The sequence below is a fragment of the Manis pentadactyla genome, chromosome 4, assembly GCF_030020395.1.
Source record: "Manis pentadactyla isolate mManPen7 chromosome 4, mManPen7.hap1, whole genome shotgun sequence".
NCBI lineage: Eukaryota > Metazoa > Chordata > Mammalia > Pholidota > Manidae > Manis > Manis pentadactyla.
The window spans coordinates 36,867,346-36,925,337 of NC_080022.1; the positions used below are offsets into that span (position 1 = coordinate 36,867,346).

Sequence of the window (57,992 nt, forward strand, 5' to 3'; positions counted from 1 at the left end):
CACTAACAAATGTAGAGGGAGACTTGCCAATTCTTTCCTCCATATAAACTGTATCATCTCTGAAGAAGAAAATACATGCTTATCCTTGGGCAATGTGCTTACTATAAGTAAATGAGATGGAGGCCCAAGGCACTAGAGCACAACCACCCCACCTGTTCCCCAACCGACAAGTATCAAAGGGTGCTGAGACCTGTCCTCCCAGCCCTGGACTCAGGGTGTGGCCAGGCCATGCATCACCACTGAGTTGTCATAATCTCTCCTCTTCGTTTCCTGGTGAGGCCTGGCTGGTGGATGCCTGCCTATGCTCTTTCCCTCGCAGAAGCACCAAGTCCAAGGGTGGCACGGGGGTGGGGAGGAAGAGTGGGCAAAAAGGCCTCAGCTTGGTTTTGTTCTGTTTATCTTCCTTGAGGGTGAGGACCCTGTAAAAGAGAGTGATTAATTCCCTGATCCCCTGGGGGACCGGCAGCTTTCCCAGACTGTTCAGAGGCTGAAGTCTGGAAGCGGCTTCCAAGGCAACTGCTACCATGGCAACAAGAGTGCCTGCTGCACGGGGGTACCTTGCTCCTTACTCTCCTCCAGACTTAAGCAGCTGGGGCAGCTGGCACAGGATCAGGGCACTGCTGTTCCCAGAAATGGGTCTGGTGAGGGGCAGTCAGCCAGGAGGGAGAAGGAGCCCCCCAGAGCTCAAGCAGGTGGAGAGCTAGAGGAAGAAAGACTTGATCCCTGTGCTTGGGCCTCCAGATGGGGCTCAGACAGCGGTCCCCAGGCTGGGGCTGAGGCCTGCTAACTGGACTTGAAGCAAAAGGCCTGAGCTCCAGGACATTCTGGCTGATGGGGCCCAGCTCTCTCCTAAGGCCCAGCCCGTGAGGTAAGGCATGAGCCTTGAGCCAGGGAACTGGCTGCCCGGACAGTTCACAGTTCCAGTTCCCAGAGCCTCGTTTAGTGTGTCTGACATATCTGCCTCTGCCCAGCAGAGCCAGGTGCATGGCCTGGTCCTCAGAAAGGGTAAGGGACTTCCCCAGGTTACCTAGTGAATAGTGGCAGAGGAAGGACTAGAACCCAGGGCCCCTGGTCCCCACCTCAAATTCTTCCTCTGATACCACCATTGCCCCTCTGGAACAGAGACCCAGCCCAGAGGGGCAGAGCAGCCTGTCAGCAGGAGGATCCCTCAAAGGACCAGAGGCCAGGCTCATCTGGGAAGCCCAGATCCATCTCCACCCACCTCAGTCCTTCCCACACAAGCCGAGGGAAGGGGGAAAGCTCATCTCTCTCACTGGGATGAGTCGAGTAATTCTGCCCCAGGAGACAATAAAAACAACTATCATAGCTCATATTTATTAAGCACTTGCTCTGTGAGCCTGGAACTGCTCTAAACACTTTACATTAGTTTGTAACTTTCACACAGCACCATGAGGTAAGCACTAGCATTTCCAGTTTTTGGCTGAAGAAACTGACCCTCAGAGATTAAGTAACTTCTTCAAGGCCCAAAGCTAGTAAGTGGTGGAGCTGGGATTTGAACGTGGGCAGCACAACTCTGGGTACCACATCTCTCTGGGATGAATTCTGGTTCCACCTTCCCAGTTGTAGAGTCCCGGGCAAGCAATTTTTCCTTTCTCTGCTTAGTTTCTCACATTAAGTGGGGGTAAAATACTAGTACCTTACCTCATATGCCTGCTGTAGGAATCAAATGAGATAATGCCTTGTGAACTTTTCAGAAAGCACCTGTAACTTGGTAAGTGCACAATAATGCTAGCAAACCAAAGTAGGTAGGGCAGCATTTGAGCAAAGCCATGGAGGATGAGAAGGGCTTCGCCAGGTGGGCTGGGTTTAGGGGGAGGGTGGTAGAGGGCACAACCTGAGCAGAGGCACAGAGGTGTGAGCGCCTGGCTGGAGCTGCAGGATAGGTGGGGGCGGGGAGTGCTTGGTGCAGGAAGCCCATGGAAGTCATGTCCCTGCTGGACCAACCTGGAGGACTGACCAGGCTGGAGTTCAAAGACAAAACTCATGCCCTAGTTCCAAGTCCCCAGGGACTGGGGAGACTTTGGATGAAAGGCTCAGATTCTGCAGGCCAGCCCATCCCACTCTGGGCAGATGAGGGATGTGGAGGTGGTAAGGGTCACTGCAAAGGTCAGCAGAATGTTGTCATCAACGTGGAGACAATCCTGGTGAGGACAGATGGTGGCCTGGCCCATTACCTGCCCCCAGAGAGAAGAGCTCCTGCTGCCATCTCCACTCATTGCTCTCCCTTGGGAGAAAAGCTGCCAGTAGCACCCAGTCTACTGCCCAGACACTCAGACCTCCCTCTTGCCATCTCTTTGGGAACTTATAAAGGCCCTTCCCACCCCAGCCCAGTTCTGAGGATTACATGGGACAAGGCACATGGAAGGCCCTCTGCATGATGAACATGGGGCCTGGGGATACGAGGTGACATTTTTCTGTGTTGGCAACTCTGACAGGACAAGCACAGTCCTGGGCACAAGGCGAATCCTCCAGAAAGGCTTAGAGCTGCTCCAAACAGAGGGGAACTCTGTTCTGCTGGGTGGGTGGGCTGGCCTGGGTACAGGGCACACCTATTAAAGCACCTTTTGAAGCCAGCTTGTGATAGTTGCTGACACTACCCCTTCCACTTAATGGGAAAGATACGAAAAGACAGAGGCTGTTTCTCAGTCACCTCAGGACCTGCCACAGAATTGGATTGACAACTGTTTGGTGAATTTCATTTGCTCACCTAAAAAAGAGAAGCAATGATATCTCCTTTGCTTTGTTTTACAGACCCAATAAGGTGCCAGATTTACAGGTCCTTATAAAGACCTCCTCACAGGGCTGGACTCAGCCCCTCTCTGGAAGGCCTGTCTCTTTTTCGGGTTTGCAGTTGAAGAAAGTACCACCAGGAAGGCCACAGCTAGAATTTAAAACAGCTTTATTAAAATAAGCACGATGTATAATACCATCCTTGTGTTATATAAATGTGTGACTTATACAAATGGGTTTTCTTCAGGTAACTCAGCCTGTCTGGCCTGACGTGCCTTCATGGTCTCCAGCAGCAGGCAGTGCTCAGACTGGAGGGGCCCCGCTGCTGCGAGTGGCTCCACATCAGGCACGTGACTCCTAACTGCCCTGACTGGGGCTGCCCGCCCCACCAGGCCAGCAGTCTCACGGTTACAGCTTAAAACCAGTTGGAGTAATAAGAAACAGCTGATTAAAACCTTTCAAATGCATGGATTCAGGAAAGAAGAGTGAGCCTGACATACTCTGAAAAATCCTTTGTCTGTAATGGGAATTTAAAGTCCCATCTTTGCTGGGAGAGCATGGTTAAAAAAAACAAATATTTTAAAAAACAAAATAATACTGATTTTAGCAGCAATCCCCAACAAGGCAGAGGATGATAAATGAGGGATACATTTCGGTCACAGCAAAGAAAGATTATGTGCTTGCTTCTCTGTGCTGCAGACTGGAAGACTGATCTGGCTTCCTGAATGTGGAAGGCTTCTTGCCCTCCCCTGAATTGAGGGGACTGCTTTGCTCAGCCGAGGGGGAGGACGTCCAGAGGACAGAGGAAGGCGGAAGCACTGCCAGAGGCAGGTGATGGTACAGAGACGAAAGAGCCTCTGTCATCGGATGCTTCTCAAGGCTGGCTCCCTGAAGGCTAGAGCCCCAGTTCGCCATTGCTGCCTGCCTGTGAGAGTGGGAAGGATCCTGGATAGGCAGAAGGGTGAGCAGGTGGGCTAAAGCCCAGCAGAGATGTCCCTGCTGCAGATGATTATGCAAAGTGACAAGTGATTGCTTTCCTCCTCAAAGACAACCCCTTTGGAAAAAGCTTTTTCCTTGAGGACTCTGGGAAATGGGGGGACGTGGGTGGAGACCTTAGGGCCTTCCTGGATGGAGCTGTAAAACCCCTCTGCCTGCTCTGCAGACTTCGGCCTCACAGGTTTCTCCGGGGGTGGGGAGTGGGGGAGAAATGCCTGGACAGGCCTATGGCCTGGAAGATGTGACTGGAGGGGGTCAGAGTGCTGTGGGTGTTGGGCCCGTTCCTGCATCTCCACTGCGGCCTGCCTGGGCCAGCGCCCTCCGGCGTGCCAGGCGTGACTTGGAGGGAGGGGAAAGCTTCACAGAGCAGAGGCCCTTGGCCAGTGCCTCTGACTCCTCTACCAGTTCATTCTCCTCATGCTGAGACAGCTGGCGGTTAAGGGCAATGGCCTCAGCTGCAAAGAGCGTCAGGTCCATTGTGCTGCTATTTCTGCAGGGACAGGGATGGGGCACAGAAAAGAGGGAGGCACAACTCAATGGATCAGCCAGGCCAGCTCCTTGACACCCATCCAGTGACTGTAGTTCTAGGCTCCCCCACAGTTTTTCTGAGCCTGCACAGGCTGCTCTCTCCAAAGTAGTTCTTGCATGGGTTTGCAATCTGACCTCACTGAGGTGGGAATGGCTTTGAACCTATAGTCCTTGGACTTAAGAGTTGGGACAAATGCCCCTTTCTATTCACAGCACCCTCCACTGAGCTGCCACTGCTCTGCACACAGTTCTGCCAGGGGAAGGGCCATGCCAGGTGAAAGTCCCCCTTGTACAGCTCTCTTTCCTGTAAGGGCAGGGAGCTCCAAGCGCAGGCACCGTGACTTTGTGTCTGTGTTCCCAAAACTCAGCTCAGGGCTAGCATATAACTGGCACTTGGGGTTTTCTGAATAAATCTAAGGTGGAGCTTGCTTTGGAGCCTCAGGGCATCTGGATGAAGCTCTAGAGAATCGGGTAGAACCCAACCTGGGCCATAGCATTCTGGCTCAAATGAACTGAGACTATAAAGATGTAAGACTTCCCTGTGTAACCCCTAGAAACTGGACGTGAAGTTGGTTCCAGTTTCTAGGTGTTCACACAGTGCATTAGTCCTGGCCCTTTGGGAACATGATCTAATGTTAAAAGGGACTAGAGTCAAACACCCAAGGCTACTGTGTGGCCTTGAGGAAGTTAACTTGATCTCTTTATTACTCAGTTTTCTCATCCACAAAATGGGATAATAGGAACACCTCTCTTGTAGATTTATCATAAAGGTTAGGATATATGTAAAGTCTTTTGCACCATATCTGTGATGTGGTATTGTTTACACAGTGGCATTACTATTATTTGTCTAGTAGCATATATGACAATTGGTCCCACTGCCTGACAGTTCTCCATTCCTGTTACTTGCATCAATTCCCAGCAGCAGAAGGAAACCTTGGTGTGAATCACCCACAGATGAGGTCTGTCTTTGGGCTGTAAATGCTGATTTCCAGTTAGGATTCCAGTGGATATGCAAAACACACTTTTCTCACACAAACTGCACTGGGAGGGGCCTGAAAGGTGCTGGAGGGCAGGGGAAGCCATCCCAGTGGAAGACAGCCCTACTCTAGAGGGAAAAGTGGGGAGGAGATGTGGGGCAAAGGCGTCCAGGAAGCCCGTTCAAGAGGAGGATACTTGAGCCTAAAGATGGGCTCCCTGACCCCATCTCCAACCCAGCATGGCTGAGAGCCTGAGGGAAAAGCCAAAGCCCAAGAAAGAGGGGTGCTGGGTGTGGTGGTAGCATTTACCTCTGGAGGACTTGCGGCGTGGGGAGTCCCCTTTCTGGAGCTTGCTAGAATGGGAAGGACAGACGAGTGGGTAAGCACTGCTCCCTCCTGCAAGAGCTGCCCCCATCCATGACGACACAGAGTGGGTAGGTTATCAGAGGCTCTGCGCCCAGCATAGGCTTGGCCATGCTTGCCTGCAGGGTCAGACCTACCAAGGAGAGAGCAAGCAAAGCACAGCCACCAACCCCACTGCCCCTGCATGGACAGCCCTTCTCCTTGCCTGGCAAAGGCCTATTCATGTTCCAAGACCCAGCTTCCCCTGTGAAGCAGTCCCTCTCCCCTGCCACCTCCCTACCGCTTGTCCCAAGCAGAGGTAGATCCTCCACCTTTGGCGCCCCTAGCACTTTTGATAAGCTTTTGTTACACTGTCCTGTCATTTATTCCCTTACCTCCCTGTCCCCAGGAAGACAGAGACTGGGTCTTACTCATCCCAGTATTGCCAGTGTCTGGCATGTAGTAGGTGCTCAGTAAAGATAGCAACACTTGGGTGGCTTGGAATTAGCCACTCAGATATTCTTGGAATGGATCCCCTTGTAACATAGGGCTGTCAATGTTGCTTCCTTCCACTGGCAGGGCCACTGAGGCTGGCTAGGACCTGGCAGACCAAGGAGACACAATAAATCACAGGAGATCTGGCAGATCCCTTGGAGGGGCAGAAATCAGGTACCATGACTAGCCAAGGAAGATGGTTAAAAATATTTTCTAATGAAGACTTCGGTCCTTAGTTTGGGGAAAATACCACCATTTGCCATTAGGCAAGATGCACCCAGACCCCCAGGACCATGAAGAGAACCTATGTGCCCCAAGCGCAGCTACAAAGCAAGCAGGGCAACAAGGCCTTGTTCCTGGGTGCTCTCAGCTAATGATACTTTTGTGTAAGGGGATGTGTACCTGCCTCAAATGTGAACGCCAGGCTGCTTTCTGAGCTATGTGCCTCTGCCAATAATGGGATGCGTGTGCCAAAGCCCCCAAAGGCCTCTGCCTCTCCAGAGACACATGGGTCAGTTAGGAGCTTAGTCTGTGGCCAAGGTTAGAACCAGTGACCAGTAAGGGACTCAGTGTGGGGCTAGGTTACATGCACAGGTATTAAAGCTGCCAGATAATTACCCTCCAGCTGAAGTAAGCCCCCTGGGCTGCTGTTCAGTACTTGCTGGCATGAGAGCTCCCTCAGGGCCGTGCTGCAGGCCTGAGGAGGTGGAATGCCACCCATCCCTGGGTTACTCACCCCCTGCACCCATGGGTGTTGCAGAACTTGGGCAGCACTCAGTCTCTGCTTTGCATCTCGAACCAGAAGCTTGGAGATGAGGTCTTTGGCTTCGTTGGAAATGTGCGCCCAGTCTTTGTCAGGAAACTCATACTTGCCTTCCTGGATGCTCTCAAACAGCTTGTTCTAGGTAAAGAAGATTCTTCCTGAGGCCCACTACAGGGGTTGGGCAGGATGTGCCTGTCACTGATCTCGTCAACTCATGTCCAATTGACTTCAGCTGCAGCTCATGGCCTGGGTATACCACAGACCAGGTCCCCCTCTCAGACTTTCCTCTCTCCAAAACATCAAGCCACACAGAATGCCCTTGGTGGGCAGGGATGGCTATGCTACTTGGAGGGCTGGGTGGGGGCTTCATGGGGGACATAATCTAGAGAGCAAAGCCTAAATTCGTTGGCCCTTCTTACATGGCCCTCCATGAACAGGCTCCTGGCAACCTCTCAGGTCTCACCTCCTGCCACCATTAAACTTCTATTTCTACTCTTTTTCCTGGTACACATGCAGTTGTGTCAAACCTCCATGTCTTTGCTTATGCTGTTCCTTCTACTTGTATTGCTTGCCTCTCTTCCCCTGTGGCAAGGGTTATTCTTTAAGACCAAGCTCAGGTATGATCTCTAACAATCCTCCCTTGAACTCCTAGCTGGGCTAAGTACCTATCTCTATTTCACCTGTGGCTGCCCTTGGACAGAGGAGGAAGGGCAGTATAACCGCCTTCTAATCAGGAATGATCCCCAAGCCCAGTCCTGCTTGGCATCCCACAACCACATTGACCCTCCGCGGGCCCTAGGCACAAGCTGCACTCACCTGGCACACCCTGCAGACCTCTCCCCGGTCCCAGCCACAGTCAGCCCCACAGTGACCTACAAAGGGCGGGTAGCCACTCAGCATGATGTAGAGGACCACACCCAAGCTCCACAGGTCACAGCGCTTGTCATAAAAAGTGGCCTCATCTGTGAAGACCTCCACCACCTCTGGGGCCATGTATTCTGCAGAGCCGCACTGTTGGAGCCAAGGTTGGGAAGGGGAAAATGGCAGAGAAGAGAGGTTTAGTTACAGGCAGAGATGGCAAAGAGCAGAATGTAATGGGACTTGAGCAAAAGTATGGTGCTGCAGAGCAAGAAGTTGTCAGGAAAGTTAGCAGACAGCTTGCCTGATATACCAGGGCACTCAGAAAAGCTAGGCCAACATTTGTAAACTGTCTTATCAGTCATTCCTCACAATCCACATGACCAGTTCTAGGCTGTCCTCTTATCTTCTTAGGTCCTTCTCCAGTAGGCAGATGCCCTTATTCAAGAAACTCCAGGAATCTCTCCCTGCCTCAGCTATCAACAGTCACTTAATGTACCAGGACCATGGCCCTGAGAGGGAGAGCTGTGGGGATCCAACTCCATACAACAGAAATTTCTTCAAGTGATATCCTGCCAAGCTTCCCTGCTAGCTTAAAGGGAGAATTTAGAATTAACAGATCATCAAAGTTAGGAGAGCTCTGAGAACAAACCCAATTGTCCTGCTTCTCCCATTTATAGATGGGGCAACCAAGGACTAAAATGGGACACGGATTTGGTCAGACGCATCAAGGGCAAACCTAGGACAATACTCCAGGCTTCCTTCCTCTCATCCTTGCATAGAAAACTGCTGATAACAATAAAACAAATTCTTTTTGCTCCCCTCTTCATTACTTCAGTCTTATTGAGATAATCTCCCACCCTCCAACACACACAAATAATTTGATGGGAAGGTGGCAAGTGGAGAAAGAACATTTTCTTTGTAATTGGCAATTAGAGTTAATGACTTCGCGAACAAAGTAGCTCAGTGGAGTAGACGCTAATGCAGAAACATTTCTAATAATGTTGCTTGGAATAAGATATGGGCATACTGAAATGCAGGTCTTATAAAAAGGTTATCAGGAAAATTCAGTTACGAAGCATGCAAATCTCAAAAGGATCATAATTATAGTATACCAAGTATGTAAAAGAGACGTATAAGGAAGAAACAGCTCTCAGCAGCACCATCGGGGCATGAAACATGAAGTGAGAGAAGCTCAGAGTAACTTAATCAAGCAATCCTATGTGCAAAGTCCCCAGCCTCTCAGTTCTCCACCCTCTCCGTCCTCCATCCCATGGTGGGTGTCCTACGACTCTGGCAGTGAGCATGGGACTCTCAGAGCTGTCTGTCTGCTCATATGCGAACGGCAGGCCCCAGAGTAGTGCCTGACTTTACCTGGATTGGGAGTCAGGGCTCAGCCTGTTCTTATACATACAATTTGTATTAGCACTGGCAGAGGACCCAACCCAAACTAAAAGTCCTCATGTCAGTTTCATTAGCAACTAGCCCTGGGTTGGGGTGAGAGAACTCATCCATACAAAGCAGTGAGCCAAATGACAACTCAGGCAGCCAGAAGCTGGGGAGATACATTTGGTTTTCCTTCCCTCCCCGTGGCTCCAGACTCCAGAGCTTGGGCCAGGAGGCATGCCAAACGTAAAGGAGCCCAGAAGGAGGTGGCATAGCTTGCCCAGCCATACATACTGGAGTGGTCAACTCTGGTGTGGTTATGGGGGTACAGGAGTTGTTCAGTTTCACCCCGCTGCCCAAGTCAAAGTCACAGATTTTCACTGGAGACACCTGAAAAGGAAACCAGAAAGCAAAAGGCTACGAACAGGAAAAACAAACAGGTATGAGGAGACTAAATTAACATATAGGCTTATAATTATGTGGCTGCCATGCTGAAACCCAGTTTTATCTTTCAGGTCATGTTTATTCTCCTTGGTTAACTAGAAATCACCTGAGGATTTATCCTAAGGTATCCTCTGCACCATGCCCTTTCCTTATTTCCCAGCTAAGAGAAAATGTGTGCACTACATGGTGTCATACTTGTTGTGAACTTAGTACAAAACAAGAGCAAACCTTTGGAACTCTCACCACAAACAATGGTATAGAACACACAGACATTACAGAAGTTAGCACGCACTCCTGAAAGACTCCTTGAAGCCCATTCAGTGGAGGACAAAGAATTTTGACTAAAACCTTGACCACCTCAGGTGGCTCAGGGTGACCAACTTGTCCGCTTGCTTGGGACCTCATCAGTTAGCACCAAAAGTCCTGCTTTCTGGGAAACCCCTCAGGCCCAAGCAAACTGGGATGGCTGGTCACTCTAGGTGGCATCGACACAGCAGCCAAGCCCACCAGAACTGGATGCTGCATCTGAGCCCACAGACAGCATGTGTTTGGAGCCATCCAGGAGGGCAGTTTGTATGCACGCAGAGAACGGTCTGCATGATGCGAGCTGCACAGTGAGCAAGAAGAAATGCTGGTCCTGTGAGTCCCAGCTCAGCCACTGACCTTCCAGGGAAGCCTGGACAAGTCTTTCGACTTCTCTTTCCTTCTTTCCTTCCTCCTTCAACCCCTTCCTTTTCTTACATTCTTACTTTTATTTTTCACTTACCCTCTCTTTATTGTCATAAAATATATATAACACAAAATACACCATTTTAACCATTTTAAGTGTGCCATTTACTGGCATTAAATGCATTCACACTGTTGTGCAACCATTGCCAGTATCGGTTTTCAAAACTTATCATCATCCCAAACAGAAACTCGGTACTAGTAAGCAATAGCTCCCTATTATCCCCCTCCCCAGCCGCAGTGACATCTAATCTACTTTTTGTCTCTATGAATTTGCCTATTCCCGATATTTCATGTAAGTGGAATCACATAGTATGTGTCCTTTTGTGTTTGGCTTATTTCACTTAGCATAATGTTTTCAAGGTTTATCCATGTTGCAGCATATATCAGAGCTTCATTCTGTTTTATGGCTGAACAATATTCCATTGCATGGACTGACCACATTTTGTTTATCTGTTCACTTGTTGATGTATACTTGGGTTGATCCCAGCTTTTGGCTATTGTGCATAATGCTGCAATGAACACTGGTGGTCAAGTCTGTTTTCATTTCTGCTGGGTATATACATAGGTGTGAAATTTCTGAATGGTATGGTTATTCTATGTTTTAGCTTTTTAAGGAACTGCCAAACAATTTTTCACAGAGGCTGCACCATTTTACAGTCTCATTAGCAATGTACATGGGTTCTAACTTCTCCACATTCTCAATACTTACTTTCCTTTTTTTTAAAAAAAAAATTATAACCATCCTGGTAGGTATGAGGTGGTATTTCATTGTGGTTTTGATTTGCCTTTCCCTAGTGACTAAGGATGTTGAGCATCTTTTCATATGCTCATTAGCCATTTGTATACTTTGTTTGGAGAAGTGTCTATTCAAGTCCTTTGCCCATTTTTTAAACTGGATTGTTGTCTTTGAGTTTTAGAAGTTCCTTATTTTTTTTGAATATTAAACCCTTATCAGATATATGATTTGTGAATATTTTCTCTTATTCTGTGGGTTGTATTTTCACTTTGTTGATAATGTCTTTTGATACTTGGTCAAAACTTAATTTTAGTTTCTCAGCTATGAAAAATGGGGCAACAAACCTGTGCCATGAAGATGAAATGAAACAAAGGATAGGGAAGGCCACTTTAGATCAGAGGTATTCAACAGAGCAACTCAGCACCCATGGAGTTCTGAGGTCAGACCACCTTAGTTTTAATCTATACTCTTACCAGCTGAGTGACCTTGCGCAAGTTCTTTAGTCTAAGTTTCCTCATCCATAAAATGAAGATAATAATAGGACTTTGGGCAAGTTCCTTAGTCTTAGTTTCCTCATCTATAAAATGAAGATGATAATAATATCTACTCCTCATAACATTTTATAGATACTAAATAAGTTCTTGGCACAATGTAAGCTCTAAAAAGTGTCAACTATAATTATTGTTAATAATCATAATAATAATAATGTTATGAAGTTTCATGCCAAGCCATTGACAGGGAATCACAAGATCATATCTGAGCTAAAACATTACTATTTCCCTCAAAAAGTTGTAAGCAGCAGGCTGACTCACATATTCACACATAGCCTATTTTTGAGCTGTCCCTTAATTCAAACCAAGACAGTTGTGTTCATGCATACATACCCATTTATACACACAGAGCTATGACTATGGGCCCTCAAAACCACCTGGGCCTAATGAACACAGAATTTGTCAAATTCATATATGCTTATCGAAATGCAAACACTTCCACTGAGTGATAGGTTGAGTTAAGGTAATGTTTTAAATAGGTTGCATTTGTTCATTACCAAGTATAAATGCTTTCTTTTTAATGGGCACCTTTGGAAATAAAAATGGAAACAAAAACCCTTTTCAAGAACTTCCTTCCTGATTATTACTTCTAGTGGTGGACACCAGCTGGCATATATACTATTAACATAAACATCATTTATAGGCAGAGATTTGTTTCACATAAGATTGAATTGAGAGCTGCTGTTAATGACTCACATCAATTACTTTAAAGGTAGGTAGTGTATTGGACTAGAAAACATTCATTTTGCACAGGTCTCATATATTTTACAAATATATGTCTCCGTCTTAAGCCAACTTACATACACTGCTGTTAAAGAGCAATGAGGGGACAAGGATTAACCCTACTTGGAATGTAGAAACATTATGCATTAGGTGTAACATTCTCATGTGTCCATAGTAATCCATTCAAGTTGGTACCTGAGGCTGACAGAACTGTTAACGACTTCTACTGAAAGCAAGGGGTGGCTTCCCCACATCAGGGTAAACTATAACATCCCAAGTCAGGGCCTAAGTACCTTTTCTGGAGATTCACACAATATATTTTCTGGCTTCAGATCGCGGTGAGCAATGCCTGATATGACAAAGAGCCAAGAAATGGTTAACATATGCATGTAATTATCAAACATTCCACACACAATTAATTTTTTCCAAATGCTGTTGTTCACAGATTAATTTCCAATTATGGTACATTAAAAAATCAACGAGCTGCAGGAGACAGAAGTAGCCAGAGACACAAACCAAAAACACAGTGGATTCTGCAAGTTTTTTTGAAGCAAAGCCTTACCAGTCTGGCAGGGATAAGGGCTAAATGAATCCCAGCCAGCCTACCTCTCAGCACTGTAGTGACAACCAAGAATAAGAAGCCTAATGTGAAGCAAAGACCTCTGCAAATGGCCACGCTTGCAACAGTAATGCAGGAATAATTAGTGCCTTGTTTAAGAGCATCTCAGGGGGCTGGGACTGCTCTAAACTCATTTCTTCTTGTGTGGTGGATTAAAAAAAAAAAGATTCCTTCAGTGGGACTCCAAGTGTTCAGAGGATCAAGTGTTAGTTAACAAATCTCCTGAAGCTTGTGTGATTCCCTTCTCACTTGCTCTTCATGCCCAAGGCAGCCCTGCCAGAAGCACCCCAAGGACTGCTTTGGCCAGAGGATACTGTTTTAAAGATACCTCCCCTGCATTTTGGCCAGACCTCCTGAAGGAGATCACAGATAGCAGCTTACCCCACAAGGGTTTGAAACCTGCTGGCCTGGCCAAGAAGGCAACTAGGGAAAACCGCCTTCTCACCAGACACACAGAAACTACCCACTCCTCTTTCCTCCTGTAGAATGTATGGCACAGAGACAGAGGGCTGGAAAGTCAAGTGAGCTGAACAGCTACTGCTCATTACTAGAGAGCAGCAGAGGATTCTAGGGAAATGGGGAAAAGCAGAATCTGCTTTTGTAAAACCCCCTTGATGATCATCTTCTCAGGCCGCCATTTGATTCCCCAGTAAGAGGCAGGGGCCCAGCCCACCTGAGGCACTTCACTAGAGGGAAAACCTGAGCTCCAGCAGGCTAAGTAACTTCATCAGTCACCTAATTGAATGAGAACCCAAAGCAACTCAGTCCAGCTGCACAAATTGAGCCAGGCTACAGCTCTCCACACTAAAAGTGAAAGGTATTTTCCATTACAGCAAGTGTTCCCACAGAAGGATCATGAGCCACACATGGCACCTTGCTCTCCAAATAGGTGCTGATGGCCCGATTGTCCCCCAGCCTGAGAACTGAGAGCCATGCTGTAATAATGGGCCTGCCTCTGTGAGCATACCAGCCATTGAGCTGCTTCTGTTCATTTCCCAGAGGTTAAGTTGCAGTGTGCCCAGTATTTAAAAGTATGGAACTTCTTTCAAGGCTGACCCATTCTTGCCCAATTCATCTTCCTAGCGTGAAGTTATTTAGAAAACAGCCAAGTTCAGCTGGAAATCGTTTTTCTTCCCCTCCAACTTCTAGTCACAGGGGCAGCTGGCCAGCTAGATGTGAACAAGCACTTCAGAAGTCCTAAGATATCACAGCCTCTGTCCCCTTTAGAGCATTCTTGTAAAAATAAATAAGTAAAAAACAAAACCACATTTACCCCCCTCTAAGGTATGAATCGTGTAGAAAGCATGACCCAGTTTTGCAATCTACAGAGGCAGCTTGGAGAGAAGTTGTAAATCTTTTGTCAGGCAGGCGTTACCTCCATGCAGCCCAGCTTTCAGCAGCAGAAGTACTGCTATTCATCATGCTGAGGAAAGTACAGACACCCCCTTCTAGGGATTTTCATCATATGTGCAAGTCAGCCACCAACATGGGCACTGTCAGTGTGGGGACCTCTCTTTGGCCATTGGAGGAGACGAGTGGAATCAGTGAACCTGAGCCTTCCGTGCCACACGGGTCTGCACTGCACTGGTGACACATGTGGGATATGCCTACAGGTGGTCTTGCGCACCCACAGCCAGTGTGGCCGGCCAATACCCATAATACTAAAGGCAGCAGAGCTAAGTCACAAATTACTCCCTCCACCCCACCCCACCCTCCACCAGGCAGAATGCTTTAGTTTAAGGGAATTAATATTAAGAATAAAAATGCTTTCTGCCAGTGGGGGTAAAAGTGGAGGAAGTAACAATATTGAAGAACTACTATGTGCAAGGTGCTATGCTCCAACTATTACATATATTTTATATTTATATAAAATTTATATATTTTATAAATATTCCTATTTATATATATTCCTACAAATATAAAAGTAACATATATAAGATACACACAATTATATGAGTAAGTATATATAAAAGGCTTAGAATAGTGCCTAGCACACAAGTGCCGGTAAGTGTTAACTACTGTTGATGATGTAACTATCTTAATTCTTGCCATAACTCTGTGGTATTATTACTAAGAGAGCACATAGCTGGAAAAAGGTAAAGCCAGAATTCATTTTTTTCATGGCATTGATGGTAGGTAAATTTAAAAAATGTATGTAATAGTCAAACAAATGGAAATGTAAAAACAGTTAATTTGCAAAAAGATTTACTATACTACAAAAGTTCTTCAATAGTCAGTCCTAGATAAGGGACTGTAAACCAAAGTATAATTCAAGCAATAGCAACCTGCTATTTACCATTATTTCAACAGATACCTCAAACGTACCATGTTAATAGAAAAATGCATTTTCCATTTTTGTGAACTGGATATAAAACTATATATATATACTATGAGCCAATTTTGAAGAGAGATACAGATGATGTATTTTAAAAGACTAGAAGGAATAGCACCTAAATATTTATACCAGAATGCTCACATTATGCACGAGTTTTGCATTCATGAGGAAAGGAAAAGGCATCATCCACATCCACACTCACACATACCACGTTAAACATGAAATACATTCTTTTTCCTCTCTGCTCTTTCTCCTGTATCCCTATCCTTTTTAACAGCTCCACATCTACACACTGCCCACATGAGAAGCCTAGGAGCCATCCTGGCTTGCCCCGTCACCCCAGGTGGGCCTGCCAGCTGCCCCGGCTCTTGACCCAGCTCTCTGCCTGACCTGCTGTTGTCCCCAGAGACTGGCCAGCCCCACCCACCCACTAAGGCAAAGGCTCGGATCACCTTTGGTGTGCAGGAAGTCAAGAGCAGCGGCAACATCCTGCACCACTCGGCTGGCTTCTCGCTCATTAAAGTGCTTCCGCTTCTGGATGTGGGCCAAGATGGAGCCTGGAAGGCAGAGGGGACATACAGACAAGCCTCTTCAGGCTTTAGTGAGAGTAACTTCCCTGGGCCAAGTGTTCACAGGTTTGGGGTAGGGACACAGGCTCATGCATCACTAAATGTCCAGCACTACGTGTGGTACTTGGCACAGAGGAGGAACCAGCCCCAAACGGGACTGAACAGGACTTCTGTCTTTTGTACCTATGATGAGCACAGAAGGGAGAACTATTTAAATGACCAAAAAATATTAATGCCATTGGGACAGATTTGGCTTCTGAAATCAAAAAGAACTAGAAGTGAATCCACACAGGGTCAGGGGCCTCTCTGTAGAACTTTTCTTCTTCTCCATCTGATTTCAGGTCCAAACAAGAGCACAAGCCTTCCAATGGCAATGCCATACCCTTATGGGATACGTAATGATCTAAAAAAAAAGAAATACTTATTTTTCCCCTAACCTTTCCTGTTTATTATTATTATTGTTATTGTTATTATTTTCTTGGCAATGGTTAGTAGTTACTTGTGGCCAAGCACTATGTAATACTCTTTAAATAAATTATCTTAGCCTCACCACAACTGTATAAAATATACAAACCACAGTTATCTCCAGGTTACAGTTGGGGAACCCAAAGCCAAGAATGGTTAAGCAATTTGCTCAAGATCCCATACCAGGGAGTGCTGGCTTCAGGACATGAGCTCAGTCAGTAAGTTTGGCCTCAGAATTTATGCAGGCTTCCCCTCAGTAGGACTTGTGGTCTGAATGCTGGGGGAATGGTTGCCCTAAGTCATTAACTACGCTCTCGTTATCCATGGGGTCTAGTCTCAGTAGAGCTGCATTCTAAGCACTATGGTTATGGATGACCCCAGCTGCATCTAACATTTCAAACATGTAATTCACAGTCCTACTGTTGTTGGGTGGGGTGAGGGCAGGCACAGGCATGAACATATGGCTTGGCTCCATGTGGCACACACACTCACTACTGGAAGCCTGTATTTCTGGACTGAAGGTATCATCTTTGTGTCCTAAAAATGACATGTGTACTTCTTATTGCTGGTTTTTGGCATGGGGAGATGAAAGATCTTTCACTCGCCAGATTAAACAATCAAAGGATCCCAATGGGCTAGGGAACATTCCCAGAAAATTGGCTCCTGGCTAGCTCTCAGGCTTCCTCTACTGTAGTGAGTCTCTTGTTTCCAAATCTCTTAAAAGGGAAGGTGGAGAATAACATTCTGCAAACTTCTAAGATAGCCCTCAGCATACCCAATTTTTTAAATAAGATTAATAGCTAACATTTACTGAACCCTTAGTGCCTATAGGTCACTCACCGTGCTAAGCGTTTCACATGAATTATCACATTTAATCTTCACAGTAACCCAAGGAGGTAGGTGATATCATTAATCCCTATTTTACAGATGAGATACAAAAGGCTATGTGACTTGTCCAAGTTCACACAGCTAGTAAGTGATGGAGCTGGACTTAAAGTTAGCTTTGTTGACTTTGAATGCATGACCCCTTAACCATCAAAGCCCCTCCATGTAGCCCTCCCTAACCTCCAGAAATCCTCCCTAACCTTCACCTTGCAAATGTGTCCTAGGGTTGGGCAAGTGACAGGGAGGGCAAGGGCTTCTCCATCCCCTTCTCTATGTCAGAGAAGCAACTTCAGTATACCTCCTGTGATTATGTGTGTGAGTGAAGGTAGTAGTAGTGATGGTCAAGAATGGCATCTTTCCATCAGAAGGATGGTACTTTCTCAGGCCTCTTCTCTATCCTGGGCCTGTGTCCTAAATAATGGGACCTGCCTCTCTGGTGAGCCATTCCAGACTTCACAATGTATGCAAGAGCTTCCACTCCATAAAGAATTTAGTTGAATAGTGAACATGTCAAAACAATGGACTGATAAACTGATGATTAAATGTATCTATATATGAGACCTATCATAATGAGAAGGCATTCATAGAATGCCCACACAGGTGACATTCTAAACTCTGTAAAATGCTAATTACCATCTTTCCCTCTGGCCTTCCTTCTCCCAATTCAAGGACAGTTTTAAGTCCTTCATCCTTTTTATTAGCTTGGCTCATTTTAGAAGTCTCTGGGATTCATGATGGATGATCAACACCCTGGGTCTTAATCAGAAATCCAAACACATACTCAACAGTAAGTACCTCCTTGTAATTTCTCAAAGACCAAGTAAAACCTTGTGTCATCTTCAAAGAACTCAATCAGCTCCAAAATGTTCCTTAAATAGGGAAAAATAGGAGGAAAGGAAAAAAAAGGGGAGGTATTATATATTAAAGGCCACTTACAAAATACAATGAAAAAAAAAATACACAATGTCCTGTAGCAGGGTAGAAATCAACTTGAAATGAGAATTCTTATTAAAGACCCATGTTTGAGAAGTAGCCAATGGTGTTAGCAAGATTCAGGTCACCTTATCTTTCCATAATGTTCAGTCTCTGGTGTTTTCACCAAGTCTGTGCTGTCAAACCCCAACCCTAAAACCCACTAGGTAGAGTTATAAAAAAGTCCCGGTCACATTAAACTGAATAAAATCTGCAGCGGACTGGAAGCAATTGCGGCTAATAACACTGAATAGTAGGTGTGTGTCCTGGAGGCAAGCAGCAAATAATTACTTGCCCTCCCTCTTGCCCATAAATCACGGGGCAGTATTTACATTGCCTGGAGAAAATGGAAACATCTGTCAAATAGACTTGGGGCCTAACGTGGGCACCGCTAGACCCTAACTGCTAAGCGCTGCTTAATGAAACAGCCGCGTTCCTGACCACCGGAGCACTTGTGGCCTTCCCCGGTGAGCACTCTCTGTCTGCCTGAGCATTACGTGCCCTGCCAACAAGGTCGTCTTGTAGCTCAGTAGGGAAGTCACCAGCCTGCGTATCGGGGGTGTTGGGGGCTTTTTTCTTTTGAAGAAAGAAATAAACCAAGTAGAGTCTCTAATGCTCAACTCAGAAGCTGCAGGGCTGAAAATAAAAATCCATCCCTCATAAAAAAATGCTGACCACTTTGGGAGACACCAAGCTTTTACTAGTGTGAAGGCGTCCAAATAAGATGGCCAAATGGCCTAATTTGAAAGAAGATTGTAGAGGCAGTGCCTGGAGTTAAATCAACAGCAGCCCCCATCCTCCAAGCTTAATGACAAAGCCATCAATACTGGGCCACTGGCTCCCCACTGACCCTGCTGGGAAAGGAGGGAGGGGAAAGCAGAGCCTTAAAGGTGACCCTGATTTAAAGCCACAGTGGGAGAACCACTCACTGGGAGCTAGTGGTGAGCCGACTAAGAAGGGTTAGAGACTACCTTGGCCCAGTTACCAAGCAAAGAGTGTTAGACTAGCTTTCAGGACCCTTACTAGTAGCTGCACAGATGTAAATATGGCAGGAGCAGAAAACAGCAGCAAATATTTTTAATAGTCTCATCATCTTCATTTACTTAATTAAAGCAGGTCCCGAAAGATTTCTACTAGACAACTCCCAGTCAATATAGTCTCCACAGGCACTTGAAAGAAGGAAAACCTCATTTGTTTCCAGGCATTGATTCGGACTGCTCACTCTTCTAACATGCCTGAATTGCTGATATTTACAGCATTTCAGTCTAAACAGAAGATAGCTTCTTTGTTGCTGCTTCTGCTTTTCCTCTTTCTTTTTTAAACATTGAAAAACAAGGAGATGCAGTTGTTGAGAAGGAGTGAGAGCTAAATGCTGGCGTCAGGAGATGGTAAGAAAAAACCTCCATTTCTGTGGCTAAGCATCCCCACAGAGAAGCCAATAACGTACCCCTATACTCACTTGTTTCCTTGACACTGATACAGCGTCTCCACTTCTCGAAATACCCTACTCCGACTGTGCCCTGCTTGTTTTTCAATGATCTGTGGGAAGAATAAAATCTGTCATATACACCCACCTGACCTCAAAACAGCCCTCAGCAGGAGCTCTCTGGGAGAACACAAGACCAAATGCAGCCCAATCCAGTTTTAAACACAAGTTTGTGGAGCAGGCCTTGGTGACACTGGCACTGTGGTTCTATCAGCAAAGCAATAAACTGGCCCCAGGGCATTCCAGCCTGGATTGGCCTGTGTGATTCCCAAGCACAACACCGCAGAAGCCTATGAGGTTGCTGCCCCCAGCTGCGCAAGGCAGACCCAGCCAGCGAGACAAAGCACTACCTCCACCCAGCTCCTGTCCTGAAGGCACCTTTCTGCTTCAAGGGTAAGAGTTTACAACTTTACAGAAGGACCTTCTGGTGTTAGAAGGAGAGCAAGGGGGATGAAGGACAAAGTGGAAAGGAACTAAAGCTCCAAGGCCCAGCTCAGATGCCACCTCTGCAGTTTGGAGAACTTAGTTTCTGGCAGGCACTGTATTACATAAGTTAGGTACATAATCTCAGCTAATACATAGGTATGTAATTTAGGTACATAATCTATTACATAATCCCAAAAGATAGGAAGAGGTAAGATATTTTGCTAACAGGTCTGATAAATGACAGGGCTGGAATTCAAGCCTAGAGCTGCCTCCAAAGCCCTTGCTATCCTATCTATACCTGCCTATATTCTATACAGCTTCTCGCAGAGAATTAGAGGTGTGTATCTCCTGCCTATGCCTAGAGATGCTTGGCAAGTACTGACCGAAGGAATGGATGAACCAATAGATGAGCAGGTAGTTTATGTAGGCACTGGCTGACTCTGAACATCTCTAGGGACTTATCCAGAGCCCCAAACCATTGGAAGTAGAGCCTGTGGGCAAGTCTTCTGCAACACTGGCTGTGCTTTACAGTCCCACTTGCGGAGTAGGCACAGATGAAATCCTATTCCTTCATCCCAAGACTCCTGTGTAGAATATTTCAAACTTCTCCAGTATTTTGCAGCTTGATCAAACATCCATGACCAAATATAATTTTCTAAGTCCACATCTGTTAGTAAACCAATGTGGACCCATTTTCTGAGCAAAGAGATGCAGTGCTGGGACACAGAAGCTATTTAACTCATTCATTCACCAAGCATTCCAGATCTAAGTCAGGAAGAACTTTGTATCAGACAAACTATCCAGCAATGGCATAATTTTCTCCAAGGAGGTAATGGGCTCCTGCTACCAGAGATGGAGAAGCAGGAGGCAGACAACCACTGGAGGAGTTACAGAGGAAATTCAGGATCAGATTATCTTGAAATTCCATTCTAACCCTGAGACTCTAGGATTCATCAGGTGGACATCTGTAGGGAAAGCCCTAATAAAAACCAAGTATTGTGGAGCCATGCTGGGAGAAGTAGCCCATCTCTACAGAGCTTTCAAAGCACAGGGGAGACATAAGACATGGCAGAATTGCTGAAACCAAAGAATTGCCAAGCCAGGGTCCAGTGTTTGCCCAAAGATGCTAGGGGGGCATGGAGGAAGAGCCAGGTTTTCCTTTTGCAATCCAACCTTGAAGAAATAGGTCTTTCATCTAGAAATGTATTTGAACCTTTGAAAATCAATTTATATTTGTGAATTTTTACCACACCTAAGCATATTTTTTAAAATTACTTGTAATGTATACTGATGTTTCCAAAAGGAATCAAGGTAGTGCTTTTGCTACCATATGAATCAGCACTCCAGAAAAACGGAATGTAGCTTAGCAGATGTGTTCACCTTTTTAAATCCACAGCTGAAACTATGGCCAGTTGATTAAAAGAAGAAACACTTCTTTCAGGAGCCAATTTGTCTCGGTTTTCCTGTATGAGGTAACAGACCTGGTGGCTCAGGTGGATGATTTTAAATAAGCTTGAACTGGCCCCTTGGATTTAATAAGACCTTGTTTCTAGATCACTGGTTCTCAAACTTTGGTGGGTATCAGAATCATCTGGAGAACATTATAAAAATACAAAGACCCAGGTCCTATCTCTATCAAGAAAACTGGATCTCTGTACAGTTTGTCAGCTCTTCAAGTAATTCTGATATACACTAATGTTTAAAACTGCCCTATATCAGGGCTTTTCAAAGTTTAGCATCAGAACAACCTTAAGAGCTTATTAAAATCATGCTGGGCCCTACTCTGAGTTTCTGACACAGCACGTCTGGGATAAGACCAGATAATTTGTATTTGTAGCAAGTTCCCAGTAATGCTGACATTGCTGGTGCAGGGACCACACTTTGAGAATCCACACTGCTCTACAGCCATCCCTCTTCCATGTGGAGTTGTCCAGTGGAAGCAAGAGGGGTGAAGGAGTTACTCCAAGATCATGCAGCAAGTAGCCACCTCTCCTGTCCCAAAGCTGAGTGCTCAGTCCTCATTATCACGATATATTTTATAATCTGTGAGGTGTTTCTACTCCTATCTGTTCATTTTTATTTTCATCTTCATCTCATGCCATGAGACAGAGAGGTGGGTTTTATCATCTTCATTTCAGAGATGTGGGAACTGAGGATTAAGGAGGTGTAGTGACTTTCCCAAAGTCAGTAGTAGTATGTCACCGCAGATTCAGGTAGGCCTTCTAATTCGACATCTGATTGTCTGCTTACTAAAGCTGACTTCATTTGTCAGAATGAGAAGCAGCTTACTATGAGCCAGGCATTGTTCAAGCCACTTTATACATACTAACTTACTTACTCCTCACAATATTATATAGGGTCTATCGTTATACCTATTTTACAGATGAAGAAACTGGAAGACAGGTTAAGTAATTTGCCAATGTTATGTGGCAAGCAAGTAGGGAAACCAAGATTTGAATCCAGTACATACAGCTTCAGAGTCCCCATGCTAGTTGAGCCATCACATTGCAGAATATAAAATTTATTTGGTCTAGGACAAGCTAGGACAAGTTGCAAAGTAAAGCCTGGCATCCAGATGAGACACTCACTTTGACAGCATACTCTTTGCCATTCTGCAGGCTCACAGCACCTTGAACTTTGGCATAGGCTCCCTCTCCAAGCAATTCAGAGGTCAGCTTGTACATATCTAGGAGTGAAATGGATGAGAGGAATAACAAGGTGAGTTGCCATTTCACAAGCTAAGATGGCAAGAAGAGCTTCTGTCACTCAGCTTCCCTAGTCTGACAACACAGGCACATGATGCCTCTGTAGCACTCAGTGATGAGGAGGACCATTAGCAATGCCAGCCATCTCAGGATTCAGTTTCTCAACAACCAAAGCACATCGAAAGCATCCAGTTCTTCATTTTAGAGATGAGGTCAGTGTATGGGTTTCAATTTGGCACACGCTTCTTGAGTACCAACTACTGTCCCAGAGAGCATGTTAGACTCAGAATAGAGACTGAGTGAGGAATGAAATATAATCCGTGCCCTTTGAGGGTCACAGTCCAGTGGGGAAAAGAGATATATATGCAAGTGACCCCAGAATAAACCAGGCAGTGGTAGGGACTGTCACAGAGGGACAAGACACAGTAAAAAAGGGCAGTGAAAGGGAAAGGTTAGATCTGTTCAGGGAATCTGGGGGGTCCTTAAGGAAGGGGTGTGACTTGAATGAACATCATTAACTTACTCATTTTTTGAGCACATACTGTGTATTCAGCTCTGTGCTGGGCAATGGTGATACAAAGGGCAGTAAAGCACTGTTTAAGTTTATACTGCATACAATGGAAGTCATTGGAGGTTTTTGAGAAGTTTCCAGAAGTCACCCACAGGAAGCAGAAGTAGAATGCAAACAGATGCCTCGAGGTTTTTAGAGTGCTGAGTCAGAGCTGTTCTAACAGTAACAGGCCTGGGTTGAAAGAACATTTAGGTGACCTACCCAAGCTCACAAATAGCACAAGCTCACAAAATAGCACAACTGGAGCCTCTTCCAAAGGAAGCCACAGCTCTATCGTGGCTCTGCCAAGCTGACCTCCTCCTCCCTTGGCATCTGTTCTTCACATGCTCCTCTTGAGACAAAGGAGCATTTAAACCCACAGACTGACCAGAATATATTTTAACCATGAAATGAGAGTTTATCACTCTTAGCATGAGAAGCCTTATGATTGCATAAGCCATCTTTGAATAACAGGAAATACTCTCATGTTCATTGAAAGAGAAACACCTGTTGATTTGGAAACTATTCTAAAAACCTTGGGACTTTTGTCTATCTCTTCCCCACCTTCCTCCACCACCCCACAAACACATTTACTGTTTGAGTTAAAGACAAATGCACAGACAAAACCCTACACTATTCTCTTGGTTCCATCAGTTTGGTCTTGGGGCTACTTATAAGAATACATACAGTTGCTTGTAAGTATGCTCCTATCATATACATACTTTGGTATTAGCCTCTTACATGTGTCAGGATCGGCTGGTGGACAGAGGTCCAATATTCCTGATTCATAAAAGGGTTGTTATTAGAACCACTCACAGAACAATCAGAGCAATCAATTAACTAGTGTATCTGCATGTTGGAAAGAGGGACCACAAGGGGAAGCTAATTTCAGGTCTCACAATGAAAGAAAGGAAATAGATTAAGGGGGCATGTCACTCCTAGGAGTAACTACTGATCCTTCCAGTCCTTTGCCAAAGTGTCCAGGGACCGACTTCATCCCAACACATGCCTGGCAACGACAGGACCTGGACCGAGCCTGATGCCTCACCCAGTGTTCACAATGCCTGATGACCCAACATCATGTCCTCTGAACACAACATGTACCTTAAATGGAGTCCAACTCAGACAGCACAAGTAGCTTCAATCTCTAGGGGCCAAAATCTCTGCTGATTTAAGTTTCTTTGCAGCCATGGCCCTTGGTGTTCTTTCTCCCTCACACATGATTGTTCTGCCTCTCAGTGGCTCCTCCAGGAACAGGTGAGGGAAAGATCAAATTTGAAAAGGGGCTGAAACACACCAGGCAATCTCATTCCATGTACAGTTCCAATAGATTGATCTTTCTGTCCCTATGAAGTACTCAGACCATTGAGAGGAGGCCTGTGCATCATCCAGGGTCTTTCCCCATCCCTGCCCTCTCTTTCTCTGTTACTCCTTTGTGTAAGCTCTCACCCGTATCTTTGATCCCTACACACAGGTAGCCAGGAGCTGGCTCTAAGATGATGCAGCCCAGGATCTAGACCATGGGCTACCAGGATGCTCTTCCCATGCTTGGGGAGCCACAGGCCCAGATCTAAGAGAGTTGAGTGACCAACCTTCAAACTTTCCTGGTAAGGAGTCAGTGGCCCGGGCCTTCCGTTTCTTCTTTTTCCTCTTGTCACTTTCTTCGATGGGAAGGGGTTCACTGCTGCCCATCTCTGGGAGAGAAGAGGAGATGTAAGGGACATATCACTGTACTGATCAAGCTGTAAGTTCACCCAGAAGAAAGACAAGGGGCAAGGGTTACTCAGGAGCTTTACACTGATGGTTTTTAAATATCTGTGAGGATTATTGATTTGTTTTGACCCAGGAGGCAAAACCATTACAGGAATCATTAACTGTGGAAAGGAACTCAGATATGCCAGATTAAAAGAGGAGAGCAGAAGACTGCTTTAACCAAGCTCATTAGAACATGGATTTTCATCTGCCACCATACTATAGTCCCCAAGCAGAACAATGAATCCATAAGCAGAATTCCACCTGTGACATTCTCCAGCCTCAGCACCAGGAAGGCAGGACCCAGGGACTGGGAAGGGTCCATGCAAATGAAACCATATGCTCAATATCATCCCTGTGGCTCTGTGTAGGGATTCAAAAGGCCTTCTGTGAATATTGCCTCTATGGAGGTACAATAGGGCAGGGGATGTGTTTGAGGATGCCCTAAATTACTTCATGTCCAAGAGCACAGACTTGAGTGCATGTGGAGCCTAGAGCAAACTCTCCTCATCTCAGCTAGTTATTTGAGAGGCTGCAGGTAGGGTCCGTTCAGAAATCTGCAGCTGACAGCTCTACATCAGGCTGCTGGAATGAGGTCACTGATTGCAAAAACATTACTCTCACTGGCAAGCACCTGGCTTCCCATATTAAAGGGAGAATTTGTGAGGCGGACAGATTGGATAGGAACAGGTAGGGACAGAAAGAATAAGCAGAAGACTGAGGAGGGGAAGAGAAAAGGAGGAATAATGAACTAGTGCCCAATCACAGTACTGTTTCTAAGACAGTCTAGTAAGGCCCTTCCCCTGTTAAAGATAAATTACTTATAGAACATGTCATGCCCCTGATCCAGAGTGGAGCCCTAATACTCTTTGCCTGCAGTTAGAAATAATAAGATTTCTCTGAAGTCTCTGGGTCTAAATCCCCATCAGGGTGATTAAACCTTTACATCCTTCTAAAAGAGAGGCACTTCAGTGCTGATGGGGCATACAATATGAGAGACTTTTAGACCAATCTTCAATAAACACAGGCTCTGGGTTGTTGGATTCTTTTTTTTTTTCTGAAAGATTTTGAAATGGAAGCTGGCTCTTTGCCCATTGAGGGGAAAGGCCCACTCTCTTCTCAGAGGACCCCAGCTGAACACGATCAGAGAAATGGCAAGTCTGCTCAGGAAGATTGATTAGAGCCGATGCGTGTCTTTACACTGTTCTCAGAAGCAAGTACACAACAGCCATTAGGAGAAAGCATACAGAATGACAGCGCTTCTCAACACCACAATCCAGAAAGCATAGTTAGGCAGCCAAGTGTCTGACAGCTCAATTTAGGTGCATTCTGCCTTCCATTTTTGGATCTGATGACAGCAGATTTTCAATTAAACTTTAGAGTACAGATAAACACATGGATAAAAGGAATCCACTGAGGATCACAATATATTACTCTGGCCCATAGCTTCAAGCACAAGATATATCTGGGGACTGCAACGTGCTATGAATTCAAAGAATTAAAGTTAAATATCAGCACCCAAATATCATCCTTACCATGGTAAATTAGAAGGAAAAAAGCTACCCAATATTGTGAGAAATTCTACAGAAAGAAAACACAGGGCCACTCATTTTCAGGAGCTCAGGGAAGGGGCACCGGTCTTTGGACAATGGGCTGAGAAAGATATGACTGATCCTCTTGGCCTGCCCTGTGTGTCGCCCAGTGTCAACCCTCATCCCTGTCTATTTTATCATCAGTGCTGTGAGCTAAGTGCACAGCGGACTAATTTGGGGTTCATTTCCCTTTCTTCTTCTCCTGCCCACACTCTGATGGTGGGCCTAAGGATAAGCAAAACAGCCAAAAGGCAGGCAGTGCAGAGGAGCAGCAAGAGAGCTGGTGGCACCATAATGTATAGGGGATGCTCAGATGTACTTATGGCTCTAGTTGGAAAACTCTGTTAGTGGCAATTTATACTCGGTTTTTACCTCAGCAGGGCTGAGGGAGCCTCTTGTGGAAGAAGCATGCCACATATTCAATATTACATTTTATGGCTTCACACACAAAAAGATAGAGTACCTCGACTACTCTGCATGGATTTCAGTGGAAGAGGGTATGCCAGAAGGGACAAATGGTTAAGACTTTCCTGGAAACAACTTGCTGAAGGAGAGTTGTTTTTGAAACTAGGAAGGAAAAAAAATGTAGGAAGACAGTGAAGTGAAAGAAACACATTTAACCTGCTTGTTAAAGGGTAAGGGGTGAGGAAAAGTGTCATAATCTTACCAAGGCTTGCTAGTTCCCTATGTGGAGCCTGTCTGTATATGTTATCACAGTCCACTAGCAGGGTCTGTGGGACCTTAATTTATCATGCCTGCAATCATTGATAAAAGCTTCCTCAGGGATCAAGGCTCCACAATCATGGTGGTCCTTGGCTCACCTCCTTCCCTTGGCCTAAGAATTCTTCTAAGCCATCAAAATCTAGCTTATAAGTCTCCTTGCCTTTGAATGAGTTAAGCTTTATGCCAACACTGTAGATCAGGTAGGTACTATGCAAATAGATGGTATTGCACAGAACTAATATCCAGTGTTCCATAGTCTGTTTCTAAACACCCTGCTGGAAGCTCTTTCTATAAAAGCACTGATTTATTTGGCCTTGAGCTCTTTCTAAAGGCCAGGACTGTCACATGTTCATCTCTGTATCTCCTATAGGTAGTGGCACATTGTTAGACACCAGCCATCAGAAAATGTGCACTGAGATGAAAATGATATGAAATGATGCTCATACTTAGCTTTAGTGCAATGCATGGCATCCAGGCCCTTTAAGTACCAAATGCACACACTGAAAGAAATGTGGGTACACCTTTCCCTTGCATACAACATGGAGTAAGGCTATTCAGTTCTGAGTTCCCTGACAAACTCCCTCTAAAAAAAAACCCTCTGACCCCAAAGTTCTTAACTTTCTAGCCAGAAGCCTAGTCCTTGCTAAGGGATGGGGCAATATGTCTGTCACCTCAGAGGAAATAAGCACTTCTTTTAAGTTTTCAGACAGACATCAGCTGGTATGGAGGCTCCCTGCACTTCTACTGCCTCCAGCCCCTGCCTTCCTCTTGAGCAGGGATCTGTGGTCTACCATTGTGTATTGGTGGAGGTGGAGCTGGAGAAGAAGTGTGCTGTTGACAGGGAAGGCACATGGGCTTGGTATTAGGAGACCCATGTGCAAGTCCTTGTTCAGGTATTATGAGACACAGCACCAAGGCGAAGTTATTTTGCCTCTTAGAGTCTTAGTTTCCTCATCTACAGAATAGGATTAAAAATCATACCTGCCCTTTCCAGCAACCCTATCAATGACAACTTAATATAACATATATCAGAAAGCATATATATATATATATATATATACAGGTAGGTATGCACACACAACAGAGTAGAAACACTAGACAGAAATACACAAAAAGGCTAATATTGCTACAATTTGGAAGAGGGCCAACTATGTGTCAGGCACTGTGCTAGGTATTTTATGTACGTTATCTATAATTCTTACAATAATCCCCAAAGTAAGTATTTCATCATATATCAGTTGACGAAATAGGCTCAAAGTTAATCTGCCAAATGCCAAACATCTAGTTGGTGGTTAGACTAGGATTCAAACTCAATGTTGCCCTTTTAAGTTCAGGCCATTTCTAATTCATAGTAGTTTTCTCTGTGTGATGGGGTGATTTTTATTTTCTTCTTTACAGTTTTCAGTATTCTCTAAACTGTATACAATGAAATTATTACTTTTTTATGCTATTATTTTTAGTCAAGTTTTACTTTTCAAGAAAAATACACAATAATTTTTTTGCAATACACATTGGAATTTAGAATCTGATTATACAGCATTTAACATTTTATCTAGATTTCTCTGTATTGAAATTCAAAATTCAGTAAGGAAAAAGCATTTCAGGAATATTGGTGCCTTGAAGATATTATTTTTGTAATCTTGAAAAACAACAAATACTATTTTAATGTTTATCTTAATGCTATTTTTTAAAAGGAAAAAGTTTGTAAAAACAAAACAAAACAAAACAATGTATTGAACATTCATGCCTGAGAAACACCAGTTTAAATCTTGGATCTCCATCAGGATCTCACTGTGGCAAGGGGCTTAGCTTCTCTGTAAGTATGGGTTTCTTCATACACAACATGAGGTCAGAGTAAGGCCTGAGCTGTCTACATCACTAGGCTGTTGTGAGGGTCAAATAAGAAACTAGATGTGAAAGGACTGCTTATTCATTCAACAAATACTGTATTTATTGGGCACCTCCTGACTGTCCAATGCTAGACAGTGAGAATATAAGAGAAGACAGAGTCTCTGCCCTTAAGGAATTTAAATCCACTGACATGTAAAACAATTTAAATACAGTGGGACAAGTGCTGTGATAGGGAAGTTCCAGGTGCTGTGGAGCAGAAGACAGGCCCACAGTTTGGTAACTAGAGGAAGGGACAGCTAAGCTGATACCTGAAGAATGAGTGGGAATTGGCTAGGGTGGGGGCTAGGGAGAGAGATAGAGGAAGAGCATATGCCAAGTCTGAAGGAGAGGCAGTATGGCCGGTTACCTCACACAGCAGATGAGGAGGGGCTGAGGAGTCTCTCAACAACAGATATTCCTGACATGCAAACACCAATCCACAGTTCTCCCTGTAGGTGACCCCAAGGCCTGCCTTCTGAAAAAACTCTCATTTCTTCATAGTCTTATGAGCTACACTGCCCCCAAAGTCACCAGATCTGTTCTCCATGCTGTGGTAGAGCCTACAGAGAAAATAACCAGCTCCTACAACTGGTATCTGATCAAAGAATATCATTCTCCCCCTAAGAACAAGACCTTGCTGGCTAACTCAGCCAGGCAAACTTAGTTCACATTCCTCTCCCAACCCCCCTGGAATTCTTTTCAAGGTCGATGATTCGCTCCTGTTCAACCTGTAAGAGTTATTTCCCTATCACAAGAGCTTTCTAGAGAAGGAATAGTGGTAGGAGCAAGCTGATGAGCATAGTTATTAATTTAGCTGTCCTCCTAGTCCTCAGGTGGTGGAGGGCCCCCAAACAAATGGAGAACTGAGGAAATGAAAGAAAGGGAGAAGGACACTCTTATTGGAGAGCCAAGCCTAAGGAATGTGAGGCAGAGGAGGCAGCAATGAGGAGGGCCTGGGGAGACTGAGCCCAGAACATCACTACTCTGAAGCAGTAGTGACAGCGGTTAGTACCCATTGCTGCTGCTAGTATAGCACATGCACTCACGTGCCACTTACCATGTGCAGGAGATGTTCTAAGCACTTTACAAATACCACATTTTACCCATGCTGACTTACTTAATCTTCACGACTCTGTGAGGTTACGTATAATTATTATCCACATTTTACAGATGAAGAGACTCAGGTACAAAGAGACTAAGTAATTTGCTCATGGTCACCCAGATAGGAAGTGGCAGAGCTGGGATTTAAATATAGACAGTCTCGATTGGGATTCAAGCTTTTAAGTATTACACTATTAATAATATTATATGTAATATTACTGAATCTATTAATATTCTTAATATTAAACATTAATGATCAAAGGCAGAAGGGGGGAGCCAATCAGAGTTAACTAGGCACTAATAAGAACTGCTCTTATTTAGAAACGTAGCACAGAGCTTCCCTACTAATGTGCTGTGAATGAAATATTGATCCTCTCATCAGGCTGAACAGTATCATTTTCTGTATGTGCTACGATGTCAAAAAGGTTAGGCAGTGCTTCTCTGGCTTACATAATTACAAGGGCATTATTACTACATTATCATTATTATATTAATCTAAAATCTGATTTATCAGAAGTTTCTTCCTGCTCTGAGGTAGCATGGTATTTTGTGTTCTGGCATAATATGCAGGATATATCTAAACCAGTCCAACCATATTCTAGCAGCTGGTTGATTTGGTTTCTAATGGTATCATTATTAGGTACGGGACAAGGTCAAGGAAAGGGTACGCTCAAACAGAAGCCAGTCAAATTTAATGCACGATGGATGAAAGGAGCCACCTGTGAAATCAGCTCCATCAAAGAACAGTCTGTCTGTGAAGGCGATTCCAAGGGGCTAAAATATTTCACAGGCTTTCCCCAAGAGTCCTGCGTGTAGTAAGGCTGGCCAGCAGTGTGCAGACCTGCTCAGCAATGTCTCACTCAGCTGCGGTGAAAGCAAGTAGGCTACCAGCAGGGTGGTGATTCACAACAGGCTTCAAACCGGGCTGGGACAGTAAGACTCCCAGAGGCAAAAGGCCCATCTTCTTCCTCTCTTCTGATTCTGGGATCACAAGCAGCCTAGGAGCTGTCATTGTATCTCCTGGTGGAAGGAAAGACAAGAGGAAGGGTGGAGGGGTAAAGGAAGTGTGTGCTTAAGAAATAGCAAGCAGGAGGAAAGGATTGGATTTGTGTAAGCAGGAAAGTATAAAAAACTGAAATAGGCAGGTTGAAGTCAGATCACTCATGCTTATTAATACAGCCTACAAGGCCCTCCAACACCTGGTCCCTATCTTCTTTGCAGCCTCACCAACCATCAGTCATTCTATCAAGTGAAATTAAAATAGTGGCTAGCTCAGCTTGCAATTCCAACAATCCCACAAGTGCTCTTCCTCGAGACACAGACATTGCCCTTTGGTATGCAGCAGAAGTGCTTTATGAACGTTTCCATTCTGTCACCCAGAATATTAAGAAGATGTGTACTCAGGGGTTGAGAATCAGTAAAATTAATAATTTTTGCTGCTTCATCAAAGAAATTCTTTTTTTTTTCATCAAGGACATTTGTAAGTGAAAATGGCATTTTAAAAAACCTGTGAATGCGTAGCAGTGAAGATGAAGGATACAATGGCTGCTAGTACAATTCAGTGCCACTGCCTTGATTCATGCTAAGGCACCAACAGTTTTACCCACTGTTGCTTTGCAACAACAAATAACATGTTGGTACTATTAGGAAAATAGTTTTGACCTTGTACATACCCCGAAAGGGTTTCTGCAGAGCACACCTGTGAACTACTGTTCCAAGAAATGGGGAGGGGCTGCATATGACTGCAGTGTGCTTCAGGGCCACGAAACTGACTGGGATGGAGAGGGACTGGAGGGTGGAGTGAGGCTGAGGCTGCAACAACTGGGAAGAGGCAAGGGAGGCCTGTAACTAGAGGCAGGGATAGAAAGAAAGAGAAAGAGAGGAGGGAATGAAGCCACAGAGACAGTACTGGTCCTAGACCTGCCAAGCGACGGAGATGGTGGAGTCAAAAACTTCTACCCACCTTGAAGGAAGGGATGGGGACTAATGGTCCATCTCCATTGCCTGGTACGGAACCAGGCACAGAGGAGGACCTGCTTATAAATCTATGTTTGTTAATCAAAGTCAGGTAACCACAGAGCAGTAGTACCATGGAAGAAGGGGAGGGCTCAGGAAGGGGAGCTGGTTGTGGATGGGGCACGGGGTGAGACAGTGAGCTACTGGGAAGCTTCAAAGGAAGAAGGATGACATATAGCAGCAAAGGAGTATGAGAACTCACAGGTCAGGCTAAGCTCACTCTCACCCAGCCCTCACCTGACTCAATCTGCAAATGAGGCATTATTTATAAAGGGCCAGGCACAATGAAACCTTGGGCATAGACTTCAAAATGTCATATATGTCACATGTAAGTTAAAAACAAAACCTGAAAAGATATATCTCAAGCCAATATTCAATGGTTACTTTGGAAGAATGAAATTAGGTGGGTATAGAATTTTACTTTTCATACCTTTGTTGTATTTGACTTTGTTATAATATGGTTGTTTTATAATTAGAAGTAAGTAAATATGTTTTACTTCCTGCGTGGTTTTCCTTATGACCTTCTCTGCCATTTTATTCTGGTAGAAATATGTTCCTCCCTACTGAGTAACTGTCTTAGGCATGCAAGGCAAGCCAGTTAATCCTAGCTGCCCAACTGAATGCCCAAATGTCTGAACCCCCCTATTCCCTGCAAATAATCAGATAATTTCACCTGGAAACAATCTAAAAGGTTAAGTAAAATGTATATCCAAATTTACCTATAGGTTTGCCCAATTTTTGAGAAGTGAATCCTCTGTAAACTTGAAATGAAATAATGAAATAGTGCTCCTGTCAGAAGGTTGTTCTCTTTTAGCAACAGGAAATGTCTCAATGGCCTCTGTACGGAGCAGACATCCTTCAGTCCTCCACTGGCCTCTGCTTCATCATATCTAGTATGAAAATCTTCAAAAGCAGAAATAGATATTAAAAATGCTGACTTCTTTAAAAAGACCAGAGAAGATAAAGATTAACCTAAGTATTCCCCAAACCTCTATGTTACACCAGCATGTAAACACAAGGCAATCGCAGATGCTCCCCAGTCTTTAAAATTAGACATTTGAGGACTTGAAAAATGCTGACAATAAACATCTGTAGATTTAACAAGGGGCTGAGTAAAAGTTTTCAGATTCTGTTTTTATTGTGGGATTCCAGACCCAAAAAGACATAACTAGACCTGGATAACAGATATGGACACTCTGTTCACTGAGGAATCTCAAGTGGGAGGTGAAAGCTTTTCTGTTTTCCACTCCTTTAGAGATGAATGAGCTCTGGCTCCATCTCCTAGTGGCCAGGTCCAAGTCTCCAGGCAGGAGGTAACAGAGTCAGAAGATAAAGTAGATGCTGAGAGCAGCAGGTGGCATGGATGGGAGCAAGTGATTAATTATTGCTTGCTTCCCATCTGATGTCTTCATTTTCTGTATGTCTACTGCTGTTTTTAATTTTGTGGCTCTAGCTATTATGCGCCAAAGTTGATTTGTCAATTTCTTTATGAGATTAATATGTACTTCCTATTTTCCCAGTGGAGAAGTTCTGAAAATGCAGTTTAAATCTGAATTTCTGGGTCCTCACGCCCAAATTTCTAAAATGGTTTTCTAACTGGATACCAGGTATGTTTCACCATTACCTCAAATCCCTAACCGGACTTGTCTTCAACCTCCATCCACCATGTCCTTCCTCATTTCCCTTCTTCTCTATCAGATTATATCATCCTGCAGTCACCGAGCCACAGAACCTTTATATCACTTCTAATGTCTCTTTCTCCTCCAACCTTATAAGCTGCAAATACTCACACTGTCAGGCTTTCCCCCAGCCTGGTATGCAGCTCCTTGAAGAAGAATTCCTACTCATCCTTTAAGGCTCATCACAAATAACTGAAAGTACTAGCACAAATTATAGAGGCAGTCCATCTGTTTTCTACTTCATCCAGCATTTAATGGAGCCCACAGTGTACTATTATAATATATAGAGCTGGCAATACACATGCATATGTGGCTCTCCTGCTAGGCCATAAGCTCCTCAAAGGCAGGGACAAAATCTTTTTCATTTTCATATTTCCAGCATGTGCCATAGTATCTGGTTCAAAAAGGGCTCCAGTAAATATCAGATTGAATTACTTCATCCATAAAATATTTCTTTATTGTCCAACAGAGAATGTTAGCACATATAATAATCCTTCCTATTGTGCTTTTTATTCCCAAACAAATGTCTGTGGCCCAGTGAAACTATTTCCAGGACCCAAAGGAGTTCAGGTTACACCCTCTCTCCTTATGGCCACAACACTTCCAGGCACAACCTTGAACAGCTTAGACCTTCTGTCTTGCCATAGCTTTAAATCCCTTGATCTGTTCTTGTTGCCTATAGCAGGGGGGTGGCAAATTTTTCTGTAAAGGGCCATATAGTAAATATTTTAGGCTTTCTGTGTCACCTGGTCTCTGTCACATTACTCAACTTTGCCTTTGTAGAGTGAAAGCAGCCATAGACAGACAATATGTAAATGAATGGCTGTGGCTATACTTCAATAAAACTATTGAAATAAGTTTTCAAGCTTATTTATGGTTGCTGAAATTTGAATTTCATATAACTTTCATGTCACAAAATATTAATCTTCTCTTGAGTTTTTTTCCCCAACCATTTAAAAATGTGGAAAATATTCTTAGCTTACAGTCCATACAGAAACAGGTGGTGAGCTAGATATGGCTTGTAGGCCATAGTCTGTCTGCCAATCCAGCTTATTTCCTTATTTGTCCTCCTTACCAACTCCATTCCTCTCCCCAACACATACACACATACCCACACCTCTGTTCATTTCTACCTATGATAGGCTTATAGTAAAAACAACCTTCAGAATTCCTTTATGGGCTTTGTGTTATTCTGCTGCTTGGAACTATTCTACTTTATAGAGTTGGAGAGGTAAAAAGTGCATGGGCTTTTGAGCATTAGTCCTAGATTCAGATTCTGGCCTTACCATCCATTAATAAGGTTGCCTTGAATATAATTTTAATCTCTCTGTGCTTCATTGTCATTACCTATAAAACAGGGAAAATAACACCTACATCATAAGATTCTTGTGTATTAAATGAGCTAATGAATATCAAATATCAAATGCCTGATATATAGTATGCACTCAAAAAACAGTAATTACTATCCTAGCTTGGGCTATGGCTTCCACAGATCAGCTATGGCCCTCTGTAAATCACAATGGGGCAGCAGGAGGGAATAAACTGATAGCAAAGTACAAAGGCAGAGAGAACTTGTGGAGGTTTGCGGGTACATGACCCAGGATTCTAAGGGCCTGGTTGGCCCTGATTTCCTTCTGGCACCATTCCAAATTCCTCTGGGCCTCTTTTCCTCTTCTGAAAGAACTTCTGACTCTCATACTACCTGAATCTTCTTAGCATTCTTTACCAAATACCCAAATGACCCCTGGAGTCCTCTCTTCATTCCTGCACCTCTACCTCTAAGACTGGGATAGGGTAAATGTGGCCAGATCAAACCTACACAGATTTGCCTGCCACTGGGTCTTATATAGGCTAGATATCCAATTCTCTCCCTATTCTTCATGAATTTTCTGCTGTATAGGGAATGAAATTGTTCAATGAGACCCAAAACTAGTCTTTCTATAGAAATTTTAGAGCCAAAAAGATGAGTATACAAACAAGGGATTCACCATATTACTTTCAAGGCAGAAAATATCAGTCAGGGACAGATCAGACTAAGGCTTGTGGTATCTCTGTCCTTGGTCCATAAAGCCAGATGTGAGCCTGTCACTTCCTTACTCCATTACCTCTAATGGGTGTCCACTGCCACTGGAATAACCAACCTTCTGTGCTGTCACTCAAGGATGCCGCAATCTTTCCCCAGACCACCTTTTCCTGCATTATATCTTACTACTCTTCTATAAAAGTCTTGACCTACAGTCCATGCAAAATGGATTATCTGTTTCTACCTACTACCTAGTTTCCCTAAGCAATTTACAGCTTCCCACACTTCTGCATAATTAAATCACAGCACCTGCAACATTTTATTTACATCTCCCCCAAGACTGTGAGCCAGGGACAGGACAGGGACTATGTCTGATTCATAGACCCTACACTAGCATAGGCCCTAGCTCAGGGCAAACACTCAATAAGTGTTAATGAATGAATGGGAACACCTGAAGTTATTCCCTCCTTAAACTGTTTTAGTTGGGCTCTTATTAGCAGACTAAGCACAAGTTTGGGTCACTGCCAAGAAGTAGAAAACCTCAAAAGAAAGAAGGATGACCAGTGTGATCCAAGCAACAGAAAATAGGTTTTAAGAGTGAGGTAAAAGAAACCAAAGCTGTTCAGCCTGGAGAAGAGAAGATGAAGCCTAACTGGATTCTGGCTTTATACACACAAAAAGTTCTCATGAGAAAATCTTGATTTCATCCTTCCTTTATGATCAGAAGGAACTTTTCCATATTCATGGAAAGTGGGACAAGAAGAAATGGCTTAAGGCCACAGAGGTTTAAGCTGGAGAGAAAGAAGAACCAAATTAGGTGCCACTTTTCCAGGGATACTGTTATTGTACATTTTGGCAAGTGAATTGGAGGGCTCTTGCTTAGCACTTTTGTTGAAGGCTGTGCAAAAGAGAATAAATATGCTGCTCTGTTCCTGTTTACTGTGGAGAGGTGTGTGAAAACACAAGTCAGGTAAGATTTTCTAATGAGCCACTAAGTTTTAACAGGCACTGTGTCATGTTTATGCTTTGCAGTCCTGTAATGGAGCAATCTAGTATTTCAAAGTTTCCTGATGGGGCAATGGAAGGAAAGAGAAGACAACAATGTCAGAGTAAGACAATAGGGAAAATGGCCCTAATAAATATACTTGCTATAAAAACAATGCCTAGCTGGACATTAATAATAATTGTTTATGTATTACTATTAAACTTAACATCTATTGAGCCCTACTATGTGCCAGGCACTATGCTAACTGTTTAATATAAGTTATCCTCATAACCCCATAAGGTTGGTATTATTTGGACCCTGACTTTACAGATGAAGAAACAGACTCAGAAAGGTTAAATAACTTGCCCAAGTCACACAGCTAGCAGGTAATGGAGCCAAGACTCAAACCTAGACAGTCTAACTCTGGAGTCTATACACCTAGCTACTATCTCCCTATAAGAAGGATGAGAAGCTGGAATTTAAACCCTCTTTCCTCTAAATCCAGTTCATGGTCTCAGCCACTTCTTATACTGCCCCAAGCCAGGAAGAACAAAGCAACACATGCGACGAGCAAGAGAAAAGATCTCAGAAGTGAACCAAAGTACTCCTCATATTACAGAGACAGCAGCTGAGATCAAGGACTCGCAGATGATAATGAGCAGAAACAGGACTTGAATGCCAGCCTCTTGACTCCCACTGTAGACCTCTTTCCTCCATTACAGATTCTTACTGAATTGTGAGAAAATGAAGGAACAGTATGTGCCAAAAGAGTTCCCTCCCCAGACAATTTTGTAATCAACTGCTTGTATCACATTAGAACCTACATGTGAAATACAAGGGTGCCTGCGGCCTCCTTAATCCAATTCTAGGATGGCAAGGCACTGACTGATTTATGGTACTGCCAGAGCTGCCAAAATGCTCACATATTAAACAAATCAAGCAGACCCAGACCAGGCAGCTTACATATTAGGTCAGTGGTTCACATTTTAGGCCTGAACTGGACTATTTCAACCACCTCCACATTGATGTCTCCCTTCTGTGATCTTCTTTGCTCTAGACTAGCCTCCATTCTCAGCCAGAGTAAAGCCTAGTCATAGCTTTCAGAGCCTTGCGGCATAGTGGAAAGAATGTGTATCTTTGACTCCAACCCTAGTAGGTTTAGACTGAGCTCCGCCACTTATTAGCTATCTGAACTTGGGCACGTCACTTTAATCTTTCTGAGGTTTGGCTTCTTCATCTTTAAATTGGGGACAAATATCCCCATATTACAGGACTGTGAAGATTCAAAAAATTATAGTATGTAAAGCATCTAGCATATTGCAAGTCAAAAAGCAGAGCAGACACTTGATAAATGCTAATGTTCTCCTCACTTCCCTCTCTACATTTTGGCAGAAATGTCCCAAATCCACCATTTCAGCTTATTTCCCTTCTTCACCAACTCCATTCCTCTACACACACAAACACACCCCTGTTCATTTTCACCTCTAAACCACTGCTCAAGCTGGAGATTCTCATAAGAATGAACTTCCTCGAAGTCCCAGCATAAATTTTCTACTTTCAAGAATCCTTCTAGAGACCCACTTTGGTCATGCTGGGATTGATTTCTCCTCTTCCCAAACACCCATTTGTTTACATTCTTTACTACATTTACCATAGTCTGATTTGTTATTTATGTACTTATCTATCTTACCAGATACACTGAAAGGAGAAGGATCTGAGAAGACAATTACTTATAAGGGACAGGAAATGTGCTATTTTCCACTGTGTCTATTTCTCAGTCCAGGGTCTTGTACATAGCAAGAGCTCAACATGTGTTCCTTGAATTTAATCTTATCATCCTTGACTGGGAATCTTCATGGAAATAACCTAGACTGATAAACATGCAATTTTTAAAGTATACTAGTATTCCTAAACTGAGATCCAGTAATCCTCATGTTATCTTGCTTCATTCCTTCATCCATTCTTTAAACACACTCTGGACTCCTCTCAAGATCTCTCTCCAGGATATAGGGAGACATCACTGGAGTACTACAATATAATGAGTCATAAGAAATACACACTTGGTCATTTATATGAAATACATCTTTGTCATAAGTCATAAGAAATACATATTTGGTCAGGTATACTGATCTTCAACCACAGTTCCCAAAAACACCACAGTCTTAAAGGTGAAACGGGTGTTTTGTCATGTTAATGAGAGATTTTTTGGACCCCCACCCAAGGGCAGGAGCTGGAGGTTGGATCAGCCAATGGTGAATAACTGTCAATCATGACTATGCAATGAAGTCCTCACACAAACCCGAGAACTTATTGTTGATCTCTGCTGGGTTGGATCCTGCTTCTCAGTAGGGAAGAGCTTCTATGCTTGGGGAATGAGAACACCTCCACATGCCACAGAGCCAGGCCCCAAACTCCAGGATAGACGTTCCTTTATTTGGAACCTTGCCCTTTGCATGTTTCACTGGCTGTTAACTTGTATCCTTTACGGTATCCTTTATTAAACTGGTAAGCACCAGAGTTCCTGAGTTCTGTGAGCTGCTCTAGCAAATTAATTGAACCCAAGGCGGAGGTCGTGGGAACCCCAATCTGTAGCTAGTAGGTCAGAAGCACAGGTTAACGGCCTGGGGCTTGCCACTGGCATCTGGAGTTGGGGGTGGAGGGCAGTCTTGTGGGACAGAGCCCTTAACCTGGGGAATCTGGTGCTGTCTCTGGGCAGATAGCATTGGAATTGATTGAGTTGAGTTCTTGGGCACCCTGCTGCTGTTCGAAAATTGCTTGGTGTTATGTGTGGGAAGACCCCCTGCCACATACTTAACACACATTGGATCCGGGTCCAAGAACTCAAATGGAGATATACTACTATTACTGCTGTGTATAATATTGTTACTGCTATATATATATATGTATGTATACACGAAAACATACTCTCAAGTATGTCTCTCACAAAGGTAGGGTAATATGGGAGCAAGCACTTTGGAAAATGGTTCCACTCCACTTGTTAGATGACTGCCGCTAAAACCATGTTGAAAGATAGAGTTGTGGAATCAGAAAGTATATCTGAATGATGTCTATCTGCCTCAGTTTCTAAGTCTATAAAACAGATTTTGAGGTGGGAGGGGAGGGATAAGGGTGGGAAAAAAAGAAAGGGGGCATTACGATTAGTATGTATAGTGTGTGTGGGGGCACAGGGAGGGCTGTGCAACACAGAGAAGTAGTGATTTTACAACATCTTACTATGTTGATGGACAGTGACTGTGAACGGGGATGTGGGGGGGACTTGGTGAAGGGGGAGCCTAGTAAACATAATGTCCTTCATGTAATTGTAGATTAATGATACCAAAATAAAATTTAAAAAAAAAACAGATTTTGAGACATTACATAGAAAGCACTTAAAACATTATCTGCCACACTGTAAATGTTAATAAATGTTAAATATTATATTAACAAGTAGATTGGAAAAAACAGTCACGACTTTTCACTTCTAGTACTCTACCACTGACTGATTCTTTGTGTAATCTTGATCAAATCTTTTCCCCTCTCTGGGTCTTTCCCCATCTGTTAAATTATAGAGGTAGAAAGAGGTGGTTCTCAAGCTCCTTCTACCTTCAATGATGTATAATTTTCTGTGATCAACAAAGAGCCTTCTGCTCCATATGCTGAAGTTTCGGCATGGAAAAATGTGAATTCGCAGCTGCTGGTTTCCAACAGGCAGAGCCAAGGCCAAGGGTAGGATAACTGACTAGTAAACCACCTGTGAGTTTTCCCTGGCGTGAACTGTATCACACTTAGTGCAGGTCCCTGAACAGAGAGCGCTGCCTCCCTTCCAACAAAACTCAAAGCAAAGGCAAAACAGCCTGAAAACAATAGCAGCAATGAAGAATCTTACCTTGTGCAGAATTCTTGCCTTTGTTGTTTGTAATTAGGGTACCACCAATCTAAACAAAGGTTCTCCTTAGACACAAAGAGAAGGGAAACACAAGGCCCACTCTGAATCTGGAAGCTTATAAAACAAGAACTAAAGTGAGTAAATAAAAAACATCACTGACTCACTCAACCACAAACACTGCAGGGACCTACTATGTGCCAGGCAGAGGAGGGATGAAACAAACATGGTTCCTTGCCACCTGTGTAATCAGAGTACATATGGGGTGACATACTTCAAGGTAGACTGTGATCAGAGCTATATTCAAGGTTCAGTTTCTGCTACAGAAGATGGAAAGGGACAACTAATCCATGGGGGAATCAAAGATGCTTCATTGATGAGGTCACATGAGACATGGGCCTTGAAAGATGAGAAAGAGGAGGGAATACAAAGAAACGTGCAGGGAATGTTTGAGGAACAAAAACTAATTTTGACTGGGGCACAGGGTGCAGGTTTGAGTGAACAAAGGGTAACAGGGCAGGGGAGAGGTTGGAACAGTTTATGGAGGAACTTGTCTGTGAGGCTGAGGAATCTAAACTCTACTATATAGTAGCCATTGAAGCCTGTGAATATTTCTAAGCAAAGATGTCACCTCAGAAAGATCACATGGGCACCCATGAAGAGGATGCAAAGGGAACCATGTAACTAGATCACTATGGGACCACATAACAGGAGACCACGTGCACTTCCTAAGCATGTGCTGGAACCCTAACAGCTGTTTACATAGCTTCTCTCTGCTATGGTTCAGCTTCATGTAATCTGAGTTTAAGAGGGGCTCACTTGCCAGGCCCTCTAACCATCAAAATCTTCTACAGCACTAGAGTAACAGGTGTCCCAAACAAAGTCAAGAACCTGATTAAACCTCTGGATCACAGAAAGGTAAGAGCTGAGGTGGGAGAAATTGGAGAAAGGGGTACCAAAGCCTCCTGCTGGCTCAGCTCTCTATAAAAACCCAACCCTGGATCTCCTCTTTATATCACTTCCAGCCTAGCCCTCTCTAGAGGGGCTGAAGCTAAGGCAGCAGGTCTCAAAGCACCTGGCTAATGGCTTAGGATTTGAGCAATATACACTAACTGCTCAGCTTGGCACTTGGCACACTGTCAACAGTCAAAAAGCATTAGTTCTCTTCCCATCCTGCAAGGTCAGTTCCACCCATAAACCCCACAGAGGCTAGGTCACCTCAACTCTTCCCCCAGGACCTCTTTAATGTACTCTAGTCCAAAATGACCTAGTTTCTACATATCACAGTTACCATGTATTCAGCACCCATTTTGTGACAGTGCCATACTGGGTGACACATATAATCTTATTCAACCCTTACAATGGCCCTAATTATGCCCTTTTTATACAGAAAAGCTCTGAGAGGGGAAATGACTCTCCCAAGCACACACAGCTAGGAAGTGGCAGAAGTGAGATCTAAACCCAAGGTTGCCTGACCCAAAGTCAAGCATTTCAAACATTTCATTCCTGTCACCGTGCTGGCCTCGGATCTGCTACCACCGTCTCACAGAAAACTCCCGAAGGAGAGAGACTGAACCTGACACGATTATCTCTCACCGTACAGCGACCAACACATGTCAGGAGCTTTAACATGAAAACAGTTAACTTTAAAATAACGTAGTACACAATTATAAATCCCTCACATGGAAAACTGTTCATGATGGACTGCCTGAGCGTTGAGCCCAGCCATAAGCCTGGTGGAGCCTGATCCTCAAACTGGCCACCGACTGAGCTCCGACCTCGGACACCTGTCACAACTCCAGCCCCGACCCTAGGCACAGGTGGAGCCCTGGGTTCAGATCACAGACTGAGCTCTGAGGAGAACCCTAAAGAAGCGTCCGCTTCAGCGTCCTTCCGCAGCAGGGGCGGGTCGTCACCTCGGGCCGCTCTGAGGCCCTGACTGCCTTGCTTGACACACTGACTCACCCACAGACCCCCGCCCCGTTTTTGCTCGGAGGGAAACCTCACCGCGTCTCCTTTACTTCAGCCGACTCCCGGCGGCACCGGTCGCGCGCACCCCCACCTACAGATCGCTCTACCGGGAACGCGGAAGAGGCGGTACTAAAGCCGAGGGGCGGGCCCGACGGGAGCGGGGCATAAGGGGGTGGGGCTACGCCTGCGCCTGCTCCGGCTCGATACGCCAGGGATGGGGAAGAGTTTAGGAACTGCGCAGGCGTGATAGTGGGACTGGGACATTTGGGGTTAGCGCCTTCGACCGTGTATTTTACGAGTAAAGGTGGAAAGCTGGGAGAGCGCCAGGTGTAATTAACTTGCCCAGAGCTTCTGCATGCCAGGGAGGAATTTTTAAAATTCATTTTACTATGGGAAAATGCTGCCAGTCTTTTCTAAAACTAGAGCTAATTCTGTAAAATTTCTTAAAAGGTTTGCCTGAGATTGCCTGTAATTTCACGGAGTTTCTTCTTGAGTAAAGCAGTAGTTTAAAAACATTTAAAAGTTACATTTCTTGGAGAACACCAATTGCGAATAAATTATCATTTCAACCACCCCCTGGCCCAACCCCCAGACCGCAAGTGTAGCAAGGGAATGAGAGTGCTGACTTGGTTTTAATTCAGGTCCTGACTCTGAGTCTGTTTCCTCCTTGGATAAATGGAAGTAGACAGACACCAACCCCTGCCTGTCTGGATTGTTGTGTGGGTCTGGTGAGCAATGCTGGTTAAAGAGTCTCAGACTTCCTTTCCATCATCCACCTGACAAACATTTGTTCCCTTTCTTCTTTTGGGCTCAGTGGTTTCATCAATGACGGAAGGAAATCTGCAACATTGGAGGGATATTCAGGGCTTTTCTAGATTTCATAGTCTGGGTGAAGGCTAGAGAGGGAGGCCTTCTCCCAAGCTTCTGGGTTCTTCTCACTTCCAGAATCCCTCAGCACAACCTGAAGGCCCCTGTATATCCTGACCTCTCCCACCCATTACCACTAGGCTCCACCCAAAGTTCAGGTCCTTAGAAACCATACTGGCCTGTTCCCCTCTGTGTCCCTGAATGTCTAAATAGCCAACTTGTCTTGAGTCATTCAGGCCTATGTTCCAACCCAGGTTTCTCAAAACTGCAATGTCCCCCACATGTTCACTTCATGTCTCCATGTTAAATTTTGGTAATTCTCTCAGTAGTTCAAATGTTTTCATTATTGTTATATTTTTTATGGTGATCTGTGATCAGTGATCTTTGATGTTATGATTTTAACTGTTTTGGGGTGCATGAACCATGCCCACAAAAAGCAGTGAACTTAATGGATAAATGTGTGTGGTCTGACTCCTCCAGGGGCCATTCCCCTGTCTCTCTCCTTCTCCTTGGGCCTCCCTATTCCCTGAGACACAACAATATTGAGATTAGGCCAATTAATAAACCTACTATGGCCTCAAAATGTTCAAGTGAAAGGAAGAGTCACTTGTCTCTTCCTATAATTCAAAAGCCAGAAATGATTGACCTTACTGAGCAAGGCCTGTTGAAAGCCAAGACAGACCAAAAACTAGGCCTCTTACACTGGTTAGCCATGCTGTGAACGCAAAGGGAAAGTTCTTGAAGGAAATTTAAAGTGGTATGCCAGTGAACACATGGATGATAAGAAAGCAAAACAGCCTTATTGCTGATATGGAGTAAGTTTTAGTGGTCTGGATAGAAGATCAAACCAGCTACAACATTCCCTTAAGCCAAAGACTAATCCAGAGCAGGGCCCTATTTCTCTTCAAATCTATGAATGCTGAGAGAGGTGAGAAAGCTGCAGAAGAAAAGTTGGAAGCTAGCAAAGATCGGTTCATGAGATTTAAGAAAAGAAGCTGTCTCTGTAATATCAAAGTGCAAGGTGAAGCAGCAAGGGCTGACTTAGAAGCTGCAGCAAGTATCCAGATCTAGCTAAGATAATGAATGTGGTCACACAAAACAGATTTTCAATGTAGATGAAACAGCCTTATATTGGAAGAAGATTCCACCTTAGCTATATGCCATTCATAGCTAGAGAGAAGTCAGTGCCTGGCTTCAAAGCTTCTAGGGACAGGGTGACTCTCTTCTTAGGGGCTAATGAAGCTGGTGACTTTAAATTGAAGTCAATGCTCATTGACCATACCCCAAATCCTAGGACCCTCAAGAATTTGCTAAAATCTACTCCTGTGCTCTGAAAATGGAAAAACAAAGCCTGGATATGTAAGCACATCTGTTTACAACATGGTCTACTGAATATTTTAAACCCACTGTTGAGACCTGCTGCTCAGAAAGATTCCTTTGAAAACATTACTGTTCATTGACAATGCACGTGGTCACCCAAGATCTCTGATGGAGATGTATGAGATGAATGTTTTCAGGCCTGCTAACACAACGTCCATTCTGCAGCCCATGGATTAAGGAGTCATTTTGACTCCCAAGTCTTTATTATTTAAGAAATACATTTTGTATTGGTTATAGCTGCCATAGATAATGACTCTTCTGATGGGTCTGGGCAAAGTCAACTGAAAACCTGGAAAGGATTCACCATTCTAGATGCCATTAAGAACATTTGTGATTCATGGAAAGAGGTCAAAATACCAACATTAACAGGAGTTTGGAAGAAGTTGATTTCAACCCTCAAGAATGACTTTAAGGTGCTCAAGACTTCAGTGGAGAAAGTAACTGCAGATGTGGTGGAAATAACGGAAAACTTGAATTAGAAGTGGAGCCTGAAGACTGATTATTGCTGCAATCTCATGATAAAACTTGCAACAGATGAGTTATTGTTATGGAGGACAAAGACAGTGGTTTCTTGAGGTGGAATCTACCCCTTGTAAAGATGCTATGCAGGTAGTTGAAATAACAACAAAGGACTTAGAATATTCCATAAACTTAGTTCATTAAGTGGAAGCCAGGTTTGAGAGTATTGACTCCAACTTTGAAAGAAATTCTACTATAGGTAAAATGCTATCAAACAACATTGAATGCAACAGAGAAATCTTTCATGAAAGGAAGAGTTGATCAATGCACCAAACTTCACTGTCTTCTTATTTTAAGAAATTGCCAAAGCCACTCTAGCCTTCAGCAACCATCATACTGATCAGTCAGCAGCCATCAGCATCAAGGCAGGACCCTCACCAGCAAAAAGATTACAACTCACTGAAAGTTCAGATGATGGTTAGCATTTTTTTAGCAATAACATATGTTTTAATTAAGGTGTGTATATTGTTTTCTTAGAAATAATGCTATTTCACACTTAATAAACCACATTATAGTATAAACATAACTTTTATATGCACTGGGAAACCAAATAATGCATTTGACTCACTTTATTGAAATACTCTATTGCAGTGGTCTGGAGCTGAACCTGCAATATTTCTGAGGTATGCCTGTATTTCTGCCCTGTCCTTCAATCCATTAGCTACAATAAATTACCCAGATAAAGGGGGTGGGGTAAGAACAGCCAGTGCCAGGTAACCTGAGCTTAAAGCCTCTCCCTAGAGACTGAGTTCTTCCAAAGGCAAGGGCCAGCCCTCCCTACTCCAAGGGTCCTACAGTAGCCTAGGAAGTTTGGGCACAGAATTCCTAGAGCTCTGGGAAAACCTTGGCGTCTCCACTCTAGAGAGCTGGGCCAGACATGACCACACTGGCTGGGCCTTCACATGGCTCGCAGACTCAGAATGCAAAGCCCTCCCTGCCCCATTCTGGCCCAGTTCCTTCCACAGCCTGCCTAGGAGCCATGTGGCACCCAGACCTCAGCTTCCCACCAGTACAGCTATTTTTTGTTTTGCCTCCTTTATTTTACAAAAAAAATAACAATAAAGTCTTAGCTCTGTTTCACAAAAATAGATTCCTCGACCCCCACCCCACCGCCCTCAGCACTGGCCACAGTTTATAATGCACTATCCAATCTGTTGTCCTCCACGGGGGAATCTCGGACAACCCCACCCCCAGAGTCTCTGGCAAATCCGCTGGGCCTGTATGTTCCTCTTGGGAACTTCTCTGTAGGCAGCAGCCCTAGGTCCAGCTGGCTGGCATCAGGGGTCCCATCTGCTTCTCCAGAGATCAGGCAGCTGCTAGGCCAAGGACAGGGCATTATTCCATTATTCTGGAGGCTTGGTTCAGACAATTTCAGCAGACCTGAGAGTTGGTGGGACATCTAGAATCAGGCTAGAAATCTTTGCTTAAAGCAGGAACAATTGTGTTCCAGAGAAGGGCTGTCAAACCCTCTTTTCACTTGCATCTCATCTCCTTATGAAGCGATACACTGGCCCTGTGGTGGGAGTCAGGACTCCTGGTTTCTATTCCAGCTCCACGAAGTCTTGCTGTGAGGCCCTGGACAGTTTGTCCTTCCCCTCCTCCTGGCTTCAGTTTCCTCCTATGTACGTGGATGATTCTGTGAGTGAGACCGGATGATCCTCACTTCCTTTCTGGCTCTCTGTCCTGGCATCCCAGCATGGTGGCTCTGGAGGTAACAGACCTGTCCTTGCTTCAGTTTCCCCACCCATAGGTCTGGAAACACAGCTGGGCATGAGGGTGCTGAGTAATGGAGTGCTGAATGAGCTTCCCAGTTTCTCTGTGGACAGCTATGCTTTGAGATTCAGTCAGCTAGGATGTCTAAGGGATGGTAGGGAGGCAGGCAGATCCTTGCAAGATGGGGGTTCTCCAAGCCTGGAAGAGTCCATTTGCTAGTTTCATGGGCCTCGGTGTCCTGGGATGGGAGACAAGGCTCCAGAGCTTCCCGATTCAAGTTCCACTAGCTCTTTGGATTGGAGGATTATCTTATGCTGGGCTTCAATTCTGGGAGCCAAGTCTATAGATTCTGGGAGCTAGATTGGAGTGTACGATTCTCAGTTTAAAGACTGGGGACCTTTGTGGACATAAGGGATCATCCCCAACCCCCAGGCTGTCTATAATCAGGCCTTCCTGGAGGCAGAGGAATGAGTTGAAATGACAACTTCTGGGTCTCTCTGGCTGAGCAAATCAGAACCTGTCTCTTGTCACGGGTGAGGGGTAGGTACCCAGGGCAAGGCTCCCCTTCCAACCTCTCTCCAGCTCCCTAGAATTCATGCTTATGGAAGACAGTAGCCTGAAAGGTTCAAACATAGCACTACATCCATAACCACAATTTGTGCACTTACTCGGTCAGACGCACTGAGAGGGGACACTGACCTGCCATCACTTATACAGTGGTCATGGTCTGATGGTCCCAAACACCCATCCATTCTGTGCAGCATCCATTTACCTGTCATTTACGGAGGGCCTCCTGTGTGCCAGGGAGGGTCTAAGGCAGCTAGCTCTCACAGACCCACTCCACAGTTAAAATCACACACACACACACACACACCCTGACATATGTGCTTACTCACAAACAGGCTGCTCACTCTTTTCTATCTTTCTTGCCATCACCTCAGCCACATCCACATCCCCCTGGTAGGCTTGGGAACACCATGGATGGGTCAAGTATCAGAGCAGAAACCCTTTAGCCTACCCCAGCCCTAGGCTTCCTGCCAGAGCCTTAATTCCTCCTTTCCTTCTGTTTCTTCCCCTCTAAAATCTCTCATTCTTCATTCATCAGCAGTCAGGGGAACATGTGTGCAGACTCCCTAGACCTGGAAGTCCAAGGACTTTGGGTGTGGAGGGGTCCCAGGACTGTCAGGCTCCTCCGCCATCAGACTCCTGAGGGTCCCCTCCCCTAGCCACTCTGTGTTCAGATGGTCCATCTGAGAGGCAACAACGTCCAGGCCTGGGCTCAGTGACAGATCCGCTCTGTCATCTCCCTCTGCAGAAACACAGGTGGGAAGGGGTCAGTCAGGGCTCAACTGGCCAGGTAGCCCCTTCCCAAACCATAGGGCTGGCTGCTCTTCTGCCTGAACCTAGCCTCTTCCAGCACCCCCACCCCAACTCCAGGCTGAAGATTTGGGTTTGTAAGTTGACACTCGAATGAATTCTCTAAAAGTACAGAATCCATTGTAAATGAATTGCCTTCCCCTAATTCATCCACTTGGCTATTGGATTTTCTTAAAGCAAGTAGCCTTCTGATCTGAAAATTCATAGAGGCTAGCCCTGGTCGGGGAGGGTGGTGGGGGCTTGGCCTCACCAGTGGCTCCAGCTCCCGCTGGTCCACCAGGCTGAATTCACGGATAAAGTAGTAGAAGTGCTTGTAGCAGGTGTTGACGTGCGCCTCGGCTCCCATGCTAAGGATGCTGTCGAAGTGGTGGATGTAGACATGGACAAAGACACGGAAGAGGCGGGTCAGGATCTTGGTGCAGACCTGCTGGAAGTTCTTGGGGAAGGGAACTCCTAGGGGGTGGGGAAAGGCAGAAGTGGAGGGATCAGCACCCTGGTGATGAAGCCCTGCCCTCCCCGACACAGGCAGCCTTTGCCACAGATGGTCTAGCACCCCTCCCTGTGTGAGAGAGATTATGGTTTGCTTTCTCTCTTACCTCCCTTTTGAAGGATGCACAAATCTCCCTTGCTGAAATACAAATAATCTTCAACCCTCTCCCATCACCCTGACAGGGCTCTGCAACCTTGTTGGGGTTACTGACCAACCCTTCTTAGACTATGATAAAAGTTATGCCCAAACTCTTCCCAAAAATATATGCATCAGCAGGTGTACTCACGTGACATCCTTGGATACAATTCCAAGGAGAGTTCAAAAACTGGGGTCCATTTTTTAAAGCATGGGCCTACAGGATTGAGTCCTTTCTTCCCAGCATGGCACCTATTGAAGGCCTTTCATGATCTGATCCTGATCTCCCTCTCCAGGCCCACACCAACTCCTTCCTCTCTACAGTTATTCACACAGCAGGCCCCCAGATCCCCAATCCTGAGAATTACTAAATCTTCAAGAACTAGTTCAGATACCTCTCATTCCTTCAAATATTTAATAACAGAAAGAACCTTCCATTTATGAGCCAGGCCCTGTGCTGGGTCCTTTGTGCCTTTTGCCTGGTATGACAGCCATTCTAGACAGGAAAAAATGTGCATAAAGGTGGAGTCGCTTGCCCAAGGCCATATAACTATTAATTGGAACAGATTGGAGGCAGGGTTCAAACCTTCTCTGCACAGCACTGCAGTGCCCCTCAGAGATAAATACCATAGATCCCTCACAAGATTAGCCTCAGGACCTGTGGAGAAGGCACAGTACCGGCACAGCCCTCATGCTCAGTGAGGTGGAGACCCGGTGGCTACCCACTCTTCTCTGCTGTGGCAGAGCCATCCCAGGGTTAAGGACAGATACCTGGGGTTTCACAGGCCTGGGCAGTAAGGCTAGAAAGGAATAAGAGCTTGGTGCAGACCCCCACCAGCCCACCCACTCCATAGAGCCCTCTTTCCTCACTGCTGTCAAGTGGGGTTGAGTCCCACCTCCCTGTGGGCCCTTCCAGGCCCAGCGCAGGTGCCCCACACTTGTCCTGCCCATCTAGATGTGGGGCCCTGGGCCCCAAGAGACCTGAGCTGCAGTTCTGAATCCCTCCTGATTCCACACACTGTCCATCTCTTGGTCCAGTTCCCCCCATGTGGAGGGCATGATGGTGCAGGAAATGGCAGGCCACCTTCTGGGAAGGAGCTGTGGGCACTGAATTGTGACTCAGTACCCAGCTTCACTTCGCATTCAGACTTCTTTCCTCTGGGCTGGGCTACACTACCCCACCCACCTCTGATTCCTTTAACTGTAACACCGTGAATGTGAGGCCAGGTGGGGGTGGGGCTGCTGTGATGAATACAGTGTCATGCCTGCTCAGCTTCTGGGCCAACATCCACTCCTGCTGCCCTTGGGTGGGGAAGCAGGGCTAGGGTGACATCACTCATCTCTCCTCTCCACCTTCACACGTCCAGGCTGCCCAGCTGAGGTAAGAAAAGGCCTAATGGCTTGGGCCTGACCAGGGAAAATTCTGCCCTCAGAGACCCCTAAGGAGGAGATACCATCTTCACCTCCTTCCGTTCCTGGGGCTTGGAGGCAGAGGGAGCTCCCAGGAGGCTGCAAGTCGGATCAGCCCAATCAGAGCGCCTGCTAGGAGCCCCTTGAGGTGCCTGCTCTGGAAGGTTCTGAGAATCACAGTGGTCTTTCCAGGATGGTCCCTGGAGGGACACTCAAGCTTTAGACAAGAAGAGTCCAAAACTGGGAGTCAGGATCAGATGCCTGATCTTGAGCACTCCCTTAACCTCTCTGAACTTCAGTTTCCTTTTCTACAAAATGGGGATGAAAATCCCTGCCCCCTTACAGAATTGCTAACTCATCTAAATGCCTGGGCTGTGGAATGGGCTCAGCGGCTCCCTCCCTCCCTGGCTAGGCCTGATGTGCCAGCTGGGTGGTACTCACCAACACGTGTGGGAAAGACATCCTCATCATTGATGAGGCCCTCAATCCAGTCCATGAGCAAGGCCATATAGCGTGGTGCAGAGAGCTTGGCAGGCCGCCGGTACTGGCGCTCATCCTGCCAGCGGTACTCGTAGCGGGGCCCTCCCGCCATGACCGGACAGCTGGTCTCGCTGCAGCGCTCGGCCATGGTGCCATAGATGAGGTTGATGCGGTTGAAGAAGTCCACCACGTGCACGGCGATCCAGTCGTCGATGTTCTCGCCAGGTGGCAGCCTCACCACACTGCGCAGGTCCAGGCCCGACTTGAGTGATGCCTGAGCCTTCTTATACAGCTCAAAGCGCTGTGTGCCGGGCTCAAAGCGCTTGCGAGGCCGGAATGTCTTGTCCTTGGCAAACACCTGCTTCAGGCACAGCGCCATGGCCAGGCTGGATCCAAGGCCAGGTGTCCAGGGGTATGGACCTGGATGCCAGAGCCAAGGGTATGGGAAAACACAGTGGTCAGTCAAATGGGCTTTGACTTCCCCACACATCATTTGTCTCACCTCTCAGCTTTTGGCCAACCTCTGCTACCCTTGTCTGGCATCAAAATCATCCTCGTCCCCTAGGTCCAGCAGTCCCGCTCTATTTCCAGGCTACCCTAGCTCCCCCTGTCAAGCGCCCACAGCCCTCCCATCCTCTCCACTTTCACTGCATCTCAGAGGCCTGGAGCGCTTTTCAGACAACCATTAGAGAGGTGGCAAAGGCTTCCTACAGGCACGCCCACCAGGAGGCAGGGGCCTGGATAAAATGACCTTAGGGGGCCCCACAGGCCAGTTGGTGCAGCATGGGAGAGCCTGGCCACATTGTCTGCGGGGAGGCGGGAGGGCCCCACCTTCGGCTTCCTCTGGGATATCCCGTGATCCATCCGGCCACGGGGGATTCCCAGGGAGCAGGAGGGACTTTTCTACTGAAAATGTACTTTCCTTTTATTACCCTGAAAGAGGAAAGGGCCCTCATATGGCCAGCTGGGTGGCCCCTGAATAGACTGCAGGTGTTATTGGAAAGGAGGAGATGGTAGGTCTAGAAGGGTGTCACTTCCTCCAACAGTGGCTGGAGATCCTTCCTCCTAAGCCAGGCTACTCCAGCCCCAAACCCAAACAAGCCACTGGCCCCTCCTCCTGCACATGACGCTCAGCAGAGTTCCCAGAGCGCCCACCATGTGCCTGGCACCAGGAAGTAGGAGAATGCAGCCAGATCCCAGCTGGGCTCATCTAGAACTCAAACAAATTTGCTTTGCCTCCTAGAATTGAAGGATCCCAGACTCAGAACAGACTTTGGGGACAACAATCAGAGCCCCAGGCTTGGGGGCATATATCCTGGTTCTAGTACCAACTCTACTGCAACTGCATGACCCTTTTAGTAGGCATGGAGTTGGCCCATGCAACTTCCTAGGGCTCTCTGATACAAGCCAGATTTCTGGGACTCTCAGGGTAGTCATCTCTTCTCCCCTGTGAGTGTGGGGCCTCTTGGAAAATGCAGACCTAGGTACCTGTTGAGTCTGAAATTTAGCCACAAATGGAGCACTGACACTGACCCCAGGCTGAGCATTAAGGTGTGGGTTAAGCACTGAGTTCTGGCTCCAGGCTGAACTCTGACTGAGCCCTGACCCTAGTCAATTTGAGTCCTGACTCTAGCCCTAGGTTGAGGCTTGCAATAAGCCACAAAGCCCGGCTTGACCTCAAAGCTCACACTGGAACATTTTCCTTTCTCAAGTCTCTAGTAATGCTGGGACAGGATTGGGGAAGGAGGATGGGAACAAGGCGACAGTGGGTGTGACCAAAGGCACAGCACATGTGGGCTGGAGGGAGGTGTCACGTCAGGCAACAAGTCAAGCTAGTAGAGGAGAAGTTTAGAACAAGGGCTCTTCCTTGTACCCACAACCGGCAGGCCAGGATGGGGACAGTCAAGTAAAATGAAGAGTGTTCAGAGAAGTAGGGGCAGGTCTCCCAGCAGGATCTTGTACTCTTGGGAAAAACCCTCCAAGATGTGGCAGTTCTTCTCATCTACCTCCTGCCCCTCAACTTCTAGCCCCAACAAGTCCCAAGTGTGGGACCTGAATTTCCTGACCCAAGAAGAGATTTCCATGCTTCATTTGCTGCTGTTGCTGCGTTCTGAATTTTGCTTGGGGAAGGTGCTTCCAAAATCACTCATACTGCTTTAGGTGGGGTTCCTGGCTCTCCACCATCACATGGCCTCCTTCACTGCAGTTACCAACAAACCCTCACTCTGGCATTCCATACCTCACCCTACCTTTCCTGTGCTTCTGCCCTGGGCAACCACCCTGGGCTGCTTCTTGACCTCTGAACAGGCCCCCCACTCTCCCAACTCTGTGTGTTTTCTTACACTGGTCTCTCTGCCTGCCTATACATGGTCAGGTTGAATGCTACCTCCTCCCACAGGCCCGTCTACTGAATTCAGATCTCTTTCTCCTGGGGTGGAGGCTGCTTCTTGGTCATTGCTGTCCCTACCATACCACTCCCCAGCCTAGGTCAGGGCCTGGACATAACAGATACTCAGGCTTTAAGGAAAGCTTAGAATCAAGATCTTAGGGTTGAAATAGCCCTGAGAAATCAGCTGACTCAACATGCTTCTTGTACAGATGGGGAAAATAAGGCCCAGAAAGAGGACTTGAGGAGATAGGCTTCACATAGCAAGTTACAGACAGGGAATCTCCACTGGCAGAACTGGGAAGTGGGATAGAGTGGGACTTAGCCCAAGACAAAGAGTAAAGGGCCATTTTCCTGCCCTGGCTGGTTGCTGATCTTGTGGAGGGGTCGTGGAGGGGAGTGAAGGAAGAAGGGGAGGCATGTTCCTACCAATAAGACCAACCTAATTCCCATTACCCCAACACACTGAGCCTCCCCCATACCCTCACAGCAACTCCGGGGTCCTGGCCAGTGAGCTAGTCTCACTTTCAAGGTCTGGGTCTTTTCCCAGGAAAGTGTAATCTTGGGGGGGCATCTATCCATGCTGCTTTCCACTTCCCATTCTCATGCCCTTCCATCCCATCCCTCACAGACAGGACCTCCGTCCCCTCCTGGAACCGAGGCCACACTGCCTCCTAGCCCGTTTCCTAACTCTGGGTATCTGTTTGCTCCTAAAGTGCCCAGGGATGGCTCACTCCCGGGATGGGCGTCTGGGCTTCTCACATGAAGACCACGCCTGTTTCTGACTTTCAGCCCCCTGCCAAAGCCACACCTACCACTCCTCGGGGCCTGGCCCAGGATCTTGGCTGGCAGCTAGCCCCAGTATGAATTTGGAATCCAACCTAGGGCTGTGCGATGTGGGGGTGTCCTGAGGGCAGAGGTCCAAGAAAAAAGTAGAGGCGGGTTCTGCACGCTCTTTCCCGCGACGCTCGGCTACCCCTGCCCAGCCCTTGACCTTACCCTTTGCTCCCAGACTCCCTCCTCGCGCTCACCCAGCAGCCACGACCAACCGGTGAAAGGACCCAGAGGCACAGGGCTGACATTTCCGCTCCCGAAGACACGCCCCCCTCAAACACCACCACCCCCCACCCCCCGCCTCCAGCTTTCGCAGCTCCGAGCCTCGGACCCCGGACAGAGGACTGCTGTCAGCCTGCCTTCGAACAGAGGTCCCCTCTGGACAGTGCCACGTCGGACAGCCCAAGAAATGAAAGTGGAAGCAAGACTGGGTCCAGTGCGCGGGGGGCGCGGGCGCTCACTCACGGCGTCCGCCTCGAGGGTTAGCGCCGATCCTCCCCTGTCCGTGGGGTCACATCCCCAGCGCTCAGGGTCGCTTCCTTCTCCCGTCTTTCTGGTGTGCCGATTCTTGCCTGTCCTCCAGTCTTCCCAGCCGGGCCGCGGTCGCCCTCCCGCCCCCGAGGCGACGCCAGCTCCGCCCCGGCCCTCCTGGGCCCCGCCACGCTACGGCCAAGGGGCGGGGAAGGGGCGGGGAAAGGGGACCCCCTCCTGGGGCTCGCACTCCAGCCTTCCGGAAAGTGCCTGCAGTGTTCCAGCTTTCCCTTGGGCAAAGGACTAACTGAGCAGCCGGCCCTCTCAGCGTCTTTTTGGACTTCTGCCAAGGAGGCAGCCTCGGCTTCCTCGACTGTAAAATGGGGACAAGCCCGGCTTTTGGAGCAGAAGCAAAAGAGCTGCTAGATAATTGTTTCTTGCCCTTGGTCTCACCCGTCCCAGAGCTCAATAAGGGATCAGGTCTGCCCCGTCCACTCCCATACTCTCAACCTCTGGCACAGTGCTTGGCACATAGCAGGCACTGAATACCCAGTTGCTGAATGAATGAATGAATGAATGAATGCCTTAGGAATGGAGCTGAGTCGCTCACCCCAGCACTAAAGGAATGTCTCGAAAGAGTGTTCACATTACGGCTGGGGGCTTTGCTTAGGCTGGGCAGATTCTCCTTCCTCCTCATCCAAAGTCACCCCATTTCCTCCATCAGCTGTTCCCATTTGGAATATCATTTTCCCCTCCTTCCTGCCAACCAAATACAAACTCTTGGAGACTGATCTGCTCTTCTCACTTTTTTGTGTGGGTTCCCCCGCCAGAGCAGACAGATACCCCACAAGCACTCAATGCATCAAGATCTTAGGGTTGAAATAGCCCTGAGAAATCAGCTAGCTCAACATGCTTCTTGTACAGATGGGGAAAATAAGGCCCAGAAAGAGGACTTGAGGAGATAGGCTTCACATAGCAAGTTACAGACAGGGAATCTCCACTGGCAGAACTGGGAAGTGGGATAGAGTGGGACTTAGCCCAAGACAAAGAGTAAAGGGCCATTTTCCTGCCCTGGCTGGTTGCTGATCTTGTGGAGGGGTCGTGGAGGGGAGTGAAGGAAGAAGGGGAGGCATGTTCCTACCAATAAGACCAACCTAATTCCCATTACCCCAACACACTGAGCCTCCCCCATACCCTCACAGCAACTCCGGGGTCCTGGCCAGTGAGCTACTCTCACTAGCTAGTCTCTGGCCCAGGGACCAGTTGGCTGGCTCTGTCATGGGATGGGAGGGCAGGATGCAGGCCTTCCAGGTGGGGAGGGCCAAGGCAGACAGATAGGCTGCAGAAGTCACTTTGGACAGGTGGTAAGTAGGTGGCAGGAGGTGAGTAGGCAGGGGAAGGGGAGAGGTGGAGACAGGAGGTGGGCCATTTACCCTGGCATAGATGCCTCACTGGGCTCCTCTTGTGTCTAGATCTCCTGCTTGCTTAATGGCATGAGAACATACCAGATCCTTAAGAATCCCAGCTCATAACATATATATGTAGGTCACGGGGAGGGCAATATATCAGAGAAGACAAGTAATGCTTTCTAACATCTTACTACACTGATGGACAATGACTGCAATGGGTTGTGTGTCGGGGACTTGATAATACAGGTGAATGTCGAAACTACAATGTTGCTCATGTGAAACCTTCATAAGATTGTATGTATATCAGTGATACCTTAATTAAAAAAAAGAATAAAAAATAACAATGACCACCAAAAAAAAAAAAATCCCAGCTTGTAAAACTGAGGATTCAGTTTTCGTTGAGCACCTATTTTTGCCCTGGTCTAGAGTTCTTTTTTTTTTAATGTCTAAGTCTTAATTCTGCCCCAAATTTCCTATAAGCAAACATTTGTATGCTCTAGTGTGGGCAAAAGGAATTAAAAACAAATTCATTTGCTTGATATCCTAATCAATACCCTTTACTGAACATGACTGTGCACTGAGAGCAGGGGACCAAGTGATGAAACTCACCCAGTCACTGACAGGTCAGCAGGGGGGTGACACGGAGATAACACGAGGTCAGAGCTCCATTGTCTAGAAGTGTGAACACGGTTATGGTCGATGGTGAGCAGGCTGTAAAGGTAGGTTTATCTGCAGGAAACACATGGAAGAGCCCAACTGGACACTTGAGAAGAGTTTAAAGAAGGTGCTATTTAGAGGTGTAGTCGGTGGGTAGGGAAACCACAGGGATAGCCTATCACCAAAGGGCAAGAACAGCCCTCCGCTGTCTACCCTGGGCTGATGCTGTCACCCTTAGCTGAGGGGTGCCGGGAAGGAGTGGTAAAAGTGGGAGCTTCGAGGAGGGACACACCCAGCCCACAGCAATCATACTCTAAGGGATGGGGCTAAAAAAGGGCCTTATTCCTTCCCTCCCTCCAATCTCTGGCCAGGTTTCCCTGTTTGCCAATTCCAACCAGAAGCCAGGGACAAAAGAACCTGTTGATGTAGCCTGTACACTAGGCCTCCTGGGGCCTATAGCTGGATGGACGAGGGTGGAGGGTGTATCTTGAGGGGCAAGGGAGGCTACTGGCACATTCGGCTCGGGGACGTTGACTTCACAAAGTAAACAGAACTGCTCCTGCTTTCCTTATCGTTTGTTCTAAATATTCATAATTTCAGTGTCATTTCCTCTTTAACTCATGGATGATTTAGAAGTGTGGTTTTTAGTGTCCTAACCCATGAGAGGTTTATATTTTTCTTGTTGACTTCTAATTATATTACTTTGTGGTCAAAGATCATGGTCTGTAAGATTCTTTGGAATGTGATGCGACTCCCTCTGTGGCTTTGTACATGGTCATTTGCTATACCTCCGAGCTGGGTTTTATAGGATGGGCAAGAGTTTGTCTGGTAATGAGTGAAAAGCACAGACTCTTATGTTGGGGGAAATATAGATGATCCATTTTGAAAGACCTTTGAAGTTCCTAGCACCTTCACAGAGCCCCCAGGTGTCTGCCTCAATACAAGCTGACAGGCTGGC

At 45.9% G+C, this 57,992-nt stretch overlaps 1 protein-coding gene across 17 annotated transcripts; it reads right to left on the reverse strand.

The window, feature by feature from the left end:
- Positions 1 to 2,903: 2,903 nt before the first annotated feature.
- Positions 2,904 to 55,373, reverse strand: LOC118916340 (MOB kinase activator 3C). 17 transcript variants are annotated; one of them, XM_036893296.2, is made up of 16 exons: positions 42,943 to 42,990; positions 42,512 to 42,558; positions 40,939 to 41,052; positions 33,085 to 33,268; positions 27,099 to 27,202; positions 24,884 to 24,985; positions 22,625 to 22,722; positions 19,584 to 19,663; positions 17,948 to 18,021; positions 15,686 to 15,790; positions 12,573 to 12,628; positions 9,391 to 9,486; positions 7,669 to 7,863; positions 6,826 to 6,990; positions 5,562 to 5,605; positions 2,904 to 4,237 (listed from the first exon to the last, which is right to left on the reverse strand). In XM_036893296.2, the coding sequence occupies exons 5-16, from the start codon at positions 27,112 to 27,114 to the stop codon at positions 4,003 to 4,005; spliced, it is 1,266 nt and encodes a 421-aa protein (XP_036749191.2). In that variant the 5' UTR covers positions 27,115 to 27,202; positions 33,085 to 33,268; positions 40,939 to 41,052; positions 42,512 to 42,558; positions 42,943 to 42,990; the 3' UTR covers positions 2,904 to 4,002. The 17 variants fall into 17 exon arrangements, with proteins under 17 accessions (XP_036749191.2, XP_036749187.2, XP_036749193.2 ...); XM_036893292.2 differs by lacking the exon at positions 42,512 to 42,558 and having other exon boundaries at positions 42,943 to 43,084; XM_036893298.2 differs by lacking the exon at positions 42,512 to 42,558 and having other exon boundaries at positions 40,939 to 41,045; positions 42,943 to 43,015.
- Between the last annotated feature and the right edge of the window lie 2,619 nt (positions 55,374 to 57,992).

Bases quoted from the DNA above. Each gene is read 5' to 3' on its own strand.
- LOC118916340 (XM_057500176.1), bottom strand. From the start codon at position 51,770: ATGATGTGTGGGGAAGTCAAAGCCCATTTGACTGACCACTGTGTTTTC. The intron at 15,791-17,947 runs GTACTTACTGTT...TCTGCCTTCCAG, and splicing joins CTTTGAGAAATTACAAGGAG to GCTCCATCTTGGCCCACATC. The intron at 6,991-7,668 runs GTGAGTGCAGCT...TTCTTTACCTAG, and splicing joins AGGTCTGCAGGGTGTGCCAG to AACAAGCTGTTTGAGAGCAT.